This window comes from Eublepharis macularius, chromosome 1 (assembly GCF_028583425.1).
Source record: "Eublepharis macularius isolate TG4126 chromosome 1, MPM_Emac_v1.0, whole genome shotgun sequence".
NCBI lineage: Eukaryota > Metazoa > Chordata > Lepidosauria > Squamata > Eublepharidae > Eublepharis > Eublepharis macularius.
In genome coordinates, this window is record NC_072790.1 from 36,719,319 (window position 1) to 36,791,407 (window position 72,089).

Here is a 72,089-nt window from a genome sequence, read left to right on the forward strand (position 1 = left end):
TGGGAGCACATGTGCAGAATCAACACAGTAAGTGCTGGTTCCCCCTCCTGCCGGGAGGCACCCAAAGCAACTTACCCAAAAACAAATTCACATAAAAAAGCAGAAAAACAAAGAGACAAAAAAAGGAGACAAGACATCCTGAGCTGATTTCCACCTGGGCTGATGTCGGGCAAAGCCTATAGGCTGTGATTCACAGGATACGTGCCAAGGGCCCTTCAGCTCACACCTTCAGCTATACCCAGGTGATAAAAACCTGCTGCAGGGAAGATGGAAAAACACTCAACCGAGATGTTTCAAGCTGGGAATTCCCCCTCATTCCCCCCTCTTGCCCTCCCCTCAGTTGTGGCCCTCTCTCCTCGCCTTCCAGGTATGTCATTATGAGATGCTCCTCTATCTTCAACAGGCCTGCGCATGCGCAGCAGTGGGGCAGCAACCCTAGTGCTGCCATTTCCACGTCCCTAGTGCTGCCATTGCCACTTCCCAACACAGCACACAGAGTGCTTCCCAATGGGAAACTGTCTGCAAAAGCCACCAGTTCCGGTTCCCCATTTGGCAGCACTCTGTGGCGGAAGCTAGGAGGCTGCCGCTGAGCCCGAGTCCCCCTGGACGAATGTAACCTCCCATGTGGGCTACCCTATAATCTTTCTCCGTTTGACACCTGCTACTGAAACGAAAGCTGCCTTGGCGAAAAGAAGCACAGCCCCAATTAGCTGCAAGGTACAGGAAGCCCCAAACAACAGCATCCTTGTATTTCTCCCATAATGATAGGTGAGTAATAGCTATGTAGCCATTGGAATTATTCTTAATTGCATCTCCTGCTCTGTCACTCAGTTTCATGTGCTGCTGTATATATTCTCACACTTCCACATCTATTAACAATGGCACATTTATATTATATGGGTGTCCATGGCAACAACCATTCTTAGGCAGCCATTACAAATATTTATTTACTTCCCAGGTTGTTTTTTTTCTTTTTACAAATCAAATTCTAGGGGTTTCCCCCCCCCTCCTTTCTTCCTGTGCTTGCTTTTTATTATATTTGAACTTTATTAGAGTTGAAGCCCCAGACTGGAAAACAAGTCCCCAACCAGAATTCTAATACACATAAATGGCAGATTATTAAATCCTCATTTATACCTCCCCAAATTCATCATGAATGCTGCTAGTTTTCCTGTCACATTCCCCCCCCCCAAAAGAGCATAACATTGCTATCCCAAAGCCTAGATTTAGCACGTATTATAATTCAGATTTCAGTTTCATAGTGAAATTTGAGTCCAAATAAATGGGTTTTTAATCAGTGAGATTTACTGAAAAATCTTAATGTCATTTTTTGGGTATCTCATGGCTTTACAGACCCATTCTAATTTCCTTTAAACAGTAGGTTGCATTATTCAATTCACAACTCATTGCTTGATTGGCTAATATTACTACTTTTAATTAACATTAATCAGCTCACAAAAGAGTTTTGCCACAAGAAATAAGTTAGTCTTTTAAGGTCCTTCAAGACTTCTTCCAGATTTGGCAACAACGACCACTGTGCCATAACAAAAATAATCCTTAAACTTCATAGAATGTTTTCTGAATGTTCAAACTGCTTTACATAAATAAATCTTACTAATAATCCTCTGTTACTGTGTCCGGTCAAAAACACACATATCCTATACGTGCATCAGGGTGAATCTGGCCCTCTTTCTAATCCAAGTTCATATTTTCTCCAAAATAGCCTGGACGTAAGGAAGTGGGAGAGCCCCTTTGCTGCCAGCGTGGTAAGGAAAAAAAGACCCCAAATTGGGAATGTGTTGATGGAATGAAAGATTCACAAATCAGTTTGTGGTTCCTTATTTTCTTTTTTCTTTTTTGAAAATTATTTTTATTTCAATTACTAACAGAACTGTTTACAATATGAAATACAACATGAGTAAATTGTTGAAAACTACAAAACAGAGAAAGGTAAAATATGGAAAGACAAATTCAAGTTGACTGAACTGATATATTTTGGATTATAGATTCAGTATTGTTTGGTATATTTTATTGGGAGGATACAGATTTTCTTTAGAAATGTATTCAAAAAAGAGGAACCATTTTTCCATAAAATTTGTTGTTTGGGGGAAATTTTCAGCTTGATAGATTCCGTCATTGATTTTTTCAAATAAAAAATAGTCCCATATTTTAGAGTACCAACTGGTGTCGATACATTATGTGATTTCTAGTTTAAAGCAATTGAATTTTTTGCTGCCATTAAGAAGATATATCAGTTTGTGGTTCTGATCAGCAGCTGGGAATGGTTCTCACCCACTATGAATGGACTGATGACTCCTTGAGTGGTTCTTGTTTTACACCAATCTCTCTTTGTTAACTCTTCCCATTGCCCCTCCCCTTTTTCTACTGCTGAACTCCAAGTATAAATGCAGCTGCTTTGGACACACGATCTACGCATCTGAGCAAGCAAGCTCTGACTCACAAAAGCTTGTGCCGGAATGAATTTGATTCTTCTAAGGTGCTGCCCAACTCCTGTTTAATTTTGTGGCAAGAGCAACATTGAAACCTGGGACATCATAGCCGTTACTTTACACTGTTGTTACTATATACCTGTGAGAGGGGAGTCACACTCAACTTATTTTGCCCCTGGCTCTTTCCTTTGGCTCAAGGTTTGCAGACACTACATCAAACCAAGAGCTTCTGATGGCCAGCGGATTAAAGTAAGAGAGGCCAAGCACTGGTCCTTGTGAGCACAGCCACGTTCCAACCTGTCTGACTTGTGCCTCTTGCCTCTGGCAAACAACTGAAATCCCCGGTTGTTCGGTGCAGTCTGCACCGGATATTCTGAAGCAACATCTTTGGTTCTTGAACCCTGTTCAGCCTTGTGTAAGGTCAACCATTCGGTCTTGTCATTTTGTTTCTGTAGCTTTGGTGGTGCAGGGAGTCTGCTGCAAATGCGTCTAAAAGCCCTTGACATTACCTGGCCTCCTGACGTGCTCGCATTTGATGCAGCTACCAGAAAGCATTTTTGCTGAGCAATGTTCCCCCACCTCTACCACCCACCACCACCACCAATGCAAGGTACTAAAACTCATAAATCTGAAGGACAGATTTCCTTTCCTTCACTCATTCTAGGAATAACCAAACAGGAGGAGAAGATGCACAGAGCACGCATAGCTACTTGGACACCTAGGCCTCAGACCCCTACAAACCAGCAGGACCAGTTCTATGGCTACACTCCACCATGACAGCTTTGCTCAGCTGAACCAACCCTTCTGAGCATGCCACCTGGCAAATGAACACCACATTCCATCGCCCCAGGCATTTTTGTCTCAACTGAGTAACGATGGAGTGCAAGGTCCAGTCCCCCTCATGCAAACACCCTTCTTGATGTAAAAACCATACAGCTATTGTATACATCATTTTTGTACTCCTGTCTCAAGGAGACCTATGATGTGATATGATCAAGGAGCCTGCACTGGAAATTTCCCCTTGCTTCTTTTCAGCTTCCTAGCGATGGCCTTCAAAAGGGAGCTTGGAGCTGTTATTTCTTTGGACCTTCATCTTCCAAGTAAATTATCGATATGCTCCCTTGTTTGAAGCAGAAGCAAGTCTTTTGCTTTACCAGCTAACTGAAATATTTCAATATTATAAACCCACAACTGGGAGATCCATCTCACTGAACTTCTTCTTCTCGGAGATGAGTTTGGTGGTGGAGAGTGCCCTCAAGTCATAGCTGACTTATGGCAACCCCTGGTGGGGTTTTCATGGCAAGAGACTAACAGAGGTGGTTTGCCATTGGCTGCCTCTACAGACCTGTTCTTCATTGGAGGTGTCCCATCCAATTACTAACCAAGGCTGACCCTGTGTCATGGCCCAGTCTGAGAGTGAGGTCTCCTCTGGAGGAGAGGAGCCTCATGTAGCCAGCCAGGACTCCTCCGGAGAAGAGGAGCCCTGTGTAGCCAGCCCTAGCCCTGATTCAGCAGAAGCCAGCAATCAGGAGCAACAGCTGCTGGCTGATCAGAGCTTACAGCCAGCAGCTGAGGCACCAGCACCCTCTAGCTCCAATACTACAGAGGAAGCTCAGCCAGGGACTTCTACAGGTGCAGCGCAGCCAAGAGCCTCCACCCCCCCCCCCCCCCAGGTTCACCCACGCCCAAGGAACGGCGCAGGCAACGCCAGAGACTGGAACTGCAGGAGAGACGGCGCAGTGCTCGCCTCTTAAGCCAACGCCAGCTGCTGGAGAGTGATGATGAGTAGTGGCAGGATAGAGCCCCAGCAGCTGGCTGAAAACCACGCCTGGCTATAAGAGCCAGTCTGGAGGAACTGCTGGGTGGGGAAGCAATGTGTCTACTGCCTGCAACTACTCTGTGTTTTGTGAACCTTGCCTGTGCCTGCTTTTGGACCTGACACTATTGGTGACTGACCTTGGACTGTGCCTGACCTTGCTTTTGGACTCTGGACTCACTCCTGGCTTTATCTCGTGCTCTGACCACTGGTTTGACTTGTCTTTTGCTCCTGGAACTCCCCTTTGACTTTGGCCTTCAGGTTTGGACTTGAACCACCCTGCTTGGGCTGGCCCAGCCCATGACACCCTGCTTAGCTTCTGAGATCTGATGAGATCAGGCTCACCTGGGCTATCCAGGTCAGGGTAGAGAGGAGTCTCATACAAACTTTACTTTTAGAAGGACTTTAATTGTCTCTGAGTAATCCCTCTAAGTAATCCCTGAGCTCTTGTGGGTAGTAGTTTGGCCTGGTACAGCCTGGTCTCGTCAGATCTTGGAAGCTGCACTGTGTTGGTACTTGGATGGGAGACCACCAAGAAAGACCTGAATTACTATGCAGAGGAAGGCAAACCACCTCTTGATTGTAGTGGATCTTCTGGGCTGGCAAACCACCTCTTGCTCCCCACTTACCATGAAAACCCCTTGATAGGGTTGCCAATAAGTCGGTTGCAACTTGAGGGCACATGTGATCCTGAGCTCTTAGAACGGTGGACCCACATGTTTACTAAGATTGGTCTAAATCTCTGTGTTCCACTATGCTATGGTCTTCTTTTGTGCAAAAACAACAGAGTCTTGTGGCATCAAGCTCTTCTGTGTGCCAAAGTGCACACGCGCTGGGTACGTTTGACTCTCGACTGCACGTGGGCTTGAATCAAGCTGCAGCTTGTAACATCGGCATGTGCTGAAGGAAAGCCGGTCTCTCCCGGTCCTTGATATGAGCCTTAACATGTTTATTGAGATTTTCAATTCTGTTCATCCTTTGGTGTGCTTGCACACTGCTACGACCAATCAAATGGTACCTAACAAACGTGTAATACCCAGCAAAGGGGCAGACACACTTGACACCCCATGCTGATTTATAAGTACATTGTCTGGCAAACAGGCACGTGTATTTGTTTAAATCCACAGGCATGCTCTCAGAATCATATTGCAACGCCACAAAGTTTTGCAGCAATGACGACTGTAAAGTTTATTGAAGCTGTCTGGACAGAATCCCCATAGCAAGGCAATTTATCTTAAGAGCCAAGTTCTTGAATCTGTATAGATTTCCAGCCCTTTTATCTCTGCTCCTTTACGATCCAATCAGCCTCCAAAACTTAGTAAAATGTCATCTTGCTGCTCAAGAGCTGTATCTCACAGCAGCCAAATCAACAGCTCTCTCCTTCATGTCTGCTGGTGCTTTTCGGCTTCCTTGTTATGCTTGACTCTGTCCTTGCTGCAGACTGCTTCTTTCAACAAATGTAGAACGTGCCAAGGAATAGTTGTGAGATATCTAATGCACCTGGGAGGAGGGCGGCGGTGGTTAACTTTTAATTCTTAGTTATATAAAGATAGAAATACAACTATGGTTCAAGCATCCAGAGGAGTTAGCTGTGTGTGGCAAAATAGTAAAGAGTCCAGTAGCACCTTTAAGACTAACCAACTTTATTGTAGCATAAGCTTTCGAGAACCACAGCTCTCTTCGTCAGATGCATGAACTCTGGTTCACGCACAGCTTGTTAATTGCAAATTTGCTGTTATTTTTTAACATAAGCTAACTTGAAGGCCCATCTCAGACAGAAAAGTAGAACACAAAACTAAATAAAAATGTAAATGATTAAATGGGTTGTATCTCACCTAAATTTCCACAAGGGCAATTTTTGCTGATTCCTCAATCTTCTCTGCCATGACAACCTCAAAGACCTTCCAAATTGGGAAAGGTTACCTCCAGGAATAGCTGGCGGAGGGATCAGAGGTCTTTCATGGGAGGGGAGATCAGCAAAGACACAACAGCCACCGAAATCTAAGCCTCTGCCTTCTGAAAATTAAGATCTGACCTGCCTAGTTAACATAACAGTAATGTGTGACTAGCAATATTTTAAGGCCAAGAAGGTATATGGCTAACACCCTAAACCTTTCCTACTATCCTAAACCTTTCCATCAACACTATGGCACCTACCCATGTGCTTTTCTGGCGCACACTTCCTTCTTACCCAAAACAAAGACCCAGGTGTAAATTTCCTCCTCACACAGGAGCAGAGCCAAGGAGGCATCAACCTTTCTTTCTGCCACAAATATCCATTCTCAAACAGCTACTTTCCTCATACGAGGCCTTCACTTGGTTTGGCATCTCCCTTCATTTTGTGACTGGCCCCAGCCCCCATGGCTGCCATTTTGTGGTGGTACCTGCTTCTTGTTGATCTGAAGATTCCACAGGTTCAACAAGGTGTGGGACCCCTGCTGTGAGGAAAAGAGCATGAGGGAGAAATGGGGGGAAGAGATACAGGTAATTGGAGAAGAGTCAGAAAAGTAATAGTAGTTCAAATGGCTTTTTTCATTTTCAGGAAAAGAAACAAGGAACACAAGAATCAGATTCCAGCACAAAACCTGAAATAATTAATGAAATCTCCAGTTCAGACCATAAATCCTGGTTTTAAAAGTCAATATTGCCAACCTCCAGATGGGCCCTGGAGATCTCCTAGAATTACTACTGTTCTCCAGATGAAAGAGATCAGTTTCCCTGGAGAAAATGGGAAGTAGACTTCATGGCAGTATTCGCTGCTGAGGTCCCTCACTTCCACAAACCTCAAGCACCCCAGGTTCCACCCCCAAATATCCAGGAATTTCCCAGCCCAGAGTTGGCAACCCTAACATTGCCCCTCTTCCTCCCACTATCAATTATTCCAGGACTGCTTGATTTTAAGGGCTACTTTTCACTGAGGTAGTTAATCTATTTTGACTTGACCACTTCAAAAGGCAAGGTTCTGGTCATAGAAAACTAGGGGACAGAAAGACACTTCCCGCCTAAATGTTTCCCTGAAATTCCAGCGGTTTTTTAATGAACAGGAACATGGTACAGCCTAGACATGTGTTGGGCAGGGTCCAATGAGATCAGACACTTGGAGTTCTTTGATCGAAGCTTCTAGTGGTTTTTAAAAAATCAATTATCAGGTGTACTGAGGCCCAATTCCAATTGGGACCACAGCATGAAGGGAAGTGGCGTTTAAGTCTTCCCTTTGCACCATATTCTTGATTTGAAACAGCCCTGAGGAGCTGCTTTTTAACCCACTGGGACAAGCATATGGGTACCTGTATATTTCCTCAGCAGAGCAAATGGTGGTCGTGAGGTAAATAACAATGTGTTATTGTGCTGGAGAAAAAGATTTGCCCAGAATTAGACAACCCAGGCCCTCAGGGCAGAGCTGAGATAACTTTACAATGAAACTGAAGCCATTATCATCCAGACCCTACAGGCTCTGAAATAATGCTAATAGGATTCAAAACAGCTTCCAGGTATTTCACTCGGGAGCAGATTGGGAAAGTCCCACTGAACAGGTCATTGCTGTATGGTCCGATGGGCTGATGACTGAAAAAGGTCCTCGGTTCTTCAGAGAGACTGACTGTGAAATTCCCCAAGACCTCTTAGAGCTTCTGAAGTGATTCTATTACAAGTGGATTGTATGCAGGCGATAAGTGCCTCGGAGAAAAGAAATAATCTTCTTATGATTTTAATTTAGCCACCACTGGAGGTTTTGCGCAAACAGCAAAAAGATTCAAAGGATTGAAGTCGGAGGAGGGGGGCTTATTTGTGTCTTCTTCTTTTTCGGCTCAAAAATCTCCTCATAAGTAGCAATGAGAATACTGTAAAAGAGAACAGGGGTCTGACAAAGACATAAAATAACATACTGTGTTGGACGCATCATTAGTGTGACACAATGTTAGGCACGGTCCAATGGACTGAAGCGAGGAAAAGTGATGAGTCACTCACACTGGGGCGAGGGCTGATAGTTTTTTATGAGATATCATGTTTTATACACTGGCTCCAAGATCTGAGAACAAAAGCTATTTTTAGGAAGGAATCACATGCATGTTGCCCTCCTTAAAATAATGGGAGCTATAATAGAAGGGTGAGCTCCCTTTTAAGGAGAAATCATGAGTGATGCGTGCACACAAAACAGAGGAGTTCTCTGTACCCAAACATCAGAACTCAAGCTCAAAACAAAGCTAGCAGCCATTGTCTCAGATTAGATGAAGTTTGGATTGATTGACTGGACTCTTGTACTGACTCACTCCCCAATGCAAGCACACCAGGGGAGGGTGAAACTTTGGAAGGGAAAGAAGATGCCAGTGTCCACGCCTACTGAACTGGCTATCAACAATGAGAGATAGCTGTGAGATTTGGGGGCAGGGATTGGATCTGCAGTGCGGGAACAAGGATGGAGATAGAAAAACTCTAGAGTAACACAAGAACTTTGCTTTCTAGGTTGTTTGGGATTGGAAGTTCATCCGTTTCTGCTTGGTCTGGCTGCTAGGCAGAGCCAGCCTTGTTCCAAGCAGGGGCAAAAGATATGCCAGAGCAGACTGTAAAACTAAAATAGCCCCGGAGCAGTTTTTAAAAGCTGGATTTAAATTGTGCAGGGTTATAAAATACTAGCAACAGAGCCTGTTGTGAAAATAAATGCAACGGGCTTCAGCAGTGGGGCTTTGGGAGAGGGTGGCACAGATCTCCCAAGGCCCCGCAGCCACCGTGGAGGCAGTGGGAAGGCCACATGGTGGGGGCAGGGCTCCCCTCCACTGTGCCTCCCCAATGGCTCCACAGCCCCTCAGAGGCCTGCTGGTGGTGGTGCGGAGGCCTGGCATGGACCTCCCAAGGCCTCACAGAGGCCATGGGGAGCCCTGCCCCCAGCATGGCCTGCCCGCCACCTACGCGACTCCTCAGAGGCCTGCTGCACCGACAACTCAGCTTTTATCCTGGTGCAGGTGCACCCATAGGTCCCTCAGTGCACCTGCACCAGGATAAAAGGTGAGTCGTCAACAATATGGCTCGCCTTTTATGTAGTAAGATAGCACAAATTTAATTGTACTTTGAAAAGTGTGACAATGGTTTGAGGTCAGAGCTACCAGCTTCTGCTTGCGGGCAGGGGATTTCCCACCCCTGGCTCCTGTTTCCTGCTGCTGTGGCCAGCAAGAGAAAAAAGGGGAGGTGCCTTTAGCGACAACAGGACATCACTTCCGGGGGGGGGGGCGAGAAGTGACATCAGTCCTCTCTAGGATTCACTTGAAAACCAGCCAAATCACAGGCTCCCTTTGAGCCCTATGAAATATAAAAGAATCAACACATCTTGCTTCAAAATTATTTCCACAGTTTGGACTCATTGGCCAGATAAGCATCCTTGATGTTTACTATGGGCCTCCGAGAAGGATCTGTATGGCTGGTGAGGGCTGAGCCCAGACTTCCCCTAAGTTCTGAGGAAAAGACTTTCTACACAAAAAATATCATTGCAGAAGCAACCCTAGCAGCTGTCCTGCATTGTCCCTGCTTGCTTGCCATACCAGGAAGTTTCAACTCCTTAGGAAGAGCCGTTTCACTTCCCAGTGCAGCTTGGCTCTTGCTAGTAGCCTAATTCAGTTCAAGGTGTCCTCCTGAGTCCTGACATACCTTAGTAGTGGTAACAATAAAGTTGAGTATTAGTACGAACCTTCTGTTCGGCGTCCTCTTTATGATGCTTAATAGAAACCATGTGGCTTAGTAAGAATAATGAAACAAAGACGGTCCACAGTCCCAAGGAGAAAAAGCAGAAAGAGCAGGGACCAGGCACAGTGCACATAATAATATACATCATGATATATGCACATAATATTATACATCATGATATATGCACATAATAATATATATCATGATATATGCCATATTGTTAAGATGGCTGGAGACAGACGTTGGCAGCAAGGGACATGTTTTGGATTGGTTTTATTCATTCCTGTCAGATCAGACTCAGAGGGTTGTTTAGGAGACTAGTTGTCATCGGTGGGGACATGTCCTGCAGGGCTCCTCAAGGCTCGGTTCCATTCTCCACACAATTTAATCTTTATGTAAAGCCCTTGGGAGAGGCCATTCATGGCTATGGAGTTGGTTGTCATCAACATGCTGACAACACCCCGCTCTGCATTTTTTTTGTCCAGACCTCCTGTTGCTGCAAGAAAGGTCCTTAGTCAGTGTTCAGCTGCTGTAGTTGAAAAGACTGAAGGCAAAGCGACTGAACCTGAATCCTGGTAAGACAGATGCTGGTAGGGAAAACTGAAGTCTTGGAGGATATTGTGCTGCCCATATTTGATGACATAAAGAATATGAGGGCTATACTGGCCCCAGCATTAATGCAATTCAAAAAAAAAAAGATTTCTGCTATTTTAGTTTATCCCAGAACTCCCTACCTCGTTCTGGCTGCATTGATCCATGCCAGCTTACCTTGGAGCTAGACTACTGTAAAACAAACTACGTAAGTCCACTCTTGAAGACTACTTGGAAAGGCCAGCTGGTGCAGAACACCATGATTTGATTACTGGAGCTAAGAACAGTACATATATTGCACTGATTCTGCCATCACTAGTGGGTCACCAGTTGGTTTCTGGATATAATTCAGGATACTCATTATCACCTACAAAATCCTTCCAGGATTGCAAGCTACATATTTGCAGGACTGCCTATATTTGCAGGGCAGTTCTGCTAGCAGAGCAAAGACTGGATGGATCACCTTGCAAATGGGTACGCCCAACAGTTGCCTGAACTCGAGCATGCTATGAAGTGGCTTCCACCCGCTGGAATGGCCTGAAAAGGTCAGGAAGGCTCCCACACTCCCATCTGCGACAGTACTGTAATACAGTACTGCCTCATGGCGCAGAGTGGTAAGCTGCAGTACTGCAGCCTAAGCTCTGCTCACGACCTGAGTTCGATCCCGGCGGAAGCCGGGTTCAGGTAGTCGGCTCAAGGTTGACTCAGCCTTCCATCCTTGCGAGGTCGGTAAAATGAGTACCCAGTTTCCTGGGGGTAAAGTGTAGATGACTGGAGAAGGCAATGGCAAGCCACCCCATAAAAAGTCTGCCAAGAAAATGTTGCGATGCAACGTCCCCCCATGGGTCAGTAATGATGACTTGGATGACTTTACCTTTACTATTCAGGAGGGCATGTCTATACATTTAATAAGATTGTAATTAATGTAGTTAATGGCTATGGAATTTAAGGTGGTCTTCACTGTGCATGTGAGATGCTGCTTTTTAAAAACATTGTCCTCTAATTTTGCAATCCACCCTTATTACCATTCTATGCAATATTTTTACTGCATCGTTTGCCGATCTCGTAACAGGGCTCTGCTTGTATTACTGCGGTCTCTTATTTTGTTGGTTCCATTCTTTGCACTTTTTCTTACTGCATTGTTTCTAGTTGTAATCTGCCTTCCCAGCAAGAAAGGCAGGCCATAAATGAAGCAAATTAATAAAAGCATAAGATCATAAAAATGAAGCAGCCAAGATACTATTTATAACACACACAGCAAATTCTACACAACGCAGTGTGCTTCAAATGATATCAATTGTCAATCATTAGTTGTTAACAAGACTCTGAATTATGAACTTGTTTTGCAGCTTTCTCAGAGCAATTCCTGGACATTCCCAGGAATTAATATCACAGTCACGGTGTGTTGTGCCGTCTGAAGCTTGCCATAGATGTGTTGAAACAGTATTTTGGAAGCTTCGTTTTTATTCTCTTATATAGACAGAGCAATATATGTACTTATATACCCTTTGTCTGGTTGCTGTTCTTTCTGCATCTGTACTTAGTATCTGTAGTTACCAAGACAACCATGCAGGTTCAGAGGGGGATAAGAGCTAGCAGATAAGAGGATGTATGCCGCTTCATTCAGAAGCTAGTAGCCCCTAAAAGACATTTTACGAGCTGGTAATGGGAGACTACAAGACTGAGAAAGGAGCAAGGTTGTAATACTAAAGATACTCCATGCCCGTATTGTTTCTGCAGCCTCGTTTATAGATGAGGGGGTCTTATGAGAGTCTCGGCTGAAAAGACTGGTTGTGGGCACTCGCGAACATATGAAGCTGCCTTATCCTGATTCAAACCACCAGTCTATCAAGGTCAGTGTTTCTACTCAGACTGGTAGCAGATCTCCAGGATCTCAGGCAGAGGTCTTTCACATCACCTACTATCTGAGCCTTTTAACTGGAGGTGCCGGGCATTGAACCTATGAGGCTTTTGCATGTAAAGTAGATGCTTGACTACTAAGAGCCGAAACAGACGAGACGCCTGACGCGGGAAGGACACGTGTCGGTTTCCCTCAAGGTTCCACAGAAAGTGTAGTGAGAAAGAGCCTTTGCCAGGGAGAAGAGGCAGAGGGAGAGGTTCTTTCTCTAGGCATCTCGTCTAGTCCGCTGGGCCCCCTCTCGCCACCACCAGCTCCCCTTGCTCTCTTAAAAGCACTCTGCGGCCAGAGGGAGCTGAGCGTGCAAATGGTGGTGAGAAGGACAAGGAGTCTGTCACCGCTGCCAGCTCCCATTCACCGCCACCTGCATGCAAAAGCTTTTCTTCAGTGGATCCACTTCTTCAGATGCAATAAAGAAGACAAGTAGGTCTTGCCTATGAAAGCCTCTGCCAGGAGAAAATGTTGTTAGTCTTCAAGGTGCTACAAGACTCCTGTTCACTCCACTTCCTTGGATCTGTTGCTTCTTCCATTTCTCTCCTTTGCATTTTCTCTAGATGGGGAATCCTAGATCTGCAGGCTCCTGGCTGGAGCAGAAAAAACACATTATCACAGCCACGTTTGCTTGGAGGTTTTTCTCGCCTTCAATGTCAGTACTGAACAGACCTTTACAATCAAATGCCATTTAAAGGCAACTCGGCCTTTGATTCCTTCTTCCAATCACAGCAAATCTTTCGCAGCATCAGCCAAGTCCCCACGCCACGCCGGTTCTGCTCTTAATTAAGAGCCTTTCTTCAGAAAGGTCACGCACACTCCCATTATCCACTTTTTCTATCAATTACAGAGCGGCACACTGGGATACAGCCTGACCTCTGAGCCACTTTGCAGACAGGGTTGAATCCGACTGACTTTTCCACTGGTGAAAAAGGGAGGGGGGTCCCCTTTGACCCCCAAAAGCTACGCTGGGGATCATGAGAGCTGAGTGGACAAAAGCCACATGGGGGGCTGTACTAAGGAGCCGAATTACATGCACTTGAGTGCAAAAGCTGGGTGGATCCACTCCCGGTATTATTTTTATTACGTATATACCTAAGATGCTTTAAGGGTACACTAAGAAGAAGAGAAAAACATCCTGCAGGGGCAGCAAGCTCTACTTAGAGAGTGCTATAGGGAGAACACTCTTTCTAACAAAGAGTTTTCTTAGAGTTTCCAGGTGCCCGCTGATGACAGACAAACTCCCAGCGGTTTGCCCTGGTACCTGCCAATCAGTGGCAAGCTGCCTGACAATCACCTGCCACCAGCCGGCAACTCCGGCAAGCCCGTCACAGTCATGCTCCCAGGAGGGTGTGGTGATGTCACTTCCTGAAGTCATGTCATCGTGGTGACCTGTTTTGGCCGCTATCAGTTGTTAATTTGGGGAGGAAAGGAAGCTGTTCCTGTTGGCAACAGAGGATAGGACTCAAAATAGTGGGTTGAAACTATAGGAGGAAAGGTCCTGGCTGGACGTTAGGAAAAACTTCTTCATGTTAGGAGTAATTCATCAGTGGAATGAGCTGCCTAGAGATGTGGTGGCAGTCTTCAAGGAGTGGCTGGATGAATACTTGTCGGGGATGCTTTAGGCTGTTCCTGCATTGGATAGGGGGGTTGGACTAGACAGTCTGCAAGGTCCTTTCCAACTCTATGATTCTATGATTCTAAGTCACTTGTGTGTGTGTGTTATGTGCCGTCAAGTCGTTTCCAACCTATGGCGACCCTATGAATGAAAGACCTCCAAAACGTTCTCTCTCTAACAGGCCAACTCAGATCATGCAAACTGGAGGACGTGGCTTATTTTATTGAGTCAAGTCACCTCATTTTAGGTCTTCCTCTTTTCCTGCTGTCTTCCACTTTTCCTAGCATTATTGAGTTTTCCAGAGAGTCTTGTCTTCTCATGATGTGACCAAAGTATGATATCTTTAGTCTTAATGACTGAGCCAAGGAATAGAAAATCTTGAACAACTTCAATTTCCTCATTGTCAACTTTAAAATTGTGTAGTTCCTTGGTAGTCATTACTTTTGTCTTCTTGATGTTCAGTTGTAATCCTGCTTTGGCGCTTTCCCCTTTAACCTTCATCAGTAGTCATTTCAAGTCTTCACTATTTTCTGCTAGTAATGTGGTGTCATCTGCATATCTCAAATTGTTAATGTTCATCCCACCAATTTTCACTCAACCTTCTTCTAGATCCAGTCCAACTTTCCTTATGATATGCTCTGCATAGAAGTTGAACAGGTAGGGAGATAATATTTTATTTATTTATTTTATTTTATCGTATTTGTATTCTGCCCTCCCCGCAAGCAGGCTCAGGGTGGATAACAGCACTTAAAACATTTAAAACATTCCATATAAAACATTTAAAAGCATCATAAAAAATATAAAATAGCGGCACTCTTATGCATCCTTGCCTGACACCCTTGCCAATTGGAAACCATTCTGTTTCCCCACATTCTGTCCTGACAGTAGCCTCTTGTCCAGAGTACAGGTTGTGCATCAAAAGTCACTTACATCTTGTAAGTAACTGGGAGTGCTGATGGCATATGGATTCTCTATAGCTAGATACTCCCACATTGATAGTGCCACATTGGCCACATTGGGCAAAGAAAGTGACCGTGGAAGGCTAGGTGCACCTCATAGACTTGCCTGCTGCCCAGCTGAGCAGCCCATTGTGGGTACAGGGAACTAAGGGGGTGCCCCAGACTTAAGTTCTTTATCATGGAAGATATAAAGGAGGTGCCACTGTCCATGCCTACTGAATTGGCTACCACAATTGTGAGACAGCTGTAAGGTCCAAGGGGGAGTCTGAATGCACCATGTCGGAACCAGCATGGAGACTTTTTTTTAATACTTCACAGCCCTTGGTTTCCCGTTTGGTTTGGGAAAGCCATTGATCTCTGCCTGATCTGCCTGCTTGGGGGGGACGGGTCCTGTTCCCAGCAGCTAAAAATAACGCAGCACAATGTATTGAGCGGTGCCCACCAGGATTGTGATGTAGTGTAAAACTGGTACACTGCACCTCTGAAGGGAGAGAGTGATAAAGGCCAGGGAAGCCCATGCAAAACTAACAGTGTGCAACCCTAAGCAGAGTTCTACCCTTCTAAACCCATTGGCTTCAATGAACATAAGAGGGGGTAATTCTGCTTAGGAATGCACTGTGAGCAGACCTAGTGGAGCCCGGAGTTCCCTTGAAATTGTATCTGATCTCCAGGTCATAGAGGTCAGTTCACCTGGGGGAAATGGCTGCTTTGGAGGGTGGAGTCTATGCCATTATACCTGCTGAGGCCTCTCCTCTCCCCAAACCCAGCCTCTCCAGACTCCACCCCCAATCTCCAGGAATTTCCTAACCCAGAGTTGGCCACTCTTTTTACCTGCCACATCCATGGGAGCCCCAGTGATGCATTCTAGCAGGGCTTTTTTTCTGGGGAAAGAGGTGGTGGAACTCAGTGGGTTGCCCTTGGAGAAAATGGTCACATGGCTGGTGGTCCCGCCCCCTGATCTCCAGACAACTCCCCTCTGTCTGGAGATCAGGAGGCGGGGCCACCAGATGTGAGGTTCCAGAACTCCGTTCCACCGCGTTCCAGCTGAAAAAAAGCCCTGCATTCTGGAAAGGTTAAATGAGACGGCTTAACTTGGTCTTCACTTTACAGCTACAGCCACCAGCAATTGCATCCTATACTTCCTCAGTGGCCAGATCCTAAAATATCTCGAGTGATTAAATGTGGCAGCTGTTCCTGACAGCAGTCTTGGGATCTGCGAGTCAGCCTACGCGGCAGTGGTGAGTGATGGGGGACCACAGGGCTGTTTTTCCCATCAGGTTGACAATGAAACCCTGTAAACAGCTCAGTCCGTATGAATCAATAAATGCCACAGCATGTATGCTGTGAATCAGTTCACAAAATAGCACACACATGCTTTCAAGCACAGTGAAATGAATGGTCTTAAATAGTTTCTGTGTGTACACTGTAGCACCGGGGACATCAACCGTGGCACTTCCAGGGAAGCCGATGCTTTTGAGCAAACCATATTGCTTTACTCGGAGGGGGGGGATGCTGCTGCTACAGCATGGTATTTGACAGAAGGAAAACATGAATGGCTTTCTAATAAATTGCTGGATGCACAGGTGCATAGTGCGAAGAGATGCTCTGTGGGAGCCCTTTTCAATTTAGAAGCATTTTTCCCCCCGTCAGTATCCAACAGAATGTGGATCATGCAGCTGCTGCAAAATCCAGCGACGCTATGCATTGTACATCACATTAGATATTTCCAAGTAAGACAAAAGAATTGGGTGAAACAAGTGTGTAGACACAGGTGTAGTCAAAGCTAGACATCTGCCCTCCAGAGACTGTTGATTTAAGCACGTCTATTCCCACCCTAACCAGCAAGAGGTACTAAGGAGGCATTTGGTGTTCTAGGCTGTTAGCATCTTGATATTCAACACGATCCCAGGCCTGAAGTACCTGGCAATCCAAAGAGGGATCTCTTCATAATGACCTTGAGCCTTTCTCTCTGGACACCAATCAAGACCAGCCCCATCCATGCCCTACCCAGCTCACCCAGTCTTCTTCAGCAAAGCATTCATATCTTTTAAACTAGGATGGTGCCTTCATTTCCATTCTTTGACTCAGACCGTCTCTACACAAGGCATCTGACATGGGAAGATGTGTCGGGAGATGCAATATTAGCCAGGAAGGATAGTTTAAAAATACAGAGCCAGCAGCAGGGCAAGGGCTTTGCTATACACTGGAGCTGTGTGAAGGGGCTGTGAAACTCAGCCTATTATAACCTCTCCAGGTCCAAACCCAGCTCTGGAAGGCAGCTGCAGCCCATTTCCATTCTTTGCTGCCTTCTGGTTCTGATCCCACACAGATTTCGACTGAAGAGATGAAATTGACAGAGCCTTCAGGGAGGCAAAAATGAAATTAACAAACCCTCTGAGGAGTGATCTCTGCCGGCTCTGTCTTTTAAAACTATGCTTCCCGGCTAACATTGCATCTCCCTACACTTGATAAACATGTGCTTTTGTCTCCAGTTTGGGTACCTGAATGCAGTGGATTATTTCCAAGTTTCCACAAATTATGCAGTCGAGTTTCCCACTTTTGGGGAAATCACAGGGGTCAGCACACCTGGAGTGCAATGGATGAGCTTGTCTCCAGTTTGGGTACCGGAATGCAGTGGATTATTTCCAAGCTTCCATACAGCTTCACTGCCCATCCATTACCTTTCTGTGTTTTCCCCATGTTTCTTCATGCTTTATCATATCATCTTTGAGCTAATGTTTCTTGTGTGGAAGGTATGCTGCACTTTCAAAAGATGCCACTTGCTTTGGGGGTGTACCCCCTGCCTTCTTCTCCCGAAGTTATTTCCAACCTTGTGCCACCAAGAGGATTTTTCATTTTTTAAAATCCTCTGAATTTCCAGCTTTCATTTTTAAAAAATTAACTCTCCCTAGCCCTTTTCATTGCCAAGATACAGCTTTCCCCCTTGTATATCTGCAACAAAAGGGGCTAAGACTAATGTTTTTGAAAATGAAAGCCGGGAATTCAGAGGCCTGATGGGTCGATATAACATCATAACACTGTAGCAATCTATCAAGATGGGTAGCCGTGTTAGTCTGTCTGATGCAGCAGAAAAGAGCAAGAATTCAGATACCTGAAGAAGTGAGCTGTGGCTCACGAAAGCTCATAACCTACCACAAATTTTGTTAGTCTTATAGGTGCAACTGGACTCTTGCTCTTTTCTACCGTAGCAATCTAGTTACTGTTGATTTAAAAAAATACGCCCCCCCCCGATGGCATGGGGGAGGAAATGGTGTGGGGGACAGGGCAGGAAAACTGCAGGGAAACACACCATCTGGAAGTTCTGTTGGCCCAGTGCCAATCTGGCAGCCACAGTGGCAATGGAAAAACTACAGGGGATGGTCTCCATATGGAAGATACCTTCTTTCCTTTGAATTCCGGAGAGCACTCGTGACCCTCTCCAGATGAAATAACCCGCTAACTCCCCAGTGCATCCAAAATTGCATCAGTGTACGCTTTCATGCTCAGATCAATTTTATTTACTTATTTTATCCTGTTCCATGGGGCATCGGCTAGACATAGATGCCATGGCCTGCTACATGCACTCCTTAGAAGAAGCTACAGCAAACCATAGCCTAGCAACTCATATGCAAGCTAGCTGAGAAATTAAGTAACACCAAGAGCTGCTCTGCACAGCAAGATCTCACCATTTCAAATCAGCATGATACCCACCCAGAGAGAAATATAGATACCGTTGACACGTGCTCCTTCCCAGGACTACTGAGAGTCAAAAATGGCGCCCAAACCAAGATTCTCTCTGGGAGGCACTCTCATGCCATCCAGAACCAAAATCGTATGAAAATAAATCATATGAGTTGCTAGAGTTAGCAGCTGGCAGGAGATGGTGGGTGGGGACATGGATGGGCCCTGATGTTGCACACAGTGTGACATCACTTCCAGGGAAAACCCGGAAGTGACATAACATCCCTCTAGGAATTGCTGGAAACTCTATAGTTCTCTCTGGAAGTGCCATCAAGCCACCACACTTTTTCAGAATTTTTCTTCTGCTGCCGTCTCCCACCATAACAGGGGAACTTGGCAACCCTATGACATAGAGTTAGCATGATCAGACTAATAATTGGTTATCTCCATATTTACTATACATTTTTTTCATTCTACTCCTCATATTTATATCCTATCCTTTTCCCAAGGAGCCCAAGGACCTACAAGGACCTCCCTATTTTATTCGCACAAAAATCCTTTAAAGTAAGTTAGGGCGACATTTTGTCCCAAGGTCACACTTCCACTGTTCTTCTCCTCCATAAAGGAACTGCTGAATTTAGAGCGGGGCACCAGTAGTTCTTTGCTCGGCCCTTAGGGCAAACAAGACCCTGGGATTTTGACAGCCTAGCCCTTTCCCTCTAGTAGCCCTGCTCTCTTCTAGGGTACTGTCTTCAAGACAGCCACAATACAGAGGCAACATCTGGATGAAATTTAATCTAAACATAACGCAAATTAATCCCACAGACATGTTCCAATCCCATTGTTATGCTAATGCGTCATGATTTTTAAATTGTATATTTAGGTATTTGCTAGACAGGTGATTATTAATCATTACTTTATCATTTGCTAAACTCAGTCTGCTGTACTAATCTATCACTCAGTCAGATAACTGGCAAGGTGCTGGTAGTTTTGGACTCTCAATGCATCTTCAAAATAATTAACTCTGAGGGTTTCCTCTCACCAAAAGAAAAGATCCCTGTCTGTATTGCTACGCTGTCCCCACATGCCCAAGGTTCCAGGGGCAGCACTTACTTGTGTTTGTTCCCTTTGAAGGACACAAGACCAGTTATTTACAGCATTTCTATAGCATTGGCTTTATTTACACATATATTGGTAGACGGGTCATTTCATAGAAAAAGAGCTGGAGGAACTCATTAGCATAACATATTGGCATAACTCATAAGCATATGCCACGCCCCTTGACATCGCCGGAAATGTATCGTTAGCATAACTGATTTGCATATGCCTCACCCCCTGACATCACCTATCCTGGCTGCTTTGGACCCAGTCATGGCCATTCAGGGCCGAAATTGGGCCCAAAACGGCAAAAAGGGGCTGAAAATGGCTGAAAAGGGGCCCAAAATGGTCAGGACTGGGCCGCTGCTAAACAGGAGAGTGATCCACCACCCGTCAGAGGCCCAATCCAGGCCATTTTGGCCCCAATCCAGGACAAAACAGGCCAAAAATGGCCGAGTCAGGTGGGCGGGGCTGACATGTGACCTCTTTGGGGAACTGCCAGAACTGCATTCCTGCATGTTCTCCCTCGAAATGAGCCCTGTTGGTAGAGGTTAAGGCAGATCCGCCATTCTTAACCGATCCGATTCTTAACCGATTCTTAACCGATTCCCAAAGAGAGAAATTCCACACCCCTCAAACGCTCCAGCCAATTCACAGCACTGCTACTTTCTACAACTCTCTCTGTCTCCTCCAGAAATTAAATGACTCTTTCTTTATGCAGTGAGTTTCAGGTGGGCTGAATAGAGACATAGCATTCTTATCTCACTACAGATACTAATTTCTGCCACAATCAGGCTGCATTATATCATTGAACCTTTGTATCTTGACACCCTTTTTTGTAACACCCACCTACCTAATCAAGTTGCTTTACATCTTGGCATCCTCACACCTTTCCTTACAACACCCCTCCCGCCTTCTGGCTGGGATATAAAGGCTCAGAGATCTCCATTCCTCCTTGTATCTGACAAAGGGAGCTTTAACTCTCAAAAGCTTACACCCTGAATATCATGTTGGTCTTTAAGGCGTCACTGGATTATCACCCCTTTTGGCTCTTCCATCAGGGGAGCTGTGATTTTGCCCCCTTCCTGTACCCACTGCTGCCCACTGTCCTACTACACACTGATCCTGCAACCCTAGAAATCAACTGCTAGGGGTAGGAAAGATCCACAATGTCAGTACCTTCTACTGACAGATTGCTGGATTCAGCCCAGTGAATTGTGGCCCCGATTCTGCTAGCTTGGACCAGAAGGTTATTGCACATGGACAGCCAGGGCTTTTTGTTCAGCTGGAATGCGGTGGAACGGAGTTCCGGAACCTCTTGAAAATGGTCACATGGCTGGTGGCCCCGCCCCCTGATCTCCAGAGCGGCGCTGAGGGCAATCTTAAACTCCCTGCTGTCTGGAGATCAGGGGGCAGGGCCACCAGCCATGTGACCATTTTCTCCGAGGGCAACCCACTGAGTTCCACCCCCTCTTTTCCCAGAAAAAAGCCCTGTGGACAGTAAAGATAAACCTGATAAAAAATATTGTACGAGTGAATGGGTTGGATCCTAAGATTCATATGTGCTAAATTGGAGCCTGACTCTTTTCTAAGACTTCCTTCAATGGAGATAGACTTCTTCCAATGGAGAACAGTTTTCTGATGGAGAAAGGCTTCCTCCAATGGGGAAAAGTCTTTCTCTGTGGAAAGAAGTCATTCTGTATTAGAGAAGGTCTTGGTGGAACCATAACATCCACCCCAATATCTAAATAGTTTCAGGTGGGTAGCCATGTTAGTAGACGTAAAGACCAACTAGATTTCCAGAGTATGAGGTTTCAAGAGTCAAAGCTCCCTTTGTCAGATACCTCTCAAAAGCTCATACCCCAGAAATCTAGTTGGTCTCTGAGGTGCTACTGAAACCCAAAACTTGCTCTACTGCAGATACAACACAGCTGCCCATCTGAAACTGCTCCAATATTTGTCATCATGGTTAAGCTCAGGGCTTTTTTTTCTGGGAAAAGAGATGGTGGAACTTAGTGGGTTGCCCTCGGAGAAAATGATCACATGGCTGGTGGCCCCGCCCCCTGATCTCCAGACAGAGGGGAGTTTAGATTGCCCTCTGTGCCAACAGTGTGGAGGGCAATCTAAACTCCCCTCTGTCTGGAGATCAGGGGGCGGGGCCACCAGCCATGTGATCATTTTCAAGAGGTTCTGGAACTCCGTTCCACTGTGTTCCTGCTGAAAAAAAGCCCTGGTTAAGCTACAGTTCCTCTCCTTTTCCTCAATCGTCATGCTAAACTTTTGCAAACTTGCACAGGCAATGCAACCATTTTAATAATTAGGAGAAGCTATCTTGGAAAAGCAGCCTTTTCTTAATCCCTCAGACATTTTTGATCATTTGTAATTTGTGCTGAATCAGAACGGAAAGTCACAAATGGTGTTACAGCTGCCAGATAATCATCTTTTGTGAAGCTGATTGCTGGCTTGCAATCAGGGATAGTTAGTTTCTTCCATGGCCTGGAGGAGGGCCTTCAAAGTTCACGTTTTGTGCAGAGAGCCAGAAGAACACTTGGCTGAAAACGTCTGAAATTGGAATATACACACAGATATACCCTGGGGTGAAGGGGAGCTGAATCCTGAAGCATGACAACTCTATTACTACACCCTAATGATATTTTTTAAAGTTAGTGATTTAAGAGGGGCTAAGACCAGGAACTAGTGACTGGTAAACAGGGAGAGCTGGTGTGTGTGTGTGTGTGTATTGCACGGGGCGGGGGGGGGGGGGAATCACCCAGAACACGTTCATTCAGAGTTGGCAGCCCTCCGTGTTATTAGAACTAACCAAAATATCACAAAATAGTAAGTGCAAGCTTTTGAGTTTAACAGAACTCTTCTTCTGGCTGAATGGTAAGTACAGAAGAATGGATATGGGGAGAGAGAACTAAGACTTGTGTCATGTCTGAGCCACATCCGTGCCAATACCGATGCTGTTGTCAGCAATGCTAATGCTACTGCAGATCTGTTGTCCTGAACCAATCATGATGTAACTTGCTGTAACTTGCTATAACTTGATGTCATATTACCAATGCCATAACTGTTTCTTTCACAGGCTTATCTAATGGACCGTAGAAACTTTCAGTGTTCATGACCTTGTGTGCTACTCACTCCTGTGAATTGCTATGTCTTGCTTTCTCAGTGACTCAGCTGATAGTACAGCTATGCGAGATGTTCTCGGGGCAAATTCGTGCCAAAAATCCTGTTTACTATTGGGAGGGGGAAGGAGCAAACGTGTATGTTAAGAGGAAGGTTTTTCCCAAGAATTACTATTCCTGTCAATCTTGTTCTTACTGCTTAGATGCTTACCTTGCTTCTGAGTAATCCTATGGACATATATATATGGAAATGATTTGATTTCTGAATAAAACCATTTAACCAAGAGCCTGGACTTCTTATTGCAATGGTACAGGAATCTGTCTGCCATATCCTGTTATCCATAGCCTGACAGCTTGCTGACTTTTTAACAATATCCATATTTTGTTTCTCCATCTCAGGAGCATCTTGAAACCTGTTTTGTATCCAATTAATAATAAAAAGAGACTTACTTCTGAGTAAGCATGCACAGAATTGCGCAATGAGCCTGAAATGCTGCCTGATTTCCACTTTCACTTTGAGAGAGTTACTGACTGCAGACTTTGAATTTTTCCATCATATCCTGCAATATCTGTTTCACTTCCCTTTTGTGTTTAACATTCAGCCTGATGAGGGGCTCTGGGGAGCACAGAAGCTTGCAATAATTGTTTTGTGATTTTTTTAAAAAAAATTAAAAGGTATTACACTACAGTTGGCTTTTGTCAATTGTCCATGGGCCAACATATGTAAAATCTGTGGGAGTCAAAGTGGAAATTGTGTTCAACAAATTGATCCATCAGTAATGCCTCTGGGAAGGCTAGACAATTCTTTGTTAGCTATTACCATTGAAAAAGATTCAAATAAATGTCTGAGAACTGATGATAAAGACTGTCAAGGGTTAAAAAGAGGCCAGTATTCCAAGCCCACTGGCAGAGAATAATTTCTTAAGGGGGAAAGAATTACATGACTTGAACCGAAAATGTCGGCAGGGGAGGGGGTGGACTTCATCAAATTATTCTGTTTCCAAGATGAAATTGTCAGTTCAGAGGCCGATAAGAGCTCCCTTAGAAGTCAAGGATGACATTTTTTTTTGTGAGATGTGATGCTTCAACAGACGCTCACAGCAAATTTTAAACTCAACGGTTTCTTGTATGTGGACTGAAGGAAAACTGCAGTGGGGTGGACATGAGGCTGGGAGGTAGACTAGAGATAAAGGCATGGATCCAACCAGGGGTCATTTCGTAGAAAAAGAGCTGGAGGAATCATTAGCATAACTCATTAGCGTAACTCATTATCATATGCCATGCCCCTTGACAGCACCAGAAGTGTGTCATTAGCATAACTGATTTGCATATGCCACACCCCCTGACATCACCTATCCTGGCTGTTTTGGACCCAATCCTGGCCATTCAGGGCCGAAATTGGGCCCAAAATGGCAAAAAGGGGCTGAAAACGGCCGAAAAGGGGCCCAAAAAGGTCAGGATTGGGCTGCTGCTGAGTGGGAGAGTGATCCACCACCCGTCAGAGGCACAATCTGGGCCATTTCGGCCCCAATCCAGGCCGAAATGGGCCCAAAATGGCTGAGAGTCAGGTGGGCGGGGCAACTTGTCATGTGATCTCTTTGGGGAACTACCGGAACTGCGTTCCTGCGCGTTCCCCCTCAAAATGAGCCCTGGATCCAACCCTCCTCCAAGGAGACTTCCTTCAACTTAATTGGGTTTCAGTTGGAGGAATTGCCAGCATGGAGGGGAAAGCTCCTCAGCTGGATGAAGGTTAGACTTTGCTCTGTGGAGGGGTAGGATAGGGGTAGAAGCCACCCCAGTGTTCTTAATACAACAGGAGGATCCTTGGGATAGACGTGGGTTTCCCCAATGGGAATAATAGCAATCCCCCTGCCCTAGACCAATTCAGCATGGGGAGGGGGGGCTGAAGCCACACACTCTGCAGTCCCTTTGTGCACTGTTTGTTGGCCCTCTAGGGCAACCAGTTGTCCACTGTGTGGTGGGATGGACAACTGTTCTGAACCAGCAGGGCTTTCTTTATGTTCTTATATTCTAATCCAAACTGAGCACTGCACTTGCAAGACTGAGGAGAACTCATAATTAGACATGGGCATGAATGGGAAAAAACCCTGAACACCCCGTTCGTCATTCTTTGATCCATGGGTCTCCCCGTTGGCTGTCATTTTCTCTTCACAGTGGCAAAAATGGGACTCTCTGCTGGAAATACTTTGAAGGGTTAAAGCCAGAAGGAAAGGCAGAAGGAGTTAGAGTTCAATCCCTGCCTCCGGTTGACAAGGGGATTGATTGCATGTGCCAGACTGTCTGGCTTGACAAACGGCTGCCAAAGGCAACAAACAGGCTTGCAACGACCACCTGTTCATTTAGAATGGGGCCTCATGAACAGCTTGTTCGCGAACAGCAGATTGGGCTGTTCATGGGTTTTTTCTGTTCGTAATGCTGTTCGTGCCCATGTCTACTCATAACTTAGCCTGGATCACAGGCCAGGGATGGGGGGGGGGGGGGCTGTCTGTGTACTCCGTAATGTGTAGATCAGATATGATTGCATGGGGAAGGAAAGTGAGCACCCTCTAGACTCGAGCATGGAGGAGAACATGTCTCTCGTTGCCTTGAAACGCATGTTGAGTTTGACCCATCCATGCTTAATTTTTCTGCTGTGTGTATGAATCTTTTCATAAAGGGGGGCCCCATAGAGCTGATGAAGAAGCATGGAGCAATAGCTTCTAAGATACGCGCACATACCCCATCAACGTCAGACAGGTTTCTTGATACATTCCCAGGGTGAGAATTGAATGAAATTCACAAAACCACGGTGTTGTTGGGAGATGTGCTACATTGCATTGCTATTTATTACATTTCATTATTACACTTTGCATTGCATGTTTCATGTAGAATGTCACAAATGCCGATTCTTCATCTCAGTTCTGCTAAACAGCCCTTGATCGATCGCTTCCTGAATAATATGCAAAACTAAGTTGAAGAGAGGATTTTTCTTTAAGGGAGGAGTGTTAAAAAAATCTCCGACCCCACTCCTAGTGTTTTCCACAAAGGAGCAGATGTATTATAATACAGGGATTTTATCCCTTTATAATTATAATTAAAGTAAAAGTTAGGCTGCTTCATCAATGTTCTTCTTAAATTAAACATGTTCTCTGATTGCCTCATCATGAAAAAGGCAATCAACCTGAATATAGTGTGAAAGGTTTTTTAAATACCTTTCCTAAACAAATGGCAGGTCTTTTTATTCTCCAATATACCTGCAGGCTGCCCTACCCAGCAGATATAATCTTCTAAATCATAAAACTACTCCATTTGGATTTTCTCCCCTGGAGGAATATCTTCTGCACAATGTGAAATTGTCCTATGAGGAATTAATAATTAAACTACAACTTTAAACACAAGAATGGAAGAAGATCAGAATACAGAAGCTGCAGGAACGTTCATCAGCTGGGTAGTAAGGTTGCTTTGGGATGGGGAATTTCTTTTTCTCGAATCCCCTTTTTTAGATACACCCATGGATTTCTCTTATTCTCTTTTTTCTCTTTTAAGAGCAGGATCTCTCTTTCATTTCTCTTCAAAGAGAAATCAAGGTGCCTTTTTTGTAACTTTGGGCCTTGCAATTGTTTTATGTTGCATACCTCAAAGTGGTACTCCAGCAGGATGATAGGAAGCTTTGGGAAGTCACCGCCTGCCTCTGAGCATCTACAGAGTGCAATTCTGAAATTTTGCAGAACCTTCCTTCCTGCTCCTCCTCTCTTCAATTTTCTCTTTGGTCAAAAAGGAATTGAATAGAAATTGACTTCAAATTCCTAAAAAGAGGGGGAAAGATTGTTGGATTTCAGGGAGAAACTTGGTCAAGAAGAGTTAAGAGAATTTCTCTTAACAACCCAACTTGGTAAGGACACAGATCCTCCAAGAGCCTTTTTGAGGCAGTTGCCCTTTCATGTTCAGCTGCCATGGGTTTCTGGAGCCCGTCACAACATTTCGGCAGGTTGCAAGCCGAACATGCTATTTTGATGGAGGCAGCTGCTGCAGAATAGGTGCTCCCTGCAGACACCCTCCTCAGCTTTTCTGAAGCACCTCACGAACTCTGAATCAGTCCCTTGGTCCATTAAGGTCAGTATTGTCTTGTTGAAGGCTTTCATGGCCGGAGAACGATGATTGTTGTGGGTTTTCCGGGCTGTATTGCTGTGGTCTTGGCATTGTAGTTCCTCTCTTACAGGATGACTCAGCTCAACCCCACCCCACCCCTCCTGAGTAGATATAAATGACCTGCCAACATCTTTTCCACACTGTGACACTGAGAGATCTCTGTCTTTTGGTGCTACACCTCTGAAGATGCCAGCCACAGCTGCTGGCGAAACGTCAGGAACTACAATGCCAAGACCACGGCAATACAGCCCGGAAAACCCACAACAACCATCAGTGTTGTCTACTCAGACTTACAGCAGCTCTCAAGGGCTCGTGCAGAAGTCTTTCATGTCACCTATTACACGATCCTTTCCACTGGAGATGCCAAGGGTTGAACCTGGGACCTTCTGCATGCCAAGCCGATGCTTTGCCTCTGAGCCACTGCCCCATCTGCTTCAGTGAAGGGGAAGACAGCCCAGATTGTCTCTTTATTTTGGGGGAGAGATGGGGAAGAAGCAAGCGGGTGCCAGGAAATAGTCATAGACACCATAGAGACCATGGGCTCACATTAGGGGTTGCAATGCTAATGGAGATAGGCAGCCCAGCCCCACGGACAGGAGAATTTTCAGAGTTTTCTTGTAGTGTTTTATTGGTGGAAGCTTTAAGTTTCTGTTGGGAAGGAAAGGTGAGGTATAAATGTCACTATTCAGTCAAACTTGGGAAGCTCTAAGATATTCCCTAGAGCAACTCAAGTAATTTAGGAGAGAAGAAAGAAGCCAACGCAGACTGATTTCTTGGATTGGATAACTACGTCTTATATTATAGGTTGTCCCCAGGGTTCATTACTTAAGTACAAAATACATCTGTACTGTGACAGGTAGGGAGGTTATACATACAGCTTGCAGATTTCTCCTGCAAGATTCTCACAAGTAGTGCCCTGATTCTGCTTAGAAGTCTTTTTCTGCTTCCAAGTATTTTGAATGGCAAAACCCTATATTTATACCCACGTGAGCCTCTTTGCATGTATTAATGTCTGGGAATCAAGCCCTTAACACAAAAGGTAACCCGAAAGCAGCCCTGAGAAAACAGCAATGCAAAACTTAAAAAAAAATGTTGTGGCCCTTGCCGAATGAAACATTCCATGTCAGATTTTTTCCCCCTTACAAAACGATTCATCGAAACTGATTGGGGTCTCTCTGTGTGTTTGTGTGTTGCATCCACGACTGTCAGGACGGATTAGAAAGAACAATATCCCAGGACGAAAAGTCAAAGCATATTATCATTTTGAATCATTCTTTTGAACAAAAAATGCGAAGAGAAACAAAAGGAAAATGCCTACGTTGCTATTTTCTCTTCTTCTGACCAGAGGCTTTTCATTCTGTGATCGTGCTGTTGTTACACATTCCCCGCTTACTCGGGTGGTGAGAAGCCCAGAGGCAGCCTTTCGTTTCCTTGGCATGACAGAGCACTACAGACTGCCGTTGTCTTTGTAGCATCTATTTTATTTACCAAGATACAAGCAGAGCAAATAAAAGCAGACGGCCAAACTGCCAAGTCTGGGTCAGATTCTCAGAGGACCCCACACCCCTCTCTCTTCCCCTGATGGTTTTATCAAATTCAACCATAGCAATCAATCAGAGTAGTCAACACGGAGCTACATCAGCAATCCACAGTGTGATACCTGGAAACATTGTGGTGCCTGCCCATCTGTTTCACAGCTCCCAGTTGTTTTGAATCTTGAGGATAAAATCCAGTATGCCTTGAATGGAACAGACTGAGCTCATCCTGAGCAGGCACATCACAGTTGTGTGAGCCCTCAACATAGCTGTAGACAGAGGCTTTCTGATGTCTCTCCCTCCAGCCATGTAAGGATCTAGCCCTCCTCTTCCTTGGGAAACTGAAGCCAAACAGTGAGTGATTCCACACACGTTGGATAATGCACTTCCAATCCTCTTTATAGATCATTTGGAATGGATTTTTTTGTGCGCGGAACAACAAATCCACCTCAAACGATTGATAAAGTGTATTGAAAGTGCATTATCCAACGTGTGCGGAATCAGCCAATGTCTCTTCCTCAAAGCTCAGATCTGATCCTAGCATTCCTCTACCTCCTTGGTTCAGGAGTTTCTTTAAAAGAGCCCTAGCACCACTTTTGTGTACCCACTTGTGTGGACAAGTGGGTACTGAGGGAGGAACTCCCACCTCTGCCCTCCGTTGCCCACCCTCACTCCGGTGAGCAGCTGAAGGAAAAGGGGGTGTGTGCGGAAACACTGCCAACATTTCTACAAAGACCTAGGGGTGACATCACTGCCCCACCAGAATGCTCTAGAAGCCAACAAAACCAAACCTCTATGATATTTACCATAGAGTTTGGGATTCCTAGGTAGTTTCAAGTGGGTATCCATGTTGGTCTGTAGTAGAAGACCAAGATTCGGGTCCAGTAGCACCTTGATGACCAACTAGATTTCCAGGGAATGAGCTTTCAAGAGTCAGAGTGCCAGATTCCTAGACAGTCACAGAGGGAAGTGGTGATGTCTCTCCCTGGATTTCACTTGAAAGCAACATCAAAGCATCAACAATACTTCCCACTTCTGGGCCCCACTCCCAAACAGTTCTCAGGGGACGTGGGCGTTGGTTCGGCATTGCTACTTTGACATGTGCCGGGAGCACTCACTCTAAAGCTGCTTTATTCATCCTAGGAGGATGCTTGGATTAGAATCCCCCAACATTTTGTGACTAGCCCTGGCAGGCTCAGTAGTATCCATTTTATGGTGATAGCCTTGCTCAAAATGTCCAAACTGCCTGTAGGCTCAACAAGGTTGGGGACCCCTGAGTTCAAAAGACTAGTGGTATGACACAATATACTTACTTCATTTGTACCCCACCTTTCTCCCCAGTGGGGCCCCAAAGCAGCTCACATTGTTCTTCTTGCCTCCATTTTATCTTCACAACGACAACCCTGTGAAGCAGGTTAAGCTTAGGGGATGTGATTGGCCCAAGATCACCCAGTGAACTTTCGTGGTAGAGTGGGATTCAAACCTGGACTTCCCAGATCCTAATCCGACACTCTAACCACTCCAGCACACTGGCTCTCCATCCACATTGGCTGTCCAGATAAGACCACTTCATATTTTTGTAGGCACTAGCAAGGGAAAAGCATACTACTTACTTTGCTCTGTATTCCTAAAAAGGAGGAGAAAGAGGAGCCACATACCAACCTGCCATGTATGGGTTAGACCAGTGGACCTTAGCCTTTCAAAAGCTTGATTCAGTTTAATTCAACTTCGGCTGATGAATCCAAATGGATTTCCTACTCAATCTCATCAAGCTCCCCTCCTTACTACAGCCCCCTTTGGCTGTAGAGCGCCCAGGATCCCTAGCATAACCTCTATGGGTAGCCAGCGGAAGATCCTTCCTCTGTTTTTATCAACAGGAAAGCTAGTTGGATCTACCTCCATCTCATAAAGCAGATTGACATAAATATTAAAGTGTGCTGATGGCAACACTCAGCCATGCGGCAAGGTACCGGCCATGGCCCAAACGAAGGATTCAGAGTTCTTATTTATGTTGTTCATAGCCCTCCTTTCTCACTGAGACTCCAGGCGGATTACGCAGTGGGAGTCAATACAGTCAATTTCAAGGATAACAATGAAACAGAGTATATAAATGCAAATTTGCAAAGATTTAAAACCAGCAGAAATCCAATACAGAGTTGAAGAAATGCTGGAACAAAGCATAAGTAATTGTAATACTGATATATTAAACAACATAGAAATGACCCGGTAGAATCATACTTACAGCAACAGATAGTACATAGAAGTAAAGCCTATAGTCCCTATCCCTTTACTGATGTACCTCTTTGATGGCTGCTCTCTGTGTCCATCAGAACAAAAAGGACAGAAACTATCAAATCGTCATTCATTTAATAGTAGTCCTATAACCAAGAAGATGTTATGATCGAACGTGTCAAGGCTGCCAGCAAGTCTAATAGGATTGACAAAGACAGATTGCTTTGATCACTGCTGCATATAGAGTTCAAAGAGTATATACTATAGAATATTGTATATGTAAACAATATGTTAAAATATGTTTTTTAAAAAAACCTCATTGTCCATATTGAGAATAGATCCTGAGGAGTTAGCCATGTTAGTCTGTAGTAGCAAAATCGAAAAGAGTCCAGTAGCACCTTTAAGACTAACCAATTTTACTGTAGCATAAGCTTTCGAGAATCACAGTTCTCTTCATCAGATGCATCTGACGAAGAGAACTGTGATTCTCGAAAGCTTATGCTACAGTAAGGTTGATTAGTCTTAAAGGTGCTGCTGGACTCTTTTCCATATTGAGAATACAGCTTATTTTGGAAAAGATATTTTTAATGTATTTTTTATGTTAGAAAAGTTATGGGTGCTCTGGTCTAGAATGGAGAGAACAGCACGTCCTGCAAGATGGAAAGACACTCAAAGGACCATGGTGGGAACTGCTAAAGACTGCTGGATCAGACAGAAAAAGGAGAGAAAGCATCCGTTGCTAAAGTATCCAAGAGCAGGGAACTGTAGACAAAGGGAGAAGTCAACCACGCTAGTATTTGTTGGAAGGCTAAAACAGAAATGCAGGGCCAGATTTGTGATCCAGATTGGTACAGAAGCTATCAGAGGCTCTGCTGTGTGGTTCTAACCAGTACGAGAAAACATGATCATGAAGACCTATTGTAAGACAGTTGCACTGCAGTCCTAAACAGAGTTACAGCCTTCTAAGCCAATTGAGGTTAATGGGCTTTGAAGCATGCAACTCTGCTTAGGGTAGTACTGTTTGTCTTCAGTGGGCTGAGATCCTAAAAGTAATACAAGACAAGCATTTTAGTTTGGAAAAGGGATCGGAGAGTAAGCAGAATGCTACTGAATGAAGAGTTGCAGGATTTGGTGTCCTTTTGATGAGAGAGTGCAGGAGACTTTGTCATTTATCTATTGATCAGAAACATTTCTGTTCAGGCTTATTGATTCCTGAGTCGGATAACAAATTCACAAAAGTCTCCATAAAATAAAATAATGCAACACTGAGTAGACTAAAAGCAATAAGCCTAGGTATCATGATGTTGTTAAAATCGAATTTTTTTAAAAAACCAGACAGCAGCACGCAGCACAAAATCGAACAAACGCATCTGTGTCAACAAAAAGGGGAGTCAATCAAAATCACCATCAATATCCCTGACTAGAGTTCAGCACAAAATGATTTATTAAAAAATGAATCTCCCACAAAAAGGCCTGGGTAGAAACATTCCATTTTTTTACCTGGTACTGGAAAGGTTATTTGCTTCATTTATGAATGTAGGTAAAAGCAGAGATGTTCTTTTAGGCAGCTACCCCATGTCAGATCTCCAGAGAGAAAAGAAGATATCCTGCACCCCCAAGTACTTTGCCGTCAGCTGGGTCACAGCGCTTGCTCTTTTTCTCCACTGCTTCCAGATTCAGAATTGCTGTTTTCTTTTCTCTCTCTCTCTCTCTCTCTCTCTCTCTCTCTCTCTCTCTCTCTCTATCTCACACACACACACACACACTTGCCTCTCTCCTCAGCTGTAGGGGTGGGAGATGTGTTACCTTCTCCAACCTCTGGTCAGTACTCCAAAAAAGAGCTACCCAGAAACCACCAGCTAACCAATTCCTACCTAGGAGATGTCCACAGCCTTTAAAGAGCATCAACATTCATTTGTCCTAGGCTGATTCCAGTTACGGTGAGGCCAAATCTTTCACCACAAACAGAAAACAAATCCACCGCAAGCTAAAAGGGGGGGAAAGGAAGTTGGCTTTTTACACACACACACAATAATACTATAATAATAATCTTATAAGGAATTGTAATTGTGCTTTGAAGGGTTCAAAACACCTCACATATATTATCTTGTACTTTTTGTCACAATGCTATAAGGTAGGGTCACTATTAGGGATGGGAGTAATGGGAAAAAATAAACTGAAATTATACACAGAGAATTCGCTGGCTCAGATCATTAAAGCAGCTTCCAGAACACTGAAGCAAATCCAGGAAACAAAATTGTTATGAGGCTCTCCCACCAAAAAGTTTGTGCATTTCGGTTCAGTTCGTACCTTCCAGCAGCAGGGAGGCACTGGGCTCACTTGCTTTCCTGAACAGTGCCCATCAGATCCCAAGGGTAGAGATACTTTATATAGGTACCTTATATTATTAATTAGATAGCTTATATTATTCATTAGATACCTAATATTATTAATTAACTCGGTCAGCTGTAAGGGGAAATGAGACCAATGAACACAGCGTGAGGTCATCTCACTCTCCCCCACCCAATAGCTACCCAAGAAATGGGTCTCACTCCCTGCCAATCCAGTCCTTGCAAGGGGAGACCCCTCCCCTCCTATCAGCTTCGGAAATATTTGGAAGGGAGACTTTCATCATAGGCTGCAATTCAAAAGTCACTTCCTTGGAAGTAAGCACTATTGAATAGCATGGAACTTACATCTAAGTAGACCTGCTTAGGATTGCTTCCATAGTATTTCAGGGTTATCTCTTTTTCTGAGTCAATTGGTAAATGTATAATCCCTCCCTTTCAAAAACAGCCATGCCAGCCCCCATAGCAAAAGGAAAACTTAGATCTGTTACAGAGGGGGGCAGAATTCAGCCAATCATTCTGCCCGCCTGCCTGCCTGCCTGCCTACCCTTGGGCGATGGAGAAGATTGGCATCAAGAACCCCCCATTTTGCAGCGGAATGCTGACCATTGAAAGGAGGGATTTGGATTCACCCCTCATTGTGAAGCAAAGCAAAGCACAAGGAAACATGAAACCAACAGGCAACAGCAGAACGCAAAAGCAATATGTTATTGGCACCATAGAAAAAGGGGGGAAAGTGAGCATGAAGCAGGATTGTTTTTAATGTCGCTGGACTGCACTGGGTGAAGCACTGTTCTACTACTTGGAAATATCCTGCTATTCCACCCACCAACATGGGTCCACCGGAATGTGTATATTATTGTGCTTGAGCAAAAACTGAGTGGGTCAGTGGTTTAGACCAGAAGGGGGACTAATGGTGGATGCTGTTTTTGAATACATGTCATGACTGAGCCCCATCCATGCCAATGCTGATGCTGGTTCATGCTGTACCTTGACATCCCATTACCAGTGCCATACATATTTCTTCTGTTCAATTCTTTCACAGAATGATTGCAGATCTAACAAACTATAAACACTTTCAGTCCCCATGACCTTGTATACCACTCAGTCCTGTTCTTTGCTATGTCTTGCTCTCCAGTGACTCAACTTGATAGTACAAATATGCAAAACGTTCTCACACAAGGTGCCCCCCAAAATCATGTTTATTGTTGGGAGGGGGAAGGAGCAAACGTGTGTATTAAGAGGAAGGGTTTTTCCACAGGTTTCCATTCCTGTCAATTTCTTGCTCTTACTGCATAGATGCTTACTTTGCTTCTGAGTAATCTTATGGACATATATATGGAAATGATTTGATTTCTGAATAAAACCATTTAACCAAGAGCCTGGACTTCTTGTTGCAATGGTATAAGGATCTGTCTGCCATATCCTGTCATCCATAGCCTGACAATACGCACCAAATTAGCTCCCCAAAGCCTCATTTCCTCATCCCCACCCCTTGAAAAGCGCAGCATGTGTTTGCACATGTGCAGCCAGCATTTATGCAATGGACCAGAATGAAAAAACCCAAACACATCTGTTGCAAGCCAGCACAAGGACAGCCAGAACAAACAGCAATGGAACAGAATGATTCCAGAACTTCTGGAACCAAACCAGAAACTTTCTTGTTGCACACCCTTGAAAAGATTAACCATTTCTGGGGAACCATAGGTGGAATGCAGTGATCAGAGCAGAGAGGCTGCCTCCGTTTTTAAATGGAAGATGCCATACAAGGTAGAAAAGGGGTGACTGAAATGATCCCAACAGGAGCGACCCCAAGAGCAGATTTCTTAGGAAAACCAGGAAGTAATTTAGTTGAATCATTTCTTCTTGTAAGGGGAATGAGCAGGAGTGGATCGGCCATTTAACTTACAGGAAAAATTCCTGGCAGGCTCCTGGCCAGAAGGGCCACTGGTGGCCAAGTATAAGCACAGCCAAGCCTCAGCAATTCTGCCAACTCCTCACGGGCTGCTTGGCTCAAATCATCAGCCACAGTAATTGGGTTCAACTCATCCATTGCCTTCTGCGTGCCCATCAGTTTGAAAGAGGAAGCAAGGGAATGGGGCCAAGCCAAGTGGGTCCCAAATCCATGGCTTGGAGTGCCAAAGGGGCTGGTCCATTTAGCTTGATCCAGGGCCATTTCAGCATCCCAGTCTGCTCCTGGGAGTGGGGGGCATAGTTCATGGGTCAAGCAAACACTCTGTATGCAGATCACCCAAAGATCCTTCCTTAACACCTCCAATTAAAGAAGGATCTTAGCCATTTAGAATATCCAGGGGGCCGTGCTGGTTGCATCCATACTTTGTTGAACCTTTCATTGTGTTGTGCTATAGCAGCTGCTTGCAACTGGATTTCACATGCAGCACACACAACAACCCAGTTGCAAATAGCACAATAACTAACAAGGTGTGGATGTGGCCATTGTCAAGGAAAAGCAGTGCTGAGCTTCCAGTGACGTCATCCAATACACGGATGGGTTGCATCTAGCGATCCATTAGCAGAAGGTGATGGTGGTCACGGATTTTTCTCATTCCTTGGACTGGTTTAAATCATTCCTCATGGAATAAACCCAGATGGTTGCTATTGGAGACCAGCGATCCTGAGCATGGGAATTGTCTTGTGGGGTTCCACGTGGCACAACCTTATCCCCCATTTTATCCAACATCTAGGAGAAATCATTCATAGCTACTTAATTGGATGCCATCAATCTGCAGATGATACCCAGCTTGCTATCCAAATCTTCTGGTGATGCAGCAGAGGTACTGAGTTGCTGCTTGACAACTGTGATCAAATGGCTAAAAGCAAACAAACTGAAGTGGAACAGAGACAAGACAGAAGCTGGTTGGAAAAGCAGAGATCTTGAAGAACATTGTGCTCCTGACCTTTGATGGGATTCCATGGATCCTGGCTGGCGGCGTTAAGAGCCATGGGGTTATACTGGATCCAGAGCTGCTGCTAGAAAACCAAGTAAATGCTGCTGCAAAAAAGGCCTTCTTCTGCTCAGACTTGCCTGGAAGAATGCCTCCTACCTTGACCAGGCTGATCTAACTCCCCGGATTCACACCACGGTAACATTGAAACCAGACTACCGTGATACAGAAGCCAGATATATAGCAGTGGAAATAATCTGGAATTCTAAGAAGATTTTGGTGACTGGAATCTATGCGCCTAATGGGGCAAAAGAAAAATTTTTCAAGGACTTACAGAAATAATTAGATGAACTGACCTATGATCAAATAATTTTGACAGGAGACTTCAATGGAGTTACAAACTTGGAAGAGGATAAGAAATCTAAAAGTGCACAGAAGAAGAGAGGACTTTTGCCAAAATCGTTTTTTGCGATTAAGGAACAAGAAAGTCTGGAAGATGTATGGAGGAGACAAAATCCTAAAAATAGACAATATACATTTTACTCTGCAAGACACTTTACACTATCAAGAATTGACATGATCTGGGCCTCCAAAGAATTGGTGGTATGGACTAGAGATGTGGAGATAATGCCGAAGGTAGGCTCAGACCATAACCCAATTATGTGGAGATTTGGAAAAAATATTAAAAGAAGAGGATGGAGGATAAATGAAGATTTGCTGCAGACGGAAGAAAACATTGCGTTGTTACGAAGAGAAACCAGATTCTTTATACAGTACAATTTGAACAAGGATGTACCAACTTATAAGGTATGGGACACATATAAAGCTGTGATTAGAGGAATACTAATGGATCTGAATGCAAGAGCTAGAAGGAGAAGGGAAGAAAAGAGACTTGAAATTATGGAAAAAATCAAGGCCAAAGAGATACAACTCAAAAAAAGACCAGGGAAAAAGAAAATATATCAGGACATGAAAATCTTGCAGGAACGATTGACGGCAATGGACAACAGAGAATTGGAGTGGAATTTTAAAAAAATGAAACAGAAGTCATTTGAAGGTGCAAATAAACCTGGGAAATATCTAGCGTGGCAATTAAAAAAAAAGGGAGAAGAAAACCATAACTAAGATTCGAGAAGAAGATAAAACATTGACGGATCAATCAGCCATTAGCAGAGCCTTTTTTAAATTTTATGCAAAAAGTGCAAGAAATACCAACTATAGAAGATTGGATTTATAAATTGTTGTACATGGCAGAAATGGACAAAATGACAAGAAAATTGAAAGATCTTGATCCAGGAAATATATTGCAGACTGGGAGAAGCTGAAACAATATCTAGAAAAAAAATGGGATGTGAAAGAAATGTGGCAATTTGAGAATTATTAACATGTGACTTTATAAAGGGGAGAGAGAAGTAAGTTTACCATTAATGGGGAAATTTAGTTATTAATTAATCTAAGCAAATATTAGTAATAAAAAATTGTATTAAAAATACATGCTACCATGCCCTATTATATCTATTCATTGAATGTATTAATTAAGGGTCGCATTGCATTTTCTTCAGTGAAAGTCCTAGTTGTTAAGTTAATTCACTTGCACTGTGTAATCTGCCTTGGGTTTCACGGGGAAAGATGTTTTTGTTGTTGTTGTTATTGTTGTTGTTGTTGTTGTTGTTGTTGCTGCTGCTGCTGCTGTTGTTCCTCCCAACAGCCTGTTCCAGTTCCATGAAGGTTTATTGCATGGGTGGTTTCATTTGTGTGCATGTTTTTGTTGGTTTATATACCTATATGTTTTTATTGTATTTATATATGCGTTTTAAATGTTATCTTAAAGTTTTACATGTTTTAATATCTGTTGTTCCCCACCTTGAGGATCCTATTTGGGTGGACAGGTGGCATATGATTTTTTTTAAAAGAACTAATGAACGAACGAACGAATGCTCTGCAGGTCAGGAGGTTGCTTTGAAGGGGAGGAGAAGGAGATAAAATTGCCTCTTCTGCCTCTTCTATCAGCACAGCTCCATGGGGGTCCCACTCATAATATTCAAGAGAGCCATAAATGTAAAGGAGCCATTTAGCAAATTCATGCTACCTGGAAGAAACTAGCCCTGATCACTCATTGCAGTGAATGGCTATACATCCTGCATGTACCTGTCCTGTGTTCATCTGTTTATAAGGAAGAGTTAAGGTGCATTCCGCTTTGCAATTGAAACCAAGGCCCAGCGCCTGGATAAAAGTGTGGTTTGTATCACAAGTTCACCTGTCCATATGCTGAATGTTAATGTGAGAAGTACTCAAGAAAGGCATATTATAAAAAATCAAGTGTACACCGTACACAACTTGTACATGTGTTCACTGTAACCTCTGAAGAGGGCTGAAACTAATTCAACAGTTTTTCTAAGGACTACGTGCCAGGCAAGACCAGAATTTCCCAAATGCAGACATTTTGGTATTATCCTGTTCTTTTATCTCCTCCCATTTTGTTTTCTTCTTCCTCCATCTTGGCTTTTTCAGTGCCGAAGAAGCAGCCAAATGTCCCCCCATTTTCAGTCCAAGAGATGAAGTCGAACCCTCAACCCATCCCACTAGGCGTTCCAATGCCGCTCACAGATCAGGTGAATTAGAGATAAAAGCCTTTGTTTTTCATTTAATCTTTTGCTGTCTAAAATGGCTTTTCAGCAGGCCCGAATAACTGCCCACAATAAGGGGGCTTGACACGGAAGGGTCATTTAATACGCTGTTATTTCAAAGACAATTGTCAAAATGATTCACTGGTGACTGGCTGCCCATTATTAACTCATGCGGAGCGCGACAGCTAGCAAATTGCTAACAGGAGTGCATGATGATACATCAACGCATCGGGCAGCCGTTTGGTTTCCCTAATCAGTTAACAGCCTCAACGAGAAGGAGGTAATCTTTCTCATTTGATTCAAACAGATTTTGTCACCATTGCCAGAGGCACTGGGAATCTCAGGGTCTGTCGAGCTGCCCTTTTGTATACTGCGCCCTGTTTTTTTCGCGGTTCCGTTCACAATAGGACATGAGATAATTGCAACCTTTGTGGATGGCCAGAGCTGGGCATCACTGTCTTTCCTCTCACATCTTTGTACCCAGGAGCATGCTGTGGATTATTAATATAACATGCCAGAGCACATGACTCAACGGCCATTGTTCAGAAGCGTCTGTCCTACAGAGCCAAGATGTTCTTTCCTTGTAATGTGGCTGGACGCTCGGAGACGTCAATGATTTTTCTCTGCCATCCTGCGCAGCTGGAACTGCTGTTTGAAATCACATTCCGACCACCACCCTGTCTACCACGAGAGAGCCAGGTCTTCAGTCATGCGCCTTTTCTTATCCCGTAGATGCCACCTTCTACAGCCAGCAGGAAGAAGACATCTGCTCTAATGAGTTCCTAACTAACCTAGTTCAAGGGGGGGGGGAAACATTTTCCAAAGCATGTGCATTTAATCAGATATCTAACATCACATCCTCTCTGTCGCTAACGGCTGCTCTCTGCAAACATTGATTTTACGGTCACTTTGTGGGATTGTTCTCTTACATTTTAGCCAGGAGGCCATCATTGTGCCCATGATGTATAGACTTTCTCTTTGCCTGGCAGAGGAAGCCACGATGCTTGTGTTGCAATTTTAGTAAACAAAGAGACGTCTACCAAGTTCAAGTTCCAGCTTTGCTTACTACGTACAACATCCTGTCTGTAATTTCTTTAAATGGCACAAAGAAATACATGACGGTCCAGCTATACAAGACAAGTAGCTTTGGCAGTAAGAAATGCTTGAGCTGAGGCTGAATCTGTACATGCTGAGATATTACGCTCTTTTTCTACTGTCAAGATCATTTGCAACGGGATTGTCTTATCCGCACAGGAAAATCCAGTTGCGATTAGCGCAACGAACTATGTGTCGATGCAGCCCGCATGATAGTTTGGCATTCTGTGACACACACAGAGAGAAATTCTCTATATTGGGAAGCATTTTTTTCATTACCTCTTTGTTTGTTTATATTGCAGTAAGCCACTTTATATCCCAATTGAGGTGAAAAGTGGCATACAAATACTTAAACAAATAATAAAACCATAAAGCATGTGAACAACCAGGAACAGTAAAAGTCAAAGTACAAAATGGAAACCATATGAGATGCAAGCAACAACCAAGCTGCAAGTGGCATATTGAACAGAAGAGGTTAGGAAATAGATTGTTTTATTAAACACATAAATCATTAGGTAAACTCTCTAGTCTCACTGAAAAAGTTAGACTTGATTATCTCCTATCCGATAAGGATGCCAAGATTACCTGTCAAGTAGCCAGAAATTGCTTGGTGATATACAGGTCTCGGAAATTATATGGTACTGTAACTAGATTTTAATTCCAAACTGTTTTATTTGTTTCATTGCATGCCTTGATTTTTTTTCTTTTAGTGTAATGGTGTTATATGATTGGTCAAATGACTGTAAATAAAGAAATGAAAAATGAATGACATAATAAACAAATAAACAAGGGCTTAGCTTCAACAGAGCATTTTCATGGACAAGATAGTCTCCACCTGTGGGAAATATCTTTCTTGTTTCCCCCTTCTGCTCCAGTTAAAAAAGCCCCCTGAAATGCTCCTCCTGGGGAATAGGAGGTATTGGGGAACAGCATTTCAGGGCATTTGGGGCTCCTGTGCCTTCTTCTGGCCTTTGACCATACCAATCCCAAGCAAATTACTCATCCCAAGAAAATTACCCTTTTTTGGCAGGAAACTCCCACAAAAGGGCCAGCCCCTCAAGCCAGACTTGAACCAGCTACCTACAGATGCCTTCCTTCCCCCATTACCATCCTCTGCTTTACCAGCTGAGCTATTGAGTGGCAGAGCTGCATTATCTGGGTGTCCTGTCATCAGTGCCTTGCAAAAATTTCCTGGACTGAAATTGGGAAAAACTCCCATTTGGTCTATCTGCAGGACTTCTGCAGCAGGAGCCAAAATGCCAGCTCTAGCTGGGCAAGGGTGCTTGCAGTCCGGGAAGTAAAAGGAAGCATTACAGGAGCAAGAAACGAGAATGTTTAAAACGGCAACATTTTAAGGTACAGAGTAAAGCAGATCACACCTGGCCCAGCAGTGGGAGAGGCTTTGTATCTGTAATGTAGCGGCAGTCACATTTGCTCAACATGCTGAAGGTCCTTGAATTAAAACAAGGCAGTGACATCATTCACCTACCCACAAGAGAAAGTTGTCCGCTCTACCTGGAGGAAGGGTGCTTGTGGCTGAGCAGAGCTGAATGCATTTCTTCATGACCACCTTTTAGGTGTTAGCAAAAGAACCAGGCCAGAATGATCTTGCCTGTACCCCTTCGTGGCCTTGGACCCACACATCTGCTGGACCACCTCTACTGTTATGCTCTGCCTAGGGCTGCCAGGCTTGGCCTAGCGACCAGGGGGAGACCAGAAGGCTGGGAACATGGCATGGCAGCTTTCAGCAATGGTATGATGTCACTTCTGAGGAAAACCCAGAAGTGACATCAGCCCTCTCTAGGAATTGTTGGAAGCTCTATGATAAAACCTAGGGTAAAAATCATATGGTTAAAAAAATCCTAGAGATGACTGAAGTCTCTTCTAGGTTTTCCCAAGAAGTGACATCATGTCATAAGCCCAACAGCCAATTTTACCATCTTTCTCCCTCCGCCACTCAGAGCGGCAGCAGAAAACAAGAATCACAGTCAGGGGATCACCTCCCCCTCGCTGAGAAACTGGCAACCATAGCTCTGCTATGACAACTTTGCTCATAAGAGAATATCCCTTGAAAGTGCCACCCTGCAAATGGGTAAGATCAACAACTTGTCTGTTCACACACATTCTCTGCGGTGGCTCCCACCTTGTGGAATTGCCTGCTTGAGAAGGAGGCTCTGTCCCGTTCTTCTATCCAGGGCTTTTTTTCTGGGAAAAGAGGTGGTGGAACTCAGTGGTGGAACTCAGGACCGCACAATGACATCACTTTGGGTTAGCTAAAACAAGGGGGGAGTTTTTTAAAGTTTAAATCGCCCTTGGCAAAAATGGTCACATGGCTGGTGGCCCCGCCCCCTGATCTCCAGACAGAGGGGAGTTTAGATTGCCCTCCACGCCGCTGGAGCAACCTGGAGGGCAATCTAAACTCCCCTCTGTCTGGAGATCAGGGGGCGGGGCCACCAGCCATGTGACCATTTTCAAGAGGTGCCGGAACTCCGTTCCACTGCGTCCCTGCTGAAAAAAAGCCCTGCTTCTATCATTCCACAGATGGTGAATGAAAATTGTTCAGGAGGGTATTTGAATAAAGTGAGTAGGGTTGTAGTTTATTCCACTGTTTCTTGTATCGTTACCTTGCTCTTACTGCACTGTCTTCTATTTTCATAATTCCATTCTCTGCATTGTTTCTGTATGTCATGTCATTCTGTTTTTCGGTGGGGGTGGGGGGGTTGCATTGTTTTCTAATTTTGAAATCCTAGTCCTATGGTAGATTTTATTGGCTCTTTTATCCTGTCTGACTGCATTGTTGTAAATTTTGTGATCTGTCTTGAGTATCAGAAAGAAAGGTAAGATGTAAGTAAAAAAGCAAGATGCCTGGAGAAGTAACGGGATGGGTGAGGGTCAACAAACTGAAGCTCAATCCAGTTGAAACTGAAGTTCTATTGACTAGTGGAGAAGCTGCTCGGGGAGTGCTGGATCCTGGCTTACACCTGGAGATGCAGGTCCCCTCTGTGGCACCTGGTACCTTTTATCAGCTCTGCCTGGTTTGCCAGCTACAGCCATTCTTCGAAATGTGTGATCTGGCCACAGTGAGCCATGCTCTGATTATATCCAGGTTAGATCATTGTAATGCACATTATGTAAAGCTGCATTTACAAGAAACATCAATTGATCCAAAACACACTGGCTACTCTGTTGTCAGGGATTGGTTACAAAGATTGTATCACGCTTGTGCTGAAAGATCTCCACTGGCTACTCATTTGTTTCTGGGCACAATTCAAAGTGCAGGCTCTTACCTGTAAAGCCCTAAATGGCTTGGGGTCAGGGTACTGAAAGATCGTCTCCTCCCATATTACCCAGACCACCAGTTAAGATCTGCCTCTCAAGCCCTGTTCTCTGTGCCCCAAACTTCAGAGGTAAGGTGGGTGGCGACTAGAGACAGGGTATTTTCTGTGGTGGCCCCTTGCCTTTTGAATTCCCTCCCCCTTGAGTCTTGCCTGACTCCTGCATTACATTCCTTTAGGCACCTGGCCACAATATTTCTTTTAACCCAGTATTCTAATCAGGGGTTTTTATCTTTCCAGCTGCTTCAGGCCTGAGGTCTCTTTTATGAATCCTTTTGTGCTGTTTTCCTGTTCCTGAACTTGTATTAATGGCTGGTTTGTTTATGTTGATAATTTATTAGTCTACTTGTCTGTTGCCTCCCAGCAGGACTCTGGAGAGTTGCCATAAAAATCTCCTAAATAAACAAGCAAGCAAGCAAGCAAGCAAACAGCAGCTACAAATCCCAAGATTTGCATATCATGACTGCCTGACAAAGGAAGCGTCCTGGGTCATCAGGTAAGGTTCCTAACAGTTATCACACTTGCCTCACGTGCAAAAGGTCCCTGCTTTGAAGCCAGGTTGAAATGTACCTATTGTCTCCATATCCCTTTCCACTCCTGGTGGGGTACACAGGCCCGGTGCCAGAATTGAGGCCGTGAGGTGGGGGCTGCGGGCACCATGGGGCCAAAGGGGGCACCAGAGGGGGTGTTGGGGGCAGAAGTGTGCGCCATGGAGCTGGTGTGCCTGGCCCGCACCGCTGCTCAGCCCCATGCTGCCACTGCCACACGCCCCCAGGCGGGCACAGCAGCCCCAGCCAGGGATGGCAGGGAGCCGGGGCAGCGTGTGGAGCATGGGCAGCCTCCTCGTGCCGCCCCAGCCACCCGCCGGCCAATGGCCCTGGCTTTACTGCGTGATGATGTCATCATGCAGTCTGGGGGGGTGCACGCGCACAAAAGGGTGGCCACAGGTGCCAGAAACCCTGGCGCCGGAGGTGGGGGTACAGGTAGGCTGTGCCCCAGAAAATGAGATGGCCAGCTGGGAAAACATTAGACTAAACAGGGGACATTTGGGCCGCAAAGAGATGCTTCTTTTTTGAAGCAACTCTGTTGAATCCAGGCCAATAATTCATCGCTCTCCCATGAGACAAATGCTTCCAATTGACACATTTAGCATGACAAAAAGGGCAGCCCCGCACATTAAGAGCATTGCGGCGGCAAGCACAGATGCGCTGTTGTTTGACTGCCCTGTTACCACCAATCACTGGCATTTTCCCCTGCAATCATCCTCTGTGAAGCTGTCCAAAATTTTTGCTGCTGCCAACGGTAAGGGAAGCACTCCTTGCCTGTCCTTTCAGAGCAAAAGAGACGTAGTCCTGATAGATGTGCCGTTATTTGGGAAAGAGGCAGAAAAGCATGAACAGGGACCAGGCTTTTCTAGTGCTGGCTTACCAGGAGTGAAAAGGCAGATAAGGTTTGGAGATAGATATATGAAGATGGTGGTAGGTGGGATACACAGATAATCCTGATTCTAAATAACTGGGGAAGGGATCAGTCAGGAAAGAGTGTTGTATAAAGATAACAAGCAGCATTTGGAAGCAGGGCCGGCGCCACCATTGAGGCAGTGAGGTGGGTGCTGCAGGCTCCGTGGGGCCGGACAGGGCACCAGAGGGGGTGCTGGGGGTGGAGGTGCGCACCACAGAGCTGGCGTGGCTGGCCTGCAGCTGCTGCAGCCGGCCAACCCCGCACTGCTGCCGCTGCGCCACATGCCCCCAGCCGGGTGCAGCAGCTGTGGGCCAGGCACAGCAGGCGGCCGGGGCGCCATGCAGAGCATGGGCAGTCTCCGCGCACCGCCCCAGCCACCTGCTGGCCAATGACCCCAGCTTTGCTGCGTGATGACGTCATCATGTGGTGATGTCATCACGCAGTTGGGGGCACGGGCGCCAGAAACACAGGGGGTGTGGCTGCGGGCACCAGAAACCCTGGTGCCGGTGGTATTTAGAAGACATTGATTAAAGGGCAAAGAGTCCAGTAGCACCTTTAAGACTAACCAACTTTAATGTAGCATAAGTTTTCGAGAACCACAGTTCTCTTCATCATGCATCTGATGAAGGGGACTGTGGTTCTCAAAAGCTTGTGCTAAAGTTGGTTAGTCTTAAAGGTGCTGCTGGACTCTTTACCGTTTTGCTGCTACAGACTAACACAGCGGACTCCTCTGGATCTATGACCATTGATTACAGGCCCATCTTTTTTTATATTCTTGGTTTGGAAAGTGGTACTGCCTCAGCATCAGTATTAGCTGATAGATATTAGCTCCCTAAGCATTTATAGTTCGATATTTTTATTTATTTCTAAGGAAAAACATAGCCATTATTAGGTCGTGTCGCTCAACTGCCCCAAAACTTAGCTCCCATAGCAGTTTTTTCCATACTATGCAGAATGTGTCCAGCTGTTAGCATAATCTCCAACCATAATAAAAGAAGGTAAAGTAGAAAGTAAGTGGTGGCAGGAAGTCCAAAGCTGCTGAGAAAATATTTTGTTCAGCCCTTATGATGAAAGCAAAGAATGAATGGACTATGGTGGTTTTTCTGAAGACTAGAGCCATTTCCACACATCCTTAAAGGGGCGGCCTGCTCATCGAATGCTGCCAGCTTTTCCCCTTCACTCCACATGTCTCCAATTTCAAATGGTAGCAGGCTGTTTAGCCGCCTTTTCTGAGAACACACTTTCCTGCAGTCCCCAAAAAGGAGCTGAAAAAACAGAAGCCAACCAACCTGATACCATTTTGAAATCAGAGACATGTGGAGCAAAGGGGGAAAGCTGGCAGCATTCAGTGAGCGGGTCGTTCCTTTTAAGGATGTGCGGAAACGGCCTAGGTCATCTCCCATGAGATAAATGGTCAACCTTTTAGCCATGAAGCTTAGTAGGTGATCTTGGGCCTGTCGCTCCCTCTCTCTTTCTCTGTCTCTCTCAGCCTAACCTTCCTCACAGGATTGTTGTGGGGGGGGGAAATGGGGAGAGGAGACTCATGAACAATTCCCTGAGTTCTTTTATGAAAGGATGTGATAAAGACAGAGAGGTCGGGCAAGGTAGTGTACAAAGCTGGAGATGGTTTCAGGAAGGAAGGCAAAGTGATAGAAAAGGATAGCGGCACCAACAAGTGGTTGGTAGAAATGGGACACAGATTGGGGCTCATTCCAAAGAATTCTACTCCCTTTATTGTCTGCTTTTGTCCCCACTGGGGTCCAAAGTGGCTTACAACATCTTTCTCTCCTTTTTCCGTTTTTTCTTCACAACAACAAGTTTCTGAGGTAGGTTGGACTGAGAGAGAGTAACCAGTCAAAAGTTACCCAGAGTCACCTAGTGAACTCAGATGTCCCATATTCTAATCCGACACTCTAACCAAGGGGCCCTTAAATTTTTTGCACCTGTGGGCACCTTTGGGATTCTGACATGAGGTGATGAACACAACCACAAAATGGCCGCTGCGGGAAGTGAAACCAACCACAAAATGGCCACTGTGGAAGGTAGGGCCAACCACAAAATGGATGCTGCAGATGACAGAGCCAACAACAAGGGAAGTTCAAGTACAGGGGACAAGAGGGGTGATTTTTAAAAATATACTGGGAAAGATGAGTGAAAGAGAGAAAACCCACACTTATGGTTGTAGCTGCCACCAAAACAACATTATTTTAATTTGCACAGCCAATCAGCTCTCCAATGGCCTATCATTAACCTTGCCAGGCAGGATCCCTAACTGGTCTCACCCACTTTCTGAAAACTCTTGGCATATTCCAGGAAAGGTGTTGGCCTGCAGGCACCATATTGGAGACCCCAGCTCTAACCGCTACTTTACACTGTCTCTCTTAAACTCTGAGCAAACCAACAGTTAGATCCAGAATGACAATTTTAGATCATATTCTTTGGGAAAGAATTCTTTACCAGGTCCAGGATAATGTTTTGCTGGGCCACAAGTCCTGCTGCCGTCAGTGAGCCTAGCTTGCGGTTTGATTTCGACGCAAGGGGCTGCTCATCTTCCAAAGCTGTCTTCTCAGACAATATCCACCCTTGGCCCGACCTGTCAGTCAGTCATGACAGACAGCCCTCAACTTTTGGAACCAATGGCTTATTGAGCTGTTATTCTCATAAGGGGCCCATCGGGCAGCCTGGCATTTGCACCATTTGGCATTTTGTTCTCACAAACGGATTTCGCCTTTGTACAAAAAGCCGCTCAGCAACACTCCTATACTAAGCATGCTTGCATTGGGTCTAATTGGTTCCTTGTCCAGCACAACTGATCCTCTGGGGCCTTTCTTACATATTTCCCTGCCTAATTGGGAGAGTCCTCATTTTACACATTGCTTGTTGGTGCAGTATACATCCTTTGGAAAGACCAGTGACTCGCTCAGCCTGTACAGCCATGCTATTCTATACTTGCACCGTAGTGTAATTGAAACTGAAATCCAAAATGACAGCAGCACCCCCCACCACACACACACACACAATACACATACATTAAGCAAAATGCAATCGGAACAAAAATTAATTGAAGCAGATGCAAGAGTATTTGAGCACAGTGACAATCATTATTCAGTTTGAGCAGCCAAGTTTGTGTCATAACAAGGCTTCTCAGAGGTCTGATTGTCAGCCACAAAGAAAAACGTCCCTCATGAAGTAGCCAAGGATCAATGTGGTCTCTCAATAGTCCTTTATGGGAAAAGTAACAGCATGTACTTTTAGAACAGTGTAGTTGAGTCTATATTTTTCTCTGCAAAAGACAGAACAGAATATGGCAAAGCAAAATGGTCTGCTTGTTTGACTGTACCGCAAGCCGCTATCTGGGATGTGAGTTTCTCCATGATCAAGCACCAAGCAGCGCTGATTCTGAAGAGGAAGGGTTGACTGCCAGCTTTTAGCAGCACTGGGTCCCGACTCTGCCACTGAGCCTAACCGTCTCTGTGTGGAGACCCCCGATGCACAGCCCAGTGAACCCCCAAAGACGTTTTCGCTTGAACTTGATCTAGCACCCACACCTTCCGGCATCTTCCCACCCTCGGCTCACTGATAGATACAACACACTCAGCAAGAACTCCCAGAAAGTCACTGGAGTATGAGAGTTGTCAAACTGACATATAGCCCCATAAGTGTGATTTTAACAATGGAGCGGTTTGCAAATGTGAACTCAGCAGCAGGGAGAGACTAAAGCGACTTTGGTCACAAGCAGAAAAAAGCCAATGCGGTTGTTGAAGGCAGAAAATTCCTACTGTATTTCTGAGGTGAAGTCCTCATTTTGTTCCCTAAGGAACACAAGGACTTTGAAATGTGTAGATAAGTCATAAAATCCTCCACTCTTCATCAAGAGGGGCAGAGACGGAAACCAGAAGATTGGGAGAGATGAAACAGCCAAGCCCTTGGAAGAGCCAGAAGACTGCTTCCAGTGATCTGTCTATGGTCCTGAAGTAAAGTGACTGACTGCCTTTGTTCCGCCAAGTGCATTCCTGGCTTTGGGTAGGACACTATGTATGTATGTGTGCAAGCATGCAAGTTTGCAAGTAGGTATATCCCACCTTTCTCCCCAACAAAGTCGCTTATATTGTTCTCCTGTCCTCCATTTTATCCTCACAACAGCCTTTTAAGGTAGGTTAGGCTTAGAGTGCGTGCCTGGCCTACTCAGCAACCTTCTGTGGCCAAGTGGGGATTCAAGCTGGGTCTCCTATATCCTTGTCTGGCACTCTAACTACTATACAACACTGCCCCTTTATTACTTGGGCTTTGACAGGTCAGCTTTCCCTGCTGGATTTACCAGAGGGTAACCTACCTCAGGCTGGAGACCTCTTCCAACGTAAGGGGTTCTTCTTCCATCGAAGAACTACTTAAGTTGGAGTAAATATAGGTTGGCAGAAAGCTTCAGATTTCACTTAGGGTAGTGGTAGGATACAGGCTACTTTGTGGAATCTTCCTCATGCCAGAAATGCATAATCTGCCAAGTTTCAAGTATAGAAGAAGAGGTCTCTTTGCAGTGTCTATCTATTCTAGTGCTGACTGCTGTTGCCAGAGAGAATGTCAGGTCTTCATGCAACGGGATGGGGATGACATTTAAGATAACAAGTCTAAGACACGGGCACACAAATCAATCAGTTACATTAAGCAATCAGAAATTTTGATTGATTAAAAAGTCATCCCCCCAATTAATCAGGCAGCATGTCTTTTTTATGGAAAGCTATTTTTAGTGCAAGTACTTACAAAAACGACAGAGAACCAGCATGGATTGAGAAGAGGCAGTCCCTCTTCTTTCTCATTTAAGAATGCCTGTTCTTGTTAGGGAGCCTGGAAGGGTTCATGCAAAAAGAAGGCACGTGCTTCTTCCCATCAGAACTATTAGCATTGTTCCTATACAAATGGATACAGAGTGCAATATTTAGCTGGCAAGTAGAATATCCAGAGAAAGCCCCAAATCAGCACCTTGGTCAGCGGCACCATGAAAGGACTGGACTAGGTTAATCTCCTTCAAAAACCAAGTACTGTTCCACACTGGTCTAAAGGCCTCAAAAGCTGAAAGAACCTTACAGAAAATTTGTGTCCTACACCCCACCTCCTTGGGAAACTGTTCTCCATTCATAGGCACATGCTGTGACGGGAAATCAGTAGAACTGAAGGATTTTCTGGGTAGGAATTGTCAGTATCTGAAGATAACAGAGCAGGGAACTGCAAATTCTTGGGGTTTCTTTCTTATTTATTTATAGCTCACTTTTTTTTGCTGAGACTCAAGGTCGATTACACAGTATAAAACAATGCAATCAAATAGCACGAGACACCTAATAAGCAATGCAATAGGACTAGGATTATAAAATTAGAAATGATGCAAAAAGAATCAGATGTGATACGTCAAACAAAGCAGAAGGTGGAATTACAGACATTGAAAACGATGCAGAGAGAGGAGAATGATGCATACAGTAAACAGATAATACATTATGCGGTGTAAGTGAATGCAATCAACCGGATGAAACCTATAATAAGGAATGCAACAAGATTTGGATTACAAAATCAGAAACGAGGGAGGGGGGAAGTATCAGGCATGGTATGTCAAACAATGCAGAACACAGAGTTACAAAATTAGAGAACAATGCAGTAAAAGTAGGCGAGTGCATACAATAAACAGCTAATGCAAACCATAAACAGTGGCTAGTTTTAGGTGGGTAGCCGTGTTGGTCTGCAGTAGAACAGCAGGATTTGAGTCCAGCAGCGCCTTGGAGATCAAAACGTCTGCCAGGCTGTAAGCTTTCAAGAAGCAGAACTCCCTTCTTCAGACACAACAATAAACAGTGGCACAGACTACAGTCCTGTTCCCATTGTGGAAATCTTCACCTTAGCAACTGCTTCCTCAGACAGCCCAGGACGCATCCTCAGTGACGCTATGTAAGCACCCAGAGCAAAGTTTGGGGCCATGGCATGAACGTCCCTCTCTTTGCAACCCCCTCTAAGATCAGTTTGAGCCAGTTTGTTGGTGTTCCGTGCGATCCGCCGAGAACTAGGAACATCAGTTCCTGTATGCAGGCAAGGACTGGATGTTCTGCTGGAACAAGCAGCACAGCAGCAACAGAGGAAAGGAAGTTCCAGTCTCCAGGACATCCTGTGCAAAGATACTGTGAATTGATTTGCTTGATTACAGGGATTCAGTCGAAAAGAATCCCTGTCTCTATTGAGTAATTAACTGATCTAATGAAGCTCGGGGGCGAGGGACTCAGCTGAAAAATTGAAGGCTGAACCCAATGAAGTCAGTCGTACCGAAAGCACAGGGTATGTTCCTGCATTGTGAACTGACACTGTATGGTCCAACGGTCAGTTGCATATTATACGTCTGCCAACTGAAGGCGACACTTCATGTGCCTAATGAAGTGGGCTCTGGCTCACCGAAGCATTGGTCACAATACACTTGAAGGTCCTGCAAGAGTGCTTTGATTCCAGTCTTTGGAGCTTTTAGCAAACCGTTCTTCATCTCAGAGATTCGAGTGCTTCTTGCGAGGGGAACACAGAGCAAGTGTCTGACTCATACGGGCACTGACTCCTCTTGGTGACCACTTTGGCCTTCTACTGAAAGAGGGGGGGGGAGAAACAATGCAATTAAGAAACTATGGCAACCTGTTCTCCAGGAAACCTCTATGTTCTGAAATAGTTCTTTAACCTCTTCTTGCCATTCAAGCCACTGTGTTGTCCTTTTGATATGCTAAATGGGTCGTCCTATTGGAAAAGCAGATCTCTACATGGTGATCCTTGGCACATCTCTAGATCCTCCTCCATTTTATTCTCAAACAATAAACCCATGAGGAAAGTCAGGCTAAGAGAAAGCGACCAGCCCAAGGTCAACCAACAACCTTCCGTGGGTGAGGACAGTCCCATACTCATCCTATTGTGTGTGTGAGAGAGTGTGTTTGTGAGCGTGTGAGTGAGAGAGAGAGAGAAAGGGAGGGAGGGAGTTTATTATAGTAATACATCTTGCATCTCAGAAAGGCTATAAATGAAGTAAATAAACAAAACCAGATCCTACTCCACCACTCTAACCACTACACAACACTGCGTCTCTAGTGGCTACCCTTGGAACCACCTGGGGTCTTATAACTCACCTCCAGCCATTCTTTAGGCTGCATGTCTGACATTCTCTGTGCTGACTCCACTTTCTTGGACTTACTACTGGAAGAACTTGACTCTGCCTCTACAGGCACTGAGCCAAGACAGGAAACCACGAACATATGTATGTGCCATCAAGCCACAACCAACTTATGGCAACCCCAGGAAGGGGATTTCAAGGCAAGTGAGGAGCAGAGGTGGTTTGCCAGTGCCTTCCTCTGTGGAGTCTTCCTTGGTGGTCTCCCATCCGAGTTCTGATCCAGCTTAGCTTCCAAGATCTGACAAGACCAGACGACGCCATTCCATCTTCCTTCTCCCATGTCTGACTGACACTTTTGGATATGATGACTGTCAAACATGTTCATGGCAAAATCTACAGCATCCTAAAAAATTTCAGCCTCCTTAACCCCACCGGCAGGCCATGGCAAGATTCAAACTCGCTTCTGTGGTGGTGTGAAGCAGGCAGCAACTTCCCTTACACTATTGAAGGCAGTCACAGAAGGGTCCGTTTTTTGTCCTTTGGTTGAAGCTACGGATCCAGACGTGATCAGGCTATACCGCGCTGCCTTCCTTCCTTACTCACCACACCTGGATGGATTTTCTTTCTTCTGCAGTGGTTACGGATATTGGACCATTCTTGGAAATTGGTTTGGAAGCCCAACTGCCAGTCTGGGATGATGGCGCACAGAGAGCTTGGTTGGACAGTTGCTGTGCCCTTTTGATAGCCCCAGACGGCTGTAGTAAAGGCACCCTTAGCCAGCTAGTTCACTTCTGACTGGACAGACTGGCCTCTTGCTGGACCCTGAAGCCATAAGCCTGGACTTCAAGGGGCACCAGAAGGAAACCTGCTGTCTTTCAATGGTCAAAGGGACGTTCCTGGCTATTCTGCAGTATCAGAGAAGGTAGCTGGTTTGAGTCATGCTGTGACTGGTGCTGCAGGGATTAGAGAGGCTGCACCTTCACAAATTTCAGCTTCCTTGCTGCCTTGTAGCCTCTTTCTTTCTCCAAGACACAAGCACCTGAACTCTGGGCACAGCCCACATCTCTATCAAAAGGAGATGTTTCTGCCTGGTCTCGATCCAGGGACCTTTTGCGTGTTAGGCAAATGTGATAACCACTACACTACAGAAACAAGCCCTCAGTCCTGCCTGCTTCTGCTCAGATCACCTGCACCTTACATTTTAGACATCTTGCTCTCTTAACAGCCTCCCTTTTCTTCCCAGACTGCAAGCACCCTTGCCCAGGCAGAGCCAGCATCTCTTCTCTGTGGGTCGGCGAAACAAGAATTTCTGCCCAGTTTCAGCTGGTAGAACAGAGGCTTGCAGAGGATGCAGAAAGATAGCCTTGGGCTGCTGGTTCAAGACTGTCTTGAGGAACCGTCCCTTTTGCTGGAGTCTCCTGTTAAAGACAGTTGGGGTGTGAGTGGCAATGGGAGCTTGCTCTTTTCCCCTTCCACTGGGGGCGGAGACATGGGCGGTCACCTCCGCCACTGCACAGGACCCAGAGCAGCTGCCTTTATTGCTCATTGGCTAAGACTGCTCCTGCTTTCTGGGCACATCCTACTTAAGCAATCTAACCAAAGCTGCTCTCTCTCTCTCTCTCTCTCTCTCTCTCTCTCTCTCTCTCTCTCTCTCTCTCTCTCCTGCAGGTGGGCAAAGGAGGAATTTCTCTCACCAATCCTGGATCCTGAGCCAAGGGATAAATACTGCCTCTTGGTGGCACTTGGGAGATGCTGTGCTTCCTACAACTGGACAGACTTGAAGATGGGGTGAGGGAAGCTGTGCCTTTAAAATGGCCACTTCCTTGCTCCTTGCAGGCGTTGTCAGCCTGGCAGGCCACAAGCACCCTTCCTCCTGGCACAGCCTGAATCTCTATCCTGGGGCAAAAAGAGATGTTTCTGCCTGGTTTCGATCCAGGGGCCTTTTGCGTGTGAGGCAAACGTAATAACCACTACACTACAGAAACAAGCCCTTTACCTCTTCTAGCCCAGCCCTACTTAAACCTTAAATGTTGTAACTGTATGCTTGACAAATGTGACAGCCACTATACTATAGCAAAACTTATGTTAAAAATGTTAAGATCTGCTGCTTCCTTGCAGCTGTCATCTAGCTCCTAGACCATAAGGGGCCTTGCCCAGCTAGAACCATCACCTCTCTCAGGCAGGTTGTTAAAAGATGAGCCAGAGGGGAGGGGCTGTTACAAGGGTGTTACCTTTGGCTGAGATATAAAGGCTCGAGAATCTCCATTCCTCCTTCCATCTGAAGAAGGGAGCTCTGACTCTCAAAAGCTTACACTCTAAAAATCTTGTTTGTCTCTAAGGTGCCTCTGGACTCAAAGGCCAAGGATTTGTCAAAGGCCAAAATATGAATGCACAGGAGAGAACCAAGCTTGCCAAATCCTGGGATTGAACCAGGGACCTTTAGATCTTCAGTCTAATGCTCTCTCAACTGAGCTACTTTGGCTGGCTTGTATAGCTGCATATATCTTATCTGTGATGTACCTCCGATCAAGAGCAAAAACACCTCCTGTCCCTGACTGCCCTTAGCAGTATATGGGAAATTTCCTGACTGTTTTGTACCCCAGCGGAATCTGCAATCACTCCTGCAGCCAGGCACAGGATAAACTTCTGCCCACCAAGCCTGCATCTGGTGTTTCACCCAAAGGACAAAAAAACAACCCTGCCATGATGGCCTTTAGTGGTGAAGAGAAGTTGCTGCCTGCTTTACAACTTCGTAGAGCTGAGTTTGAAACTTGTCATGGCTTGCTAGGGGGGTTCAAGGGGCTGAATGGTTAAATTTTTTAGAGATGCTGCAGACTTTGCCATGAATGTGTTTGACGGTCAAACTCATCATATTCAAAAGTGTCAGCCAGACAAAGGGAGGGAAGGTGGCATGGCAGAGCTTGATCTCACCAAATCTTGGAAGCTTAGCGGAGTCAGCACTCGGATAGGAGACCACCAAGGAAAACTGCAGAGGAAGGCACTGGCAAACCACCTCACTCTCCTTAACAAAAATATAAAGAGGTTCCTACCACAAATGCAGTATGGATGACTACATGTGTAGGATGGTACAAAACCCCTGACGAGGTTGTTACAACGACACATCGGGTATCTTGCCAGCCCTGCATGCTGGGCGACATGGGTGCATCTGTTGGTGTCCCGCAACCATCAGCACCACCTAAAAAGAATGCAATAAGGGAAATTAATATATTGGACATGAAAATGAACATATGATACTTGCCTTGCTTTTGAGATTTTGTGGGAACTTACCTGTTGGATGCCTTCCCTCTCACAGTTTTGTACTGCACCAGTTGTATAATGTACTTACCTGTTGGACGTCTTCCTAGTCAATGTTGATTATTGTATTTATCTAAGTTTATCTATGCCTGGAAAAGGTTTTGAGTACATTATACTCCTTAGAATACACTTTCACTGAGATTCTCACTTGCCTTGGCAGCCCCTTCCTAAGGTCACTATACGTCAGTCATGAGTTGACAGCAGATAAATACATAGTTAGACATGAGTGGATCAACCCGCTGTTTGATTCCTGCCAAACAGCCACAAAACCTGCCAATAGGTTCACATGCAGTTTATGCACAACTGTGCATGCTGGAAGATGTTGCTGATTCCAGCCAACTGGTAGCCATCAATGTCACTAAAGATTACTTAGGAGAACACAAAAGGGTTGGGTTTTATTACTTATAATGACCAATTTGTATGATTTGTGACTGATTTAAGTGTCTAAACAATTGCCTGCTGAGTGGAGCAGGTACACTGCATAGATGGGGAGGTGGGAGTAGTAGAACTCAATCAGGCTGTACATGCATGCGCAAAAAGCCGATGGCACTTTATTGCACGGTTAGAAAAGAATACAGTGAAGCAATGTGCCAAACAGCCCCAACCGGGTTGACAAATGGTTGAACCCATCATAGAAAAAATCAGCTGCCTGTTTGTGACTGTTGAACAAAATGTGAGCCCCAACAGTGGATGCTTAAGCATCCCTAAGAAACTTTAGTTCCATTACCCCCTTGCCACCTCTCTGTTTTGTCCAGAAAGCAAGCATTCTTTCCCTGAGTACAGCCAGCATCTTTCTCCTGCCGGTGGGCAAAAAGATGTTTCTGCCTGGTTTCGATCCAGGGGCCTTTTGCGTGTGAGGCAAATGTGATAACCACTACACTACAGAAACAAGCCCTTTATCTCTTCTAGCCCAGCCCTACTTGAACCTTAAATGTTGTAGCTGTATGCTAGACAAATGTGACAGCCACTATACTATAGCAAGACTACACTACAGAAACAAGCCCTCTAGCTGCTTTAATCCAGTCCTACCCTGTTGGGCTCAGCTCACAACATTTGTATTTTTAAAATGCTGTGACTTTGGCCCTTTTCACACTGCTTACCTGCTGCCACAAACACACAAAATATCTCACAAAAAACACAAAACATCGCATTTTCTTGTGCGAGATTTGCACGATGTCATGCAAATCTCTCTCGAGAAAACGCGATATTCCACATTTTTTCCGCGATATTTTCCGTCTTTGCAGCAGCAAGTAAGCAGTGTGAAAAGGGCCTCTGTTACAACCTCTCTCACATATGTACCCTCACCCTGAGTACAGCTGGCATCTTTCTCCAGAGGTTTGGCAAGAGTTTCTTCACAGGTTTATTCTGAGGAAACCTTTAAGCTGAGTATGGCAGAGTTGGGCTAGACTCATTTCTCATTAAGTTGAGTAGCAGTTATCAAGTTTTCCCAGCCTGCAGCAGGTCCCGGTCAAACCTGGGCAGAGATTCATCTTTCGCTATCCCACAGGGAGAGACGGTGTTTGTACGACTTGCAAACTGTGGCTGAGGGCTGAAAGAAACACTTGGGCATTTCCATATGTGAGAAGCACAGACACAACAGGGAGGGCTCTGAGGTGTGGTCGTTATCACTTTTGCCTCACACAAAAGGTCCCTGGCTCCAAACCAGGTAATAACAACAGCAACATTTAATTTATATACCATCCTTCAGGACAACTTAATGACCATGGAGAGCAGTTTACAAAGTATGTTATTATTATCCCCACAACAATCACCCTGTGAGGTGGGTGGGGCTGAGAAAGCTCTGGAAGAGACTGACCCAAGGTCACCCAGCTGGCTTCAAGTGGAGGAGTGGAGAATCAAACCTGGCTTTCCAGATCAGAGTCCTGCCGCTCTTAACCACTACACCAAATTGGCTCTGTAAGAAGGCATCTCTGCATACCCCTTTTCACTCCTGGCTCAGGGCACATCACAGATGAGTTGTACTGAGAAAAAGGATGCCCTAAAATGCTGCTCATGGGGGATAGGAGGCTCCCGGAAATTGTGTTTCAGGGGTGCAATGGAAGGGGGAGGATGAAAAAGTCACATTCCTTGGGCAGAAATCCTTCCGCCCATTGAAATTTTCTGTTGGTGCCAACCCATTAACCAGAAATTCTCACTTGAGATTTTGCATAGAGGACTATAAGGCAGCCAAAGTTACTTGGACAGGAGAGTATTAGATTGAAGATCTACACATTCCTGGTTCATCTTCGGCAAGCCTTGAGACTCTCCTGTGCCTTCCTTTGGTCTTTGATCCTAAGTTAACTATCCATAAAACATGGCCCATTTTTTTCAGGAAACTCCATCCAAATGACCAGATCCTCAAACTGGATTTGAACCTACAATCTCAGGATATTTTTCTCTACATGCTCAGCTGTCTGCTTTACTCGACGAGCTATCAAGGGCCACATGTATACTGTGACTAGACTTTGTCTGTCAATGTCATCAGGACCTCACCTGGAGCCTTGCAAAATCTCTGTGGATTAAAATGAGGAAATGCTCTTTTTTGGCCCACCAGTAGAACAAAAATGCAGGTTCCACTTGGGGCTCCTGCCCAGTAGGGCTTCTGATGGGCAAAATAAAATAATGTTGTTTGGGGTGGCAGCTGCCATTACAGTATTGTTTGAATCCTCTCATTCTTCTTTCCCAGTGTATTTTTGAAAATTACTTTTCTTGTACCCTGCACTTGGGCGGGGGCTCCTCCTCCCACGGTGGTCATTTTGTGGTCTTGCCCACCACCTTGAGTCAGAATTCAAAAGGTGCCCACAAGCTCAAAAAGGTTGGGGTCCCTGGCACAGTAGCTATCATGTTTGCCAAACATGCATAAAGGTCACTGGATCAAAAGGGGACAGGGTCGTATTTTGCTCACCTGCAAGAGACAGAGATGCTGACTGTACCCAGGGAAAGAGGACTTGCTCTGTAGGAGGAACAGAGAGAGTACAACAGAGTAACAAAATCCAGGATGAAACGGGCCCAAAATGGCCAAGAGTCAGATGGGCAGGGCCACCTGACGTGACCTCTTTGGGGAACTGCCAGAAATGCATTCCTGCGCATTCCCCCTCGAAATGAGCCCTGCCCACAACTATCTTGAACAAGCTTCTTCCAGGCTACAGGATAGGCAGGACCTTCTCAGGCACTGCCAAGGGCAGCTGTTGAAGGACAGCTTGTTCCCTTCCGCTGATGCTTGTGGTCCAAGCTTGGTGGGCTTGGCTTTGGCTTCTGCTGGCTGGGGCATCCCAGGATTTGCAAAGCACCACCTGCTTAAAGGAACGCTTAGGGTCAGCAGGTGTGAGCAACGCAGATCAACTCAGGGAGGTTTCTGGGTTTTGGCAAGCCCTGGCGCTCTCCCGTGCCTTTTTGGCTGCTGCTTCTCAAGAAAAGCATCCATGAGCCTTGGCCCATTTTTGCAGGAGACACCCAAAAGAGGGTCAGTCCCTTGGGCTTTAAGAAAGCCATCCCAGATGTGCCAGAGTCCTTCATTGTGCCAGCTAAGCTACCTAAAGGTAAGGATGTTGCGCAGCCCGGTTTTCTGGGTTTTCTCAGTCATTATACAGTCTGGGCCCATTTCATTCATCCCTTTGGCGAGCTAAACGGAGCCCATAACATCCATTTACAACAGTGCATTTGTTACATTCCGATGAGTGTATATTGTTTGATTCCACCACGAAAAAATATCTCCTTTAATACGGCCGATGGGTGGCCTTACCCACTGTTTTGTCTCTCCACCTCTGCAAATTATTATTGGCAAGAAAGAGTTTGAATCAAGCCGTCTGAGCTGCTTCTGAACAGGTGCTCATTTGGGAGAGAGAGAGAGAAAAATTCATAATTCCACCAGGTCTCCAGTAACATTCTCTGTATTATAGATCAAAAGTGACTCTGTTCTTGAAAGTTTAATCAAAGCCCAGTCCCACAGTTCTGGCATGCCTCAGCCACAATCTACTTAACAATCTCTCTTGCGAAAATGCATCTCCTAGATGACTCTAACCCCCATCCCCAAGGAAAAAAATAATCCTCAGATCCCTTGTTAGAAGTTTCATCCCTAGGGATGCCGGGAATCCATTATTACTTTAAGGTTCATTTCTTGATTCTTTTCATCGCAGATACATAAAACCTAATAAATGTTCCGTTTCTGGTTTCTCTGCCGTAGGTTATCCCTTACTTTCAAAATGTAGATCTGGATAAAACATCTGTTTGTTTGTACTGCTCAGTACCACAATTATCCCTTCAGCATCGACAGGCACTACCACAGACCCTCTTGTTCACCCAAACTTATAGTCTTGACGAAATACAGCTACAGGTTGTAGAAACCTCCTTAAGATTTGTTAAAGATATACTTTAGATATACTTTATACGCCCCCACTTATAACATGTCCACTCTTTTTGGTTTTCCCTTCTTTGTCTCCCTCTCCCAGGGGTCATTTCGTAAAAAAAGAGCTGGAGGAACTTATTAGCATAACTCATTCGCATAACTCATTAGCATATCCCCGCCTCTTGCCATCACCGGAAGTGTGTCATTGGTATAACTGATTTGCATTTGCCACACCCCCTGACATCACCTATTCTGGCAGTTTTGGACCCAATCCTGGCCATTCAGGGCCAAAATTGGGCCCAAAATGGCAAAAAGGGGGTGAAAATGGCTGAAAAGGGGCCCAGAATGGTCAGGATCAGGCCACTGATGAGCGGGAGAGTGATCCACCACCCGTCGGAGGCCCGATCCGGGCCATTTCTGCCCCAATCCAGGCCAAAACGGGCCCAAAATGGCCGAGAGTCAGGTGGGTGGGGCCACCTGACATGTGACCTCTTTGGGGAACTGTCGGAACTGCATTCCTGTGCATCCCCCCTCAAAGTGAGCCCTGCCCTCTCCCATAATTTTCATTGTTTTGGGGTGGCACCAAATTTAGTTGTCATAGTAGCAGCGCCATTCTGAGCAAAGCCCAAAGAATGGGGAGTCTCTGCTTTGGACTGCGCTGCTCAAATCCTCCATGCTCCTTTTGCTTTCCAGCATCCTTGTGGCACAAATAGATACTTCTCAAAGAGAAAGTCTTTCATATAAAAGCTGCAGAGGCAAAGGGGAGGATAGGAAAGGAGAAAATACGCAGTAGGGAAGCCAAACCTAATTGGCTATTTCCAGCCTTCTCAACTTAGTCTTGATGTAATCAAGACAAATGGAGACACACACCCCATCTCCCATCCATCTCCCATCCCACCACCATTTGATAGCCCTTCCCTTTGAAGGGGTTAGAGAGATAAATACTCCCCCCGATGTTACAGATAAACACTTCTGGAAGATGAGAACTGAGGAGCTGTTGGAAACCCCCTTGTTCAGCTCGGCATTTTCCCTGAATCCTCCACGATGCTGTTTGTGGGTTAAGTGTTTGACACTTGGGAGCAACAGGTGCCCAGAAAGGCATCTTTCTTGGAATCAGTAAATAAGAGTTGTTGTGTTGTGACCATTCCTGAATCCTGAGCAAGGTGGAGTTGTATACACATGTGTTTAGGGCTTGTTGAGTTCTTAGATGCAGGCATTGCCGGGTTTTCATGGGATCACCAGAGCTTGGAATCTTGACTTCTATTGTACTATGTAGCCATTCTTCCACTTCCCCTCCGTGCACCTGAGAAGTGCTTCCAGTAACAGTGCCAGGTTCTACAGCATCACTTCCTGGAAAATGGAAGAAGATGTCACACTTGCTATGACCAGGCACACACAAGGACTGTGATGTCACTTCCTGCTATGTATGGAAGCAAATGATGAGCAGGGAAGACCTGACATTATGAATGGTGCTTTTCTTGTACAGGTTTTGGTTCATTGTATGGGAATTCGTGTACTCCTGCTATAGAACTTACGGTGGCTGGTTGTGTTGCTGTCCCAGTGGATCTTTCTCTTGACACAACTTGTTAACCACAGGATACTGATTGAGTTGGATCCAACTAGCATTTCCATAGGGGTACAAGGAAAGAGAGCGTCCTGTTTGACCACCAAACAAAGATCAGGAGACCTGTGTGAACAAAAAGCCACACAGGGGGCTTCAGGAAGGATGAGAATTAGATGAGATCCAACCTATTTTCTTGTACCAGGGTACTGTGAGAGACGTTAGTCATCCATAGCTGAGCATGAGATGAGGTTGCAAAGGGAGCAGCTTTCATTCTTCACTCAAATAATCTACCAAGAGGGAACTCAGTGAAAAATGTAATGCCTTTGCCATCCATAGGGAAGCCTTTTAAAGTGCTATAATACAATTATTTCATGACCTGACTTTCTTTCACTGTGTACTTGCCCAGGAAGCAGCTGCAAGCTTAAGGAAGGCCATATCTTCCTCAGCAACCCTAGACTACTTTTGCTCTTGGTGTACAAAACAGTTCCCCCCTCAGGAGCCTCAGAGCCAAGCTACAAGCGACGCCTTACACAGGTTGGACACTTGTCAGCTTCCCTCAAGTTTTGATGGGAAATGTAGGCGTCCTGGTTTTACAGCTTGGCTCTCCACTACAGCTGCAAGACCAGGATGCCTACATTTCCCATCAAAACTTGAGGGAAGCTGACACGTGTCCAACCTGTGTCAGGCGTCACTTGTAGCTTGGATCTCAGGAGCAGTCTCAACCCAATAACAGCAGCAGCCGCTTAAATTTCTGCTGTTTATTGCTGTAATTGTTTCATTCTGTCTCCAAAAAGGCGAGTGTTGTCATGGCTGAGTCATAGCACAGCACTGAATAACCCAGGAAGATCAATTCCTATATCAAAGGTATTCTGAAAGGAAACACAGCTGAACAGCCTGGCTACCAACCTGTAAAGACAAACTATATATAACTGCAACTTAGACATGAAAGCAAACTCTTGCATTCACACAGAGATGAGATTCACATTTTCCTGTTTAAAACATACTTTCGCCAGCCTTTCAGCAGATACTAACAAAACTCGGTGTTAAGACTATTGTCTGCAACTCTACAACCTCTGTCATCATGACGCTGGTTCTCTGGCTACCCATCTCCACCCCTTTCTCCAATTTTCAAGGTCAGATTTTATTTATGTCCTTTTTACCTCACCTTTCTCCCCAGCGGGAACCCAACGTGGCTTACATAGTTCTCCTTTCCTCCATTTTATCCTCACAACAACCTTGTGAGGTAGATTAGGCTCAGAGTGTGTGACTGGCCCAAGGTCACCCAGTGAGTTTCCACGGTACAGTGAGGGTTCAAACGTAGGTCCAACACTCTAACCACTATGCCATACTGGGTCTCTCCGACTGTGGAATGAATTCATACATCTAATCGTACCTGAGCCTGCATTCCTCACATTGCTGTGCAATTCTCAAGTTGCAAACATCACTTATGACCTTGGGCTGATCCCTTGCTTAGGGGAGGGGCTGTGGCTCAGTGGAAGAGCATCTGCTTGGCATGCAGAAGGTCCTAGGTTCAATCCCCAGCATCTCCAGTTAAAAGAATCGAGTAGCAAATGATATAAGAGGCCTCCACCCAAGACTCTGTGTCAGGCTATGGATGACAGGATATGGTAGACAGGTCCCTGTACCATTGCAACAAGAAGTCCAAGCTCTTGGTTAAATGGTTTTATTCAGAAATCCAATCATTTCCATATATATGTCCGCAGAATTACTCAGAGGCAAGAAAGCATCTAAGCAGTACACACTTCCTTGATAGGAATAGAGACTTGAAGAAAGTACATCCCTAAATACTCAATCGTTTCCCCCCTCCCAGCTAGACCACAGGTTTGCATGGGAAAGGGTCTGGGAAAGCATGAGAGTAAACAGTAACATTTCAGACAGTGCAAGGTCACTACTGTGAGCTTCAAAGAAAAGAGATACGACAGCTGTGTCCTCCAGCTGCGAGAGAAACGAAAGTGATGGTTAGAGCATTTGCAAAATGAAATCAAGGTACAGCCTTAGCAATGATTCCACACAGAACAATGGCATGGATGTAAGGGTACAGACATGACACTCTGGAGCGTGGCTGCCAGTCAGAGCAGACAATACTGATGGACCGAGTGTCTGATTCAGTCTAAAACAGCTTCAGATGTGTTCAACTCTGCCTGATCAAAGACTTCTAAACCCTAAGCATGCTAGACTTTTCAATGGCTTTCTGAGATGGTTGTGAATGAGATGCTGATGACACAATAGCAGCATGCATCGGATAGGTCTGAAAAAACAGTTATTGTGAAGATGATATCTTCTGGGTCACAAGCATTTATTTTTTTTTATAATGACAAACCTCACATAAAATAACTTTTGATGATACCAGAGGAAGGGCTGGGCCTGAATTTCACCTAAAGTTTGGCAGACAGAAAGGGAGTCATTTCAAAGATTCTCTCTCCTGTGGCAGAACTCTGATTTCCCCCCGCCCCAAGCTATTCCTGGGGTTCCCCCATGTGCCAGGATCAGTACTTGGGGGCATTATGGGCTACAGCAAGTGGAAGAGATGAAGGACGCCATACTCTACAGACGGCACTCCTACCATTGGCAGAAATTTTAGGTGGGATCAAAGGTTATTGTGAAGTAACATAGAGCTTAAGAGCCAAAACACACGAGAAGAAATACCTAGATTCAGCACGTGTTCTCTTACCTCAAGGTTTGCCGGGATCTGTAGGCATCCTGGAAGCTTAAAGTTTAGCATTTACAGAGCAGCAGGAAGGGAAATACAGGCGCCTGTATTTCCCTTCCCCTTCCTGCTGCTCTGTAAATGCTAAACTTTAAGCTTCCAGGACTCCTACACTTCCCAACAAACCTTGAGGTAAGAGAACACGTGCTGAATCTAGGTATTTCTTCTAGTGTGTTTTGGCTCTAACTTAAAAAAAAAGCTGTGCACTTGTTATTAGAAGAAAAGGCCACCTTTAATACGGTCTTCTTAGCAATTTCAGTGCGGAATACAGAATAATCTATTGCCCCAACGCATCCAAGTCAAAATGGCTTCAAATCCCATTAGGGCTGCAGAAGCCTTACTTTTTAAAGATGCACAGACATTGATTTCAACTGAGCCCTGTCATCTTGGGTTGTTAGTGTTTTTATTGCTACAAGGAAAAATCAGGGTGGTTCACCCTGAAATGCAAAATATCTGCTCGCTTTAGGCACAAACAGGAAAGAAAAAAAAACTATCATTAAGTTTCTTTTTCATCAAATTTGACACAGGGAGGAAGGGGGCGGGCATCTCTCTGCAGCTTGCATGGCGCTGTGCTCTCTTCAGTCTCAGCCTCCCTAATTAACTGGGAGGCAAAATTTTAATTTCTGATTAAAGCTCGAGTTGATTATTCTACTCGGCAAACTACACAGCTTGAATCAACAAGAGTATCAGTTCAACCAGCAGCTGTTCACATGACTGCTTCCATTCCATTCATTCCTAGCTGGAAGGTTCCAGACTGCAGGAATGAATGGTTGCTAATCGCCTTTGCAAGCTCTTACCTTGGGGCCCCGCAAAGTTTCACTTTATTCTACTTTCTGCCCAGCGCTTGCATGGGCTTCCAATACTATTCATCTATATCCTGCTTTTCTCCTCAATGGGGACGCACAGCATCTTACAATACCAAAGAGGGTGGAGGGAGGCTTCTGAAAGCAGAGCGGGTGTCTCTCAGTGAAATCTTAAGCAGCGTTATGCCAGTCTAAGCCCTTTGATTTCAATGGGCTTAGACTGGAGTAACTCTCCTTAAGATTACACTGTCTGTCTTCGAGCTGCAATCCTCAGACTAAAAACTGATTGTCAAGAGCCCTGCAGCTGGTGCCTCTGGGCACACCCCAGCCTTAAGTACCTGTAGCAGAGGAGAAACACTCAGCCAGGTATTACACAGCTGCTACTAATGATCTATCAAGATCTTTGCCTTCCTAGAAGAGGTTGCTTGACGATTTGGAGTAAGATGTCAGCAGTGCTTCCTACTAACAGCGTAGTCCTCTGTTAAAATTTGGGAGGAAACGGGGGTTACATAGAGAGAGAATATATATGCCACGTCAATAGAGACTTGCTTGAAGTGGCTGGTGCCCCTTAGTATCTGGTTAAGGTTGGAAATATAAGTAAACAGGTTGAATTCAGGCAAGACAGAGAGCAGGCCACGTGATCTTAGAGCAGCGCTCTTCACCCCATGGGTTGCAACTATCATATGGGTCACTGAGCTGCATTTTCTCAGTCACCAGTCCCTATTGAGTCGCCCTTTTTAAAATGCTTTTCAGGTGGAGAAAGCACTTGCGTTCCCTTGCCTGTCTTTGCATGTATGCTGAGGATAGTAGTCGACTAGTACAGAAAGGTCACCCACGGATGGCAATTATTCCTTTTTAATACAGGCAGGCTCAGACACCCTTGTCCCTGACAAAGGTCTCCCCTGGCTTCTCTTTATTCCCGAGCTCAGCCACAGATTCCTGCCAGTTTCTCCTCCAATGCCTTGCCTATTGCCTTCCATTGCCCTGTTTACCCCCTCACCTGCCAATCAGTCTTCCAAAGCTCCAGTGCCTTTGTAATCACAAAACTTGGCTACTGGAACACAAGAGGTTATATAACGTGAGCACAATATTTCAATATCTGTAAGAACTTTTTTGCAAAGGAAAAGGAAGGGGAGAATCCTTAGATGCATTAGTTTGAAAATGTAATTATTTAACTCTCATTTTTTTTTCCCCGAGAGGTATTGTATATTGTTAGAGCTAGAATGTGAAGGACATGGCTTGTACATTTCAAAGTGCCCAAAGGACTTACAATATGATTTGGCCAGAGATATGGAAGTTTTTTGTATTCAAAAGGATCCTACCTTTGAGGTAAGAAATCTTCCTTCTCCACTGCGCTGTTACTGTGTGTCATTTGTGTGAATGGATTGCACTTTGGACCCAAATCACACTGTGTATGTGTAAAGTATCATCAAGTTACAGCAGATTTATGGCAACGCCTGCTGGGGTTTTCAAAGCAAGAGACAAACAGAGGTGGTTTACCACTGCCTGCCTCAGCGCAATGATCCTGGGCTTCCTTGGTGGTCGCCCATCCAAGCACTAACCAGAGCTGATCCTGCTTTGCTTCCAAGATCTGATGAGATCAGGCTAGCCTGGGCCATTCAGGTCAGAAAAATCACACCAGCACGTGCATAAGAAAGGAAGGCTTTCTTCCTCGACCTCTTGTTCCTGACAGCCGCTGGCAGCAACCAAGAGATCATCTGACAAAGTTTCAAGGCTCCTAATATAAGTTCATAAGAAGTACTGAGACTCTGAATAGGATAATTTCACAGATTGTTTTATTGGCACAAACTTAAGCAATCACGATAATATCAACCAGGGCTTTTTTTCAGCTGGAACGCGGTGGAATGGAGTTCCGGAATCTCTTGAAAATGGTCACATGGCTGGTGGCCCCGCCTCCTGATCTCCAAACAGAGGGGAGTTTAGATTGCCCTTCATGCTGCTGGAGCGGCGCAGAGGGCAATCTAAACTACCCTCTGTCTGGAGATCAGGGGGTGGGGCCACCAGCCATGTGACCATTTTCTCTGAGGACAACCCACTGAGTTCCACCACCTCTTTTCCCAGAAAAAAAGCCCTGATATCAACAACACAATAACAGGATATATGAGCTCTATAGTACCCCATGTTAGAATACAAATATTCCAAGCTCTCGCTCTAGCTATCTGCATTGTACAACAAGCATCACTTACAAAAGTGGAGGCAAGCATCCAATGAAGCAGAGTGTGAGGGCAAAACAGGGACTGACCAGCTAACTATCTGAGCAGTCTAAGCCTTGGGCTGAGGTCCCAAGTATCTGAGCAGTCAATAAATCAAAGGGCAGGAAATAATAGCCATTTAACATCACAGCAAATATGGATGGTTTGGAGCTGATCAGAAACATGAGCTTCCTAGATGCAAAGGGGTGACTCAAGTAGAGAAATAGAAGAGGGGAAAGAAGCAAGGAAGGTGTACTGTGTGATCACAACAAGACTTTGCCTTGCAAGTGTTATTGGTTGTCTTGGACAGGCAAATCTCCATAAGGAGGCAGATTCTGGCTCTAGTTATAGGACCAGAAGCTTGAAATTAAAACAAAACATTCATTTTTCCTAGGGTAGGGTATACAACTTTGCTAACAGGTATATTCCCTGACTGACCAACAGTGAGATGGAGGGAGTTTCCAGGTTCTGGGGAGACTTCCAAATAAAGAAAGAGAGGGGAGGTCTCTTGGAAAGGAAAAGGTGTGTTGCAAGTAGAGATGGGTACAGCCCAATCAGCTGTTCACGAACAAGTTTTTGGTGAGGCCCCATTCTAAACAAAGAGGTGGTCATTGCAAGCCTCATTGCTGTTCGTTGTTTGTAGTCAAACAATCTGGCACCTGTTATCAATTCCCTTGGCAACTGGAGGCAGGGACTGCCTGAACTCTGTCTGAACTCCTGCTGTTGCCCTGGAAACCCCAATCTAAGCCCAATTTAGCTTGATAGGCAGGTCTTCCTTTCAAGTGTGGAGCTCCAAATTTGTTACAAGGAAGCAAAGAGCAGGGGGAGGGGGGCTCCCAGCTCTGGTTTTGCAGACAGTGAGGGAGAGGCAGTTGCTGTTGGCATTTTGAGACAGGGAGAGTGCACTGGAGCTTGAATTTTCTTTGTGTGGTAGGATAGGGATCTACCTTTTCAAGTTCCAGGGCTGCTGCCAGGCTCTGGGCCAAGCTGTTATTTATTACTGGTACCTTTCCTGCTGCCTGCTCAGGTAGGGTTTCTGGGAGTGGTGCAACAGGGATCTTGATGGCTGGAGGAGAGCCTGCTGGCCCCCACGAACAACGAACAACGAACATGTTCGTGAACAGGTCATTTTTGTCAATGTTTGTTATTCATTGTTCGTGGATGGCAACGAACAACAAACACCATGTTCGGGGTTTTTTTTCTGTTCGTGCCCATATCTAGTTGCAAGTAGTCTTATATTGCAGAATGACACCCTTTAAGCCTAATTACTTCGATGAATTTAGTAGGTTTTAACTCTTAGGAGTGTACTACTAGTTACTTTGCCAGGGTGGGATTCGTGATGGGAAATTCTTTAGTCCAAATGAGGTCACTCTGAACTAGGAATCTTTTTGTGAGAGAAGCTAACATGGGCTTTATAAGTCTTGAGTGCTAAGGTGGCAAGATCCTTTGTAGTAAAGCATTCTTGATTAATTACTAGGAGGTCATGATTAATGGCTTGAGTGCTAGATGAAGGGAGAGGCTTTTGTTTTCTTTTGGAGGCTGCTATAATTTCCAATGAATGTAACGAGGTCATTCTGAATTGCACCCAATCTTACCCCTTCTCTTTGAGACTGGTGCAGAGAAACTGGTCTTGGTCACTAAGAGGGAGTAGGAGCCAATGAAATGGAGGCTTGATGGCAACAATCCAGAAACTGTAATACCTCCATAATATCAGATATTGGTATTAGATGTACTCTTAGCAGCCTGATAGGTTTTGTGAGGTGTTGAAGTCACCAAGTTCCCCTTATAAAACAAGAATGGCTACTTAAAATGTGGGATTTATACTTTGAATTGGGCCCAGGAATAACTGGAAGCCTGAGTAAATGTTACAATGTCAACAATGACATAGCCAGTACCAGTAAATAATAACAACAACAACAGTGGGTTATATACCGCCCTTCTGGGCAGATTAGTGCCACACTGAGAGTGGTAAACAAAGTCAGTGTTATTATTATCCCCACAATAGAGTGGGGAGCAGGGGCTGAGAGGAGTGGCTTACCCAAAGCCACCTGCAGAGTTCACAGCAGTTGTGGGAGTTGAACCAGCAGAGTGCTGATTCACAGACTAACTACTTAACTACTATGCTAGCTTGTGTTGAACTAAATGTGTTATCTGAATATATTTCAAAGGTTGCACCATATAGAGTTCTACTTTAGCCATTACTAGATCATGAATTACTGTGGTTTTGGTCTTGTCTCTTAGAAAAATACAGTTGGCAAGCTGGTTTAAACTGGTAAAGGAAATACTTAGCTACATCTTCCACCTGCCAGAAGGTGGAATCTATTTTGCAGGAGACAATGGAAACTGTAACTCCAGGGCTCTTTGTCCTATCCTTATTAGCTACTAGGGTAGTGCAAAACTAAACAAACAAGCTAGAAATACACCTAGAAATCATTGTTCCATTTTATTAAAACAGCTTCCAGAACAAGAAACCAAATCCAGAAAACCAAATTGTAATGACATCCTCCCACCCAAAAATTTGTGTGTTTCATTTTGGTTCTAATCTCACAGAGGTGGCAGCAGCTGGCAGACAAGCAAGCACTGGGCCTGCACTGCAGCATCTTGTTTTCCTTAACAGCATTCACCAATCAGATCCCAAGAGGAGAGTTAATTGCATTATTAACTAACACTGTTGGCAGGAAGAGGGAATGTGTGTGATGTGCATGAGTGCATCTTTTTTTTCCCCACTGCTACCAAGGCATAGTATTGTCTCCCGGCCAATCAGGTCCTCACAAGGGAAGACCCCTCTCTGCCTATCAAATTGGAAACATTTGGAAGGGAGAATGTGCAGACTTCAACCATAGACTGCAATTCTAAAGACACTTTGCTAGGGTAAGCATTATTGAATGACATGTGATTTACATCTGAGTAGACCTGTGTAGGATTGCTCCAGCCCATCCAGCATCCTCCAAAACATTATTTAAAAACAATTCTCCACATTAAGTTTAAGTCAAGCCCCCTGAGAGCCATTTGCCGACTCTGCCCTTTCAAAAACAATCCTGCCTGCCCACATCAAAAGGAAAATTTACAGAAAAAACATTGATCTGTTTAGGTTGGGTGGGGTATTTGACAGTCATGCTGCCTGCTTGCACCTGGGTGATGGAGATTGGTGGCAATTAATGTGAGAACACCCCATTTTGCAACAGAACCCTGAGCATCGAAAGGAAAGATTTGCCCCTTATAGTGGGAACAAAACTGGAAAACACAAGGAAACATGGCACCAACAGGCAACAGCAGGATGCAAAGGTAATAATGTATTGGCACTATAGAAAAAGAAAAAAGTGAACATAAAGTTTTTAATGCCACTGTTGCCTTGCTGCTCCTTCAACAGCCAGTTTCCTGCCATAGTGTGCACCCTCCAAAACGTGCCTTTTCTCAGGTTCTGTTGTTGTTGTGTGTGTGTATATATAGTGTTACTAAGGAAAAACTCGGTGAATTGATGGTTTAGAGGAAGGACTGTGTTCTGTGCCATTTTGGTGCCATTAAGTGCAAAAGCAGCTGCCCCAAAGAGCCTGGAACCTCTCATTACAAAGAACAGGAGCGAAAATCATAACAACAACAACAAAAAACCCAGACTGGTCCAAGCCAGCAATGTCCCATCTGGAAAAAAACAGTAGCAGTACATCGTTTGTTCGGAAATCCTGGGTTTGAAACTGAAATTGATTTTTTTTTACTTCACACTCCTAAATGGTACATAATTTGTTCAGAAAACCTGGGTTTGAAACTGAATTTTTTCAGTGCTAGCCCAAGTGCACATTCCCTGTCCAGTTCCATGTTGTAGGTAATCTATCAGGCCAACCAAGTCCATTTCAAACTCAAAAACAGACCAAAAGCCAGATTGCAAAGATACGTCAGAGCTTACTACTTTCTTCATGAAAGCAATACATTCTATTCCATCATGTCTGTGTTTTTTTGCAATGTTAAGATGAGATTGCATCATCCCTTTATATATGAATGAGAAAGATACAGCAAGAAATGCTCATGGCTGTCACAGTTGCACCTGCTTTCTCCTCTAGAGATATCCAGTCACCCAGGAAGTTGGTGGGGTCTAGGGGCCAGGTGACATCAGGGGCTGAGAAATCAGAACCATGCACAGAGACCAAATCACTAGCTACACTAAGTGTCAGACCAAGTAACTCCACTCCATCATACCATTCATGACTTGGCCTGCTGGAGATGGAGGCACAGGGCCTCTAACAACAAGCCAAGCTAAAACTAACCCTTAATGTTAGAGTAGGAAGCTTATTACAAGATGCTTTGCATCAACTAGGTCAGAGAGCGCTACTAAGGCAGTAAAAACTGGAGCACAACTGAAATCTCATCTCTGATGACGCTGGGTCCTGGATCCTGGAAAGATCTAGAGAGTGGTACTTTTCTCCTGCAGGAGACTCGTGTGTGTAAGGTTGCCGACAGGCCTGAAGAAAAACATCTTGTCCCTTGAAATAGCAGCTTATTGTGTGGAAATGGGCACCTGAAAGTTTCACAGTACAGAGGTAAATAATATCACCTGGTGAATAACGTTCCGTTAAGCCTGTACTGAAAGGAAAGGACTTTTTCTAAGAAGATTAAGAAAATATGGTCCTCTTCCCCTTTTATCTTCAAAACCACTATGTGAGGTAGATTGTACTGAAAAAGCAAGAATGATTTGCTAGAATTCACCCAGGGAGTTTCATGGCTGGGTGTCAGGAGGACTTCCCCAGTCTCACCTCAACCTGAGAGAACATCTCCTCAGAGGAAATGAAAGACTCCTCAAGGACTGAAGAGCCCCCATGGTCCCCTCTGCACCTGAGGCTGACCCCCTAGAAATGGCAGTTGAAGCTTTCAGTGGTATGGAGGTAAGTAATATCATCTTTTGAATAATATCCTTTTTAATTTTATTTTACTCCGTTTATATCCCTTCTCTCCAATGGGGGCCCAAAGGAGCTTACATTATTCTCCTTTCCTCCATTGTTTTCCTCACAACAACCCTGTGAGGTAGGTTAGGCTGAGAGTATGTGGCTGGCCCAAAATTACCCAGCAAGCTTCCATGGCAGAACAGGGAATCAAACCTGGGCCACCCAGATCCTAGTCCATCTCTCTAGCCATATTCCACACTGGCTCTCCCATTAAGCCTCTATTAAAGCAACAGGATATTTTTCTCCAGGCCCGCTGACAACTCTAGGTGCAAGCAAAATCCATTGAATGTGTCTTGCTGACATATAAAATTGATAACCCCAACACATCTCGCTTCTGCTTCTCCAGGTGAAATAGATTATATATGTACAAACAAGGACAAGCCCTTCAACAGACATAAAACTACTGATGGATGTAACTAACAAGATCAGTCCCCTACAATCAAGTCCCTCTTC

General features: G+C 45.0%; 5 non-coding genes across 5 annotated transcripts; 1 reads left to right on the plus strand and 4 right to left on the minus strand.

Annotated features, from left to right (window-relative positions):
• Positions 1–52,813: 52,813 nt before the first annotated feature.
• Positions 52,814–52,886, minus strand: TRNAV-AAC (transfer RNA valine (anticodon AAC)). Its single transcript has one exon. It is a non-coding gene; the product is annotated as a tRNA-Val (tRNA).
• Positions 52,887–53,646: 760 nt separating this feature from the next.
• Positions 53,647–53,719, minus strand: TRNAV-CAC (transfer RNA valine (anticodon CAC)). The gene has a single exon. It is a non-coding gene; the product is annotated as a tRNA-Val (tRNA).
• Positions 53,720–54,143: 424 nt separating this feature from the next.
• Positions 54,144–54,216, minus strand: TRNAF-GAA (transfer RNA phenylalanine (anticodon GAA)). The gene has a single exon. It is a non-coding gene; the product is annotated as a tRNA-Phe (tRNA).
• A 1,649-nt stretch (positions 54,217–55,865) lies between these two features.
• On the minus strand, positions 55,866–55,938 carry TRNAV-CAC (transfer RNA valine (anticodon CAC)). The gene has a single exon. It is a non-coding gene; the product is annotated as a tRNA-Val (tRNA).
• Positions 55,939–62,436: 6,498 nt separating this feature from the next.
• Positions 62,437–62,508, plus strand: TRNAA-GGC (transfer RNA alanine (anticodon GGC)). The gene has a single exon. It is a non-coding gene; the product is annotated as a tRNA-Ala (tRNA).
• Positions 62,509–72,089: the final 9,581 nt, after the last annotated feature.